The sequence below is a fragment of the Lolium rigidum genome, chromosome 6 (genome assembly GCF_022539505.1).
Source record: "Lolium rigidum isolate FL_2022 chromosome 6, APGP_CSIRO_Lrig_0.1, whole genome shotgun sequence".
In the NCBI taxonomy this organism is placed as follows: Eukaryota; Viridiplantae; Streptophyta; class Magnoliopsida; order Poales; family Poaceae; genus Lolium; species Lolium rigidum.
In genome coordinates, this window is record NC_061513.1 from 24,049,119 (window position 1) to 24,121,207 (window position 72,089).

At 47.5% G+C, this 72,089-nt stretch overlaps 2 protein-coding genes and 2 long non-coding RNA genes across 6 annotated transcripts; 2 read left to right on the forward strand and 2 right to left on the reverse strand.

Annotated features, from left to right (window-relative positions):
* Window positions 1-8,481: 8,481 nt before the first annotated feature.
* Window positions 8,482-9,153, reverse strand: LOC124659797. Its single transcript, XR_006989713.1, has 2 exons — window positions 9,065-9,153; window positions 8,482-8,878 (listed from the first exon to the last, which is right to left on the reverse strand). It is a non-coding gene; the product is annotated as an uncharacterized LOC124659797 (long non-coding RNA).
* Window positions 9,154-9,320: 167 nt separating this feature from the next.
* Window positions 9,321-10,089, reverse strand: LOC124666663. Of its 2 annotated transcripts, none has more exons than XR_006990979.1 (2): window positions 9,679-10,089; window positions 9,321-9,573 (listed from the first exon to the last, which is right to left on the reverse strand). It is a non-coding gene; the product is annotated as an uncharacterized LOC124666663 (long non-coding RNA). The 2 variants fall into 2 exon arrangements; XR_006990978.1 differs by having other exon boundaries at window positions 9,321-9,581.
* Window positions 10,090-21,534: 11,445 nt separating this feature from the next.
* Window positions 21,535-26,133, forward strand: LOC124665440 (non-specific phospholipase C2-like). Of its 2 annotated transcripts, none has more exons than XM_047202857.1 (4): window positions 21,535-22,109; window positions 24,759-25,276; window positions 25,362-25,538; window positions 25,623-26,133. In XM_047202857.1, the coding sequence occupies exons 1-4, from the start codon at window positions 21,535-21,537 to the stop codon at window positions 25,982-25,984; spliced, it is 1,632 nt and encodes a 543-aa protein (XP_047058813.1). In that variant the 3' UTR covers window positions 25,985-26,133. The 2 variants fall into 2 exon arrangements, with proteins under 2 accessions (XP_047058813.1, XP_047058815.1); XM_047202859.1 differs by having other exon boundaries at window positions 25,656-26,133.
* Window positions 26,134-28,877: 2,744 nt separating this feature from the next.
* On the forward strand, window positions 28,878-30,236 carry LOC124659195 (aspartyl protease AED3-like). Its single transcript, XM_047197130.1, has one exon. It carries the CDS (start codon window positions 28,878-28,880, stop codon window positions 30,234-30,236), a length of 1,359 nt encoding a protein of 452 aa, XP_047053086.1.
* Window positions 30,237-72,089: the final 41,853 nt, after the last annotated feature.

The window sequence follows — 72,089 nt, forward strand, 5'->3', positions numbered from 1 at the left end:
CCTTTCTTGCCTACACCTCTGCAATTCAAAGTTGCTCCTATCATAAATATTTGGAGTTTTGTTTCCTCCTTCTGGTTCCAGTCATAATGCCACGCAAAGGGTGGTCATTAGAGACTTTCACCGAGACAACACTAGATTTTGTATGTGCTCCTCCGGAGGCAACACCCGATTTGGTTGTCTACTGACTTGGGCATTGTTCCCCGACATATCAGACACCGCGCGATAGTGGTGAGGCGGGTCGAACACCACAAGCTATGATACCAATTCGTCAAGCCTAGCAAGGTACTGAGACGAGAGAGGGAGGGAGGGGGAGATAGTGTGGTTTGCGTTGCGTCGAGCTCAACTGAGTGCCACTTTTCTATTTCTCCTTTATTTATATGGATTCGGAGATCCACTCTTTTACCTAACAAGAACGGCTAGTCACCTCCGAGCTTACCGGTCATGCTATTCCATGGTGCTCGTCGTGTGCTGCCCACTACGATCCCCACGACGAGGTACACATCGTGCCATCCCATGAGTTATGGTCGCAGCGACAATCTAGGTGATGAAAATAGCTCCGACGAGGCGCAAACAAGCTCACACACTCGTGAATTATTTCCTAAAAGTGAATTATTAAAACACTATGATGTCCAGCATAATTACTGACAATAGCAAACAGGCGCAGTTCAGTTCTATCCGGCGATGTAGTTTTGGCCCAAGACAAGTGTTGTCTTTCATTGTTCATTGAGGTTGCCACCGAATACATCGTGCCCCACACGATCGGTAGGCAATCGGTGTAGCTCCTTTATATGGAGTAGTACTCCCTCCATCTCAAAATGTAAGGCGTATAAGGACTGATCAAAAATCAAACTTTACTAACTTTGATCAAATATTTAGAAAAATATATTTACATCTACAATATCGAATGGACATATTAAAAAAATATATGTTATGGTGAATCTATTCATGTTGATTCAGTACTGTAAAATATTTATATTTCTGTATATAAACTTGGTTAAATTTGAAAAACGTTGACTTTTGACTATTCCTTAGACGCTTTACATTTTGGGACGGAGGAAATACTTATTATCGGCCGTGACCGGCACGCTGTGCAATGAGACTGAGAGATCGATCCAACTCTCTGTCGCCATGCACACATCACCTTGGGCGTTCACCATGCAACTAGGTACAATTCTGCATTGGAGAACCAATGTGGAGGCTTACCTGTGTATATGGAGAACCAAGGATAGAAGACCGTCATTCTATGTGGACAAAGCTTCAGGATCTGAAAATTCGGTCTGATTTGCCATGGTGTGTGATGGGGGACTTCAACGAGGCTATGTGGCAGTTTGAACACTTCTCTGTCTCTCCACGCCCAGAATCGCAGATGCTAGCCTTCCGTGATACTCTCGAGGTCTGCGGTCTAGTAGACCTGGGTTTCTCGGGTCTACCTTTCACTTTTGATAACAAGAGGAAGGGGAGGAGGAATGTACGAGTACGTCTTGATAGAGTGGTCGCTGACAACAATTGGAGGAATATTTTTGCGGAGGCCAAGGTAGTACATCTGGTGTCTCCCTGTTCGGATCACAGCCCGATCATTCTACACTGTGTAAAGGAAGATGAACGTGGCATTAAGCCCTGTAGTAGACAGTATGAAGTTATGTGGGAGCGGGATCAAAGTCTGCTGGAGCACATTTCAAATGCTTGGGCTAAGGCTGGGCCTAAAGCCAACTTGGGCCAAATCAGAGCAGGATTGGGGAAGGTCATGCAGCATCTGTCCTCATGGAGTAAGCAGAAATTCGGGAGTGTTAAAGCTGAGTTGGAAAAATCACGATTGAGGTTGGAGGAACTCATGCGTATGAATGCCGACAGGGATGAAATACGCAGAGTGTCTGATCATATGAATGAACTCCTGTACAGAGAAGAAATGATGTGGCTCCAGAGATCACGTATTGATTGGCTTCGTGAAGGAGATAGGAATACAAAGTTCTTCCATAGTCGAGCTGTCTGGCGTGCACGGAAGAATAGGGTGAAACAGATTATTGATGATGATGGTGTCAGCCATACAGATCAGCAACAAATGGGCAGCCTTGTCTCTGACTACTTTCAGAATATATTTGCTGCTGATTCCTCTATTGATCCGAACCCAGCTCTTGAGTTACTGGATGTAAGAGTGACTAGCGATATGAACAGAACGCTATGTGAAGATTTTACGGATAAGGAAATTGCTGATGCCTTGTTTCAGATTGGTCCGCTGAAGGCACCAGGACCAGATGGCTTCCCTGCTAGATTCTTCCAACGTAATTGGGGGTTTTTGAAGGAGGAGATTATTCCTGCAGTTAGGTTGTTCTTTGATACAGGGGTCATGCCTACTGGGGTCAATGATGCTACAATAGTTTTAATACCTAAGGTGGATAATCCGACGAAAGTGACAGAGTTTAGACCAATAAGCCTATGTAATGTGATTTACAAAGTGGTAGCGAAGTGTCTGGTGAATAGGCTGAGACCAATTCTGGATGAGATTGTATCTCCAAACCAAAGCGCATTTGTACCAGGACGGATGATCACTGATAACGTCCTCCTTGCGTTTGAATGTTTTCACTATATCCAGCAAGAAAAAGATCCAGTGAAGAGTTTCTGCGCTTATAAACTTGATCTGTCAAAGGCTTATGATCGGGTTGATTGGGGATTCCTGAGGCAAGCGATGCAAAAGTTAGGCTTCTCTCACCGGTGGGTGCATTGGATAATGTCATGTGTCACCACGGTGAGGTATTCTGTTAAATTCAATGGAGCTTTCTTGGATTCGTTTGCACCGTCGCGTGGGCTACGGCAAGGTGACCCTCTCTCTCCGTTCTTATTCCTGTTTGTGGCGGATGGACTCTCAGCCCTTCTACGACAAAGTGTGGAACAGCATGTTATTACACCAGTAAGAGTGTGCCCGCGAGCGCCCGGGGTGTCACACCTTCTTTTTGCGGATGACACGCTGCTGTTCTTCAAAGCTACTATGCAAGAAGCCGATGCCATTGGTGAGGTGCTGGATGCTTATGCGCGTGCTACAGGTCAACTGATCAATCTAAGTAAATGTTCAATTTTATTTGGTAGTTCATGCCCGGAGCCAGTTAAAGAATCTATAAAGAGTACACTGCAGCTTCAACGATCTGAGTTCGAAGAGAAGTACTTGGGTCTCCCGACTCCACAGGGACGCATGAACAAAGGAAAGATGCAGAACTTGCAAGTACGGCTAACCAAGAGGTTCATGGAATGGGGAGATTCTTTTCCCTTGCAGGCAGCGAAGGAGACTTTGATCAAAGCTGTTGCCCAATCCATCCCGACATATATTATGAGCGTTTTTAAACTCCCTTTAGCTCTCTCTGACGATCTAAACCGCATGGTCAGGAATTATTGGTGGGGATCAGAAAAAGGAAAGAGGAAAACCCATTGGAAATCTTGGGATATTCTCACTCATCCTAAGCGGTGCGGTGGTTTGGGATTCCGAGACTTCAGACTTTTCAATCAGGCGCTCTTAGCGCGCCAGGCGTGGCGGCTCCTCACCAAGCCAGATAGCCTTTGTGCTACGGTTTTGAAAGCTCGGTATTACCCTCATGGACGTCTTGAGGACACTGTTTTTGCAGGTAACGCGTCATCGACTTGGCAAGCTATCACGCATGGACTCGAGCTTTTGAAGAAAGGCCTCCTTTGGAGAATTGGAGATGGAAAACAAGTGCGGATATGGCGTGATCCCTGGCTGCCGAGGCCTCCCTCATACAGGCCTATCTCCAACCAGGGTGGTTGTCGTCTCCGTCGTGTGGACGCCCTAATTGATGCAGATGGAACCTGGAACCAGCCTCTAATCCGCAAGCACTTCTTCGCTCCTGATGTGGAGGAAATCCTGAAGATCAACCTGTCTCCTCGACACATGGAGGATGTCCTTGCATGGGGTCCTGATCGGCGAGGTCTCTTCTCAGTACAAAGCGCGTATAAACTGGCGTGGGAACTCACTCATCGCACTAATTTGTGCGCCGCGAGCAGGGCACCGGACGGTCGTCGTACCGTCTGGGACACGGTATGGGGGTGCCCTGCTCCCCCGAAGGTACGCGTTTTTGCATGGCGTGTTGCTACAAATGGTCTAGCCACTTGGGAGAATAAAATGAAACGTAAGATTGTTACATCTAACATCTGTGTTGTTTGTGGTTTGGAATGCGAGGATACTTTCCATGTTCTCTGTCGCTGTCCCATGGCGAGGGATCTCTGGCGGGCAATGGAGGAGGTGTGGCCGCTACCGGCACTTGAGAGCATCAAGAACTCGGGCCCAGAGTGGGTCCTGCAAGCCCTGGTTCAGGTGCCGGAGACGACGCGCATGATGATGCTGATGATCTGGTGGCGGGCATGGCATGTTCGTAATGAAGTGGTGCACCACAAGCCAGCGCCTCCTATTGAAGCGTCGAGGCGCTTTCTTCGGAGCTATGTTGATTCCCTGCTGGTCATCAAGCAAAATCCGATGTCAGACCCAGTCAAGGGGAAGGCTACCATCTGCTATGATGTGCAAGCGAAGCATGGGAGGCAGGTTGACCGGACATCATCATCGAAAACCGAATCGGTATCCTGGGTTAGGCCCCCGCCAGGACGGTCGAAACTGAATACTGACGCATCGTGGTTAGGCGACGAAAGCACAGGAGGTGCTGGAATGATCCTTCGAGACTTGGCGGGCAACATAACAGGCTCAGCTTGCTGGTCTTTGCCCCCTTGTGGTAGCCCGTTGGAGGCGGAACTGAAGGCGTGCATTCATGGTTTGTTACTGGCCATGCAATGGACGGAGGAGCCAATCATAGTGGAGTCAGGCAAGCCTTGAAGCAATCCAGTTGATCAACGAACCTGGGCCATGCCGGTCCATCCTGGCAGCGTTGGTTTATGAAGTGAAGTCGTTGGGTGCGCTGAGAGCGTGTGTGTTTAAGCATATTATTAGTAGAAACTGTAATAATGTGAGCCACTGTTTGGCTCGTGTTGGACGAGTAAATTCTTGTAGCAGAATCTGGCCTCGTTCTGGTCCAGAGGAAGCTCGTTTAGTTTGTAACCAGGATGGCACTCCTTTGCCTTGATTAATGAGGCTTCCCCCCCCCGCAAAAAAAAAGGTACAATTCTGCATCATCTCAAGTCGATAGAGATGAATAACTACTGACGCACATCGGCGGATGAGCGAGCTAGCTAGCCTAGTACTAATAGCGTAACCGGCAGCAGCCGTGCACGGCACCACACCACGGGATGGGTGCCATCGACCGATCGACGTGCCGTTGCTTCTGCTGATAGCTACGCATTCACGCATGGTCACGCGAAAAGGAGTCGTAGCCACCGTGACCCAGGTCCAACCGTTCTCTGTGAGCAGCTGCTCATCGAAACGCGCACGGACTTGCCTTTTTTTTTCTTTCAAAATGGAGGTTGAAATTCCAACGGCCTGGCCTCCGCATTAAAATGATTGACTCATACACTTTTATCTACATTATTCAACTTATACAAAGAAAATACAAAGAGATAAATCAAAGCAACCTCAGATTTCACATCACCTACAAGGTTGATGAATGGGGCAGCTATGTCGAGAGACTGTGCATCTGATCTCACATCTACGCAAATCATCTTAAAATCGTAGACCTCACCAAACCGTCCAACAACGAGGCAGGAGCACAAACCGGTCCAAACCCTCGATCAGACCGTTGCACACACTCGAGAAGTCATTGCTGCCATCTTTCACCGACCCATCTTAGAACACGGATCAAAGCATTGACTTTGTCAGGCATGATGTTGATGCCGCCACGGCGCCACCACTATGCTCTCATCCATCATTAAGCACCCGCAAACAAGACCCTGCCATCATCGACACCGTACATGAAACACGGCTCCACCAGCAGACCCCACCAGAAATCACGTGTTTGAAGATGATGCCCCCAAGCGGGGGATCGAGTGACATATTGAAAATGTCATCATCATTCAATCCGGGATACCTAAATCTAAGGTTATCCCAATACGTATTCAATGGAGGCGAAAGTCGCAACAACGATGCATCGCCTCCATCCCGTGTTGCATCCTTAGGGGTCGGGTCGTTCGTTGTCGATCTCCGTATGGGCCAAACAAATCGTCGGCCCCGTGCAGCTAGCCCCAGGTAATGCATCGGTCTTCCGACACCACAAGTCTTGTGTTGTCGACAAAGTAAAAAATTAGGCAAAGGTATGGAGCCTAGCCGGGCATCCTTTTTGGTGTTATGCAATTCCGGAGAATAGGCTATCGATCTTAAGTTTTAGGACTTGTCGTCCTAGACACTTGTCCCAAAATAACTAATTTTTTCTTTATGAATGAAAATAGCAAGATTTTTGCCCCGTTTAAAGATAACACCATGGGCTATATAGGTTACGACTCGTCGCTAAATCGAACAGTGATGTGCATGGGCGAGCGGCAGTGTGGGATATACGCTGACGAACGAGCCAGCGGATGTAAGTGCAGTCTGCATGCCTGCATGTCTGCATGGGCAATGCATGGCCTGCATGGCTCGTTTTGTCTGTCTTTTTTTTCTTTGCGAGGAGAAAGCGGCGTGCGCATGTTCCCACTAGCCAGCCCCAACTAGGCCCGATCGAAGTCACGAGTATCGTTAAGCTAATCATCGTCCTCGTCCGTATGCACCACACCGACCGGCCGGCAACCGTTCTGCCTAGGTTCGTTCCCACCGCCCCCCTGACACCTTACCAAACACCAATTCATCACCAACATGAGATTGATCCCCACAAGAGGATATCGATAGACTCGTAACGCAGATGGAATCCGAAAGCGGTGGGTGATGCAACACGCTGGAGTGGCTTCTTTTTTCTTTTTTGTGCGAGAAATGCTGCAGTAAACTTTGGTCAAAATGCAATAAGGGCTTCTTCAATTCAAAGGATATTGCAAACACACATAACGAACCCATGAATAGGTTGGCATGGCATTTGAAATCCTAGACGAATGGAAAACATATAAAACCAATAAAGAAAGTGGTTTGGTTGTCCCACATAAGTACAAAACTTCTTCCATTCAATCAGTACAAGATATCACATTTTAGCGGAGTTCTCGTGTCGGCTATGCTTGGTCGACCATTAGATTAATAACCAACAACATCTTCGGGTAATATGTTTACCTACGGTTATAAATCGACGATTACCCGTTGTGTACGTTTTACTCACTAGTCACCCCCGCAAATGCTTATAGTTGACAGTGTCATGTTAGATATTCATTTTCCAACTATATCACCTACTGTTGGTCTTATAATAGTCGACATTACATTTGCACTAGTATGATATCCGACGGTATAAACGTCATGTCATTTATCCTTATAGGCTAGCTTAGAGTTGACCAACACCGTAAATTTGTAAACTTAGCGACCGTCGAACTTCACATCCGCATATTTTATGCACTGAGGCATTTTCTACAACATGGGGAATTAGTCACCTATAATGATAACTTGCATAAAAATATGTTGCAAAACAAGAAAACGGGATTAAGGATGACGCTAATTCAGAAATTTACATATCAAAAACATCTGATAATGACACAAACACACAAAGAACATATGTTGTACTTAACATAACTTCCAAAAATATATGATCCATATAGGGATCGTCATGGAAAACATAATAGTAACTAATATAGTGGTCTAAACATTATGCATAAAGCTACATTGTACTCCAAAAAATTGCTATTTTGAATTGAACTAGCACAAATGCCCGTGCGTTGCTACGGGAGAGAAAAATTTACATCGTCAAGGCACACGAAATAAGCACTTGTTGAGATGGAAGGTTAGATAGTGTTGTGCACAATGATAAATAAAGCATGAATTTATCTTATATATTAATTTCTGAGAACGATTTTTTGGCACATGGGAGCATGCTTCTTTTATTTTGAAATACACGTTACACACATTTTTTAATTTCAAAAAATTAAAACAATCTTCACGTGATACGCACCCACAAAGTCATTCCACGATTATTCACCGTAAGATGAGCTTTACCATGAAGAGAGAAATATGAATTGTTATTATGTCCAAAGGTGCAAGGAAGACGGAAATCAACAATAACCAAATATTGTAAAGTGGAAGCAACCAAAATGAGAACGCGGGGACTTAGCTCTGAAGACATGGAATTAGAAAGCACATTCTGCTAATCAGATTGATATGCTCTTACCTGTAGTTAGCTTGTCATGCATCACTTTTCCAAGTATAATGTGGTAAATAATAATTGTCTGGAAGTATCAGCACAACACCAACAACTGTCAATCTTGTTTTGCTCAAGTGCTCAGCTGGAATCAGTGAAACACACCAAATGCCACTTACTGTAAACACAGACATTGAAAGGGACCAATAGATTGTACTATCCGGTGGTAAAGAAGTCAGGTTGAGTGATTGTTATTCCAGAAGAGCAAATCAACCTATTAGTACATAGAAAGATAGGCAGGTCAAAAAACAGTTCAGGTTGAGAGATTGTTATTCCAAAAGAGCAAATCATCAACCTATAATTGTAGATTATAGATTTATAGTACTTAGTAGTAAATACTGTCTAATTAGTCACATCATTTGCTGACACGTGACAGCCAGGGCTTGCATCTTCATTTGCTTCTAACGTGTCCAACTACTCATCTGAGAGTATTTTAGTAGCTTGTACTGACTTCACTTGAATTCCCCGAGAAAATGTTACACTGATGATGAGGGGAAAGTAAGGATCCCTCCTAGGAGACAGCTTCAAGAGTCTGATTCAGGCTAATCAACTTGGCTATTAGTAAAGCATCACATTTCAGCTTTGTTCATTGCATAAATCGGACATTTGTGGTACTTAAGATTAAGGTCTCGCCCCAGATGATTATATGCTTCTCGATACTCGCCCTATTTCACCTGAAAATTAGTACAACAAAGTTAGCTATTTCTATTTGTAATTACACGAAAGCAAAATCGGAACCAGTTGAAAGAAAGGCACACAATATTCAAACTCTACTATACCTATAGATACCATCTTTGCAATTGCTCCTATTATTATTAGCATGCTAACTAAGAAAACTTGTAAAAAATTCATCGACGTACGCTTGGTGCAAGTTCTGCATCACCACCTGCCACAGATATTTAACTATATGAAACCTGCATCGGAAAGAAATAGGAACTTTGTTAAGGTAATCAGCGATAAACTTAAATACCATTCAAGGAAAATATTACATGGGAAAAACAGAAGTTGCAGATCAGAACATTAAATCATAGAACATGAAAGATGATGCAAAACCTAGAAGGTGATCTACAATGGAAACTGCCAAATAACTGATAGTGAAGTATAATACCCATTAGATGATAATATTGAGTTACCTTAATTAGTGGTAGTAGAATTACAATCAGTTTATTTTCAGGTCAGAGCATCAATCAACACATCAATATCATCATGTCACTCTTTAAGAAAATTTTCAACAAAATATTAGAAAAAACATAGATGATTCACTTGTGCCTTCAAAGAGTCATCGGGAGCATGGACATATTATCTGACTGCAGGTAGCGGTTTGTGCCATGAGATGGGCCAGCTATGACCTCCAAGGCTAGGTGGCTTCCTGCACTCCTAGCAAATGATTAAAAAATCATGAGTACATGCATGCAATACAATATTTGAAGCATATGGGCCATTAGAACATCCAAATAATGAAACAATGTTTTACCAATTCTAATATCCTTCACAGAAATGCCACCATTATTATTCTCTCCAGAAGCCCTTATTATGTGCTTCACATGAGGTGTTGGCTCACTTGCTCTGCTGCACACTTGAGCATACTTCCCAAGCAGAGACCTTTAGTTGCACTGTCACCGCTTTGTGAGCACCAACAACTGTGTCCTGGTCCACACCATCGTTGCTCATTCAAAACAAAAAAAAAGTTAGCATGATGCCATAATGATATATGCCAAGGAGTATTATTGTAAGCCTATACAATTAGTCAATCCACTGATCAAAACCTAAAAAATATACACCCATACACATTACCAGTATTTACCAGACATCATGTGCTAAAATTAGTACAACCACAAAGGTAAACCCATATCATTGCTTGTTGTTGTTCAACATTGGACAGTTAAATATGGGAAGTTTACAAATCCTTTAAATTTGCAATAATTATTACCATACAAAAAGAGCATATGAACAAGCTATGGTCTAGAGAACTCACGACACTTGTATTTTTACAGGAGATTTCTCTTGCTCACTGGAATGCCTCCCATTCCAGACTATTTCTATTGTGGCACTTGCACAGTAACACTCAAAGTATAATCTAGCAGGATATATATGCTCGGATTTTTAACACTCAAAGCAGGAGCATCTATTGTTTTGTAAGACAATACCATATCCATAACATAGAAGATAATTTCCCAATTGCAGTGATGAGACACATGAACACACCAGAACTGATATGGATATTATGGAGCAGTTGTTTCAAACATTAATCTACAAAGGCTCTAAAAGGGACTAAACCGTTTGCATAGTGGTTCTATTTGATCAATTCTGCACCTCGGAGTAAACCCCAAATCGGGTAAAATTGAAGAGTTCCTCCGTGTGCCGGTATTCTCTAGCTTACCTGAATGCCGACCAATGTACACCTTAAACACCAAATAGTATGTCAAGGAAATGTAACTTCGAACCAAGCTAACTACAACCAAGCTTAACACCTAACAGGAAATGTCTCTAAATTAAGGTAGGTACATCTAAGGCTTAGAAGTTGGAAAAATAGAAAAATAAATTAAATCAGGAAATGCAAGAGAAATAAATTCATATGCGATAAAATATTTCTCCAAGCACAGACATAACTGTAGGTTAGAGAACTGCAGTCTAACTAAGACATTTCCTCACTGGCTTTCTTTAGAGTATTTTGGCTCATTTCCTGTTAACAATCTGATATGATGCTAACTGCAGTCGTTTCTTACAACAAACTTTGGAAATTTGAATCAACTTTTGTCTACATTAGCCACACATTGAGGCAAAATACCAACAATAGGAGCTCATTTAGTTTCATGTTTTTTCTAACGCTCTAGTCTTCTGAAAAGAAAAGTATCTATGCAAAGTCATATCAGATTGTTAGTCATATCACATTGAAGGAAAACCATACGGATATTCAGTCTAAATTTGCTTATATATGCAGACACACCTTAGAAATGGAGCAAGTACTTCAGAACCATAGCTCAGTAAGAAAATCCAATAACACAAATGCAATGTGCGCAATTTCTGCGACTGCTCTTAAGAAAGTAATCTACCATGCAGTTTCTTACATTTTGGCTACACTCATTGCCCACACATGTTCAAGAACAGCGGAAATGAGAAATCGGTATCAAAACATGAAGAAATACTACCAGTCAAAGATAAATACCCGAGGAAGATATATCGGTACAGACCATGCCTATGGAAATGATCGACCAAAGTAAGTAGATTATAGCTGCAGAAACCAGAAGTCAAATGTTGAAGCCAATACACCAATTCCAAGACATTCTTATGCATTTGAATCAGGAAAGATGATCCTACCAAATGTGACCAGAAATGAAAAACAGGGGTCAAGCATGTTGATAGAAGAAAACCAACATGCAAATATAGAATTATAAGGCATTTTAAGCTTCTACAATATAATATTTGATGTTTATGCTGAATTATTTACCCATAAATATGATGAACATCTTCCCAGAGCTGAGTATGACTATCCTTCTCCCTACATATCTGCACACTCACAACAGTGCAAGAATCCAATATATAAATTATAACTGCAAAAAACAATACAGAGTACCTGCATGCTAGGAGTGCCATACTTTCTGACTATATATTGTGTACATGAGTGATTAGCTACAGAAGAGAACAAGTCATAAAAGTTAAAATTCAAATATAACATACCTCCTTGCCAGCAGTGCCATTTTCTGCTAGGAGAGATATAATTTCATAATCTGCATAAGCTGATGAACCATTTACTTATATTACTTTCCATTATATTTTCTCTAATTTTATCTAACAATTCAGAGAATGTCCTTTTGCCAGGAAACAAATAACAAAAGTAAACAAATAATAAAAGGAAGATAATCATAGACAAGCTTTATACCTCGCACGGTATCATCGTATCATTTTGTCAATTGCCGTCGTGGGTGTTCAAAGCGAATAAGTAACTATTTCTAAGTTGACGATAAGAACCCTTTGATCCGACCATTAATATGTTCGCAAGTATAATGGGATGAAAAGATCTTAATTGAATGGTTGTAGGTACTGGCACACGACCATTTCTATGTGAATCGACAAATAGTCACTCTCTATGAAAAAACACTATTTGTTTAAAATTTTAAAGAATGTGTAGAAGGTTTTATCCTGCAATATATAGAAGAGAGAAGCACCAGGGCAGTAGGGATGTGACGCCTATTCAATTGTTAGGGATGTGACGCCTACAGGTCGTGTATTTAAGAAGCACGATTCCAATTCGTAATCCCTCGCGGAACAATTAGATTCCAATCAGGATGAGGATGGAGGATATTACCTGCAGAGAATGTTCGACCATCGCGTCCCAGCAGCGAAAAGTGGCTCTAATAGGATGGAGTTGACTTACTTTCCATTCCTAATACAGAGGATTACTTGTCGAGCCAGAGGACTCAATAGAATTCTCCCCTCTTCAATTCCCAATGAACAACATGATCTTGAGCTATCATTTGTTCAATTTGGTCGATCTGATACTTAGTTAACTCATTCATCTTGATGTTCCCACTGATACCTAATCGATAACGAAGCTGAATGGCTCCGCATCGTCACCCGCCCCAGGATGCCCAGTGCGACCCGGCAGGCGCAACCGCTTGGGATCTCGCCGGCCGCGGACACCAGAGAGGCCGCCGCGGCAGCCTCAGCGGTGGGGCGTCGCAAAACCAGAGCTACGTTGCGGAAGCGTCCCGCCGCTGCAGCGCCCCCAGAAGATCAAGAGATGAATTCGGATCTGGGCGTCCATGCCTCAAGCCACACCTCCATGTTCGTGTTCTGGCGAGTACAAAACGTGTCATGGGGGACGGTGAGAATGGAATGGGAGCCGGTGACGACCGGATCCGGCGGCCGGTGCGAGGAGGCGAGGTTGGAGGGTCACCGGATGCGGGGGGTGGGGCATTGTTGAGGGGCAGCACGAGAATAGGCGAGATGCGGGAGGAGACCTTGTTTCCGTTCGGGGTGGGACCAGAGGAAAGGGCGCGACGTGCGGAGGTGGGAGCGACGACGAAAGTTTTTGACGTATCGAGGTTTGGCAGAATAAGGAACATGTTCCTTCTTTTTAAGTAGTGTAGATGTCATCACACTCATCACCATCATCATGGTCATCTTCATATGGATCATAACGGTCATAGCCATATCCATCGATATCAGCCTCACCATAGAGATAATCTCCATCATCACCATATGTTTCATTCTCATCGTCGTTAGTGTCATGATGGTTCCAAACAAGAAGATTCATTTTGGTCTTTACTGGAACTAGGAACTCAAACAAGTGTACACCAATATGATTGATTTTGGTGAGACAATAAACATACTTTTCGAATTTGGTGAGATTTATTTTCTACCACCAATGTTTAAAAGCGGAAAATGGAATCAATCAAACGAGATAAAAAAATCCATCACAAACAATCAAATCAAATCGAATCAGTTCAGCTCAAGAATCCATCGGATATCTAATCAAATCAGTTCAGCTAAAGAATACTTCACAAAAACAATAAAACCAATATGAATATCCACCGCCGAGCCTTATGGTGCATCCAAATGTTGTGTAAAAAAATATAGAAACATGATATGGAGCGGGGCATGGATCTTGATGATGAAGTATACAACAAAGCATGATACAGAGCGGGGCATGGATCTTGATGATGAAGTATACAACAAAAACATGATACGGAGCGGGGCATGGATCTTGATGATGAAGTATAGTCTCCGATACAACAGAAACATGATACGGAGCGGGGCATCGATCTTGATGTCAAGGCACTATTGAAATGTGTTTGGTGACTTTGGAGTTCAACATGACGACAAAATGCAAATGACATTGCGTCTCGTTTAGCGAAACATGGTTTCAAAAATAAACTTTGTAAGACTTGGCTAGTTACCTCCGGTTTATGTTGTACACTTGTGGCGTCTCTAGGTAAATAAATTCGCAACGCTAACCAAGAATTGGGGAACGTCGATTTAGTTCTACGTCTAAGCTGTTATATTCGAACTCACAATATCCAAATAATTTTTTCTATGTGAACAATTGATGTGGCTTATGTTCTTGTAGTATAATGATATAAATAAATTGGATCTCTCATGCCCTAAATTCATTAGTTGCCTGAACCAAATCCTTTAATTTCACGATCTTTACAGGCTGGTGAAAATATGTAGTAGTGCAAATATAGATTAGTAATTTCTAGTAGATAGGGAGGAATTGGTTATTTTTTTGAACATACAAGGAGGAATTGATTAAAGAAGAGTAATTGTGATAGGCATGAATACATGATCGTAATCATGGGCTGCGTTGCATGGCCGTAGCAGCAAAGTGCCTAATTTGGTCTGACAGGTCGACCCCGTCCACCGTCGTCCACGATAAAATAAAAAAACAAGAGCAACATAACGTGCCGTCCACCGTACCGAACACTCTGTGATGTCCAGTGGATCGCAACGTACTGATGTGGAGAATTAAGTAGCGCCGCCGTATACGTCCCGTATACGTATATGGCGAAACCGTGAGCAGGTTGACGTGAACGGCACCGCATGCATGAATTGCACGCATGCCATGCTGAGGCGACCGATCGATCGAGGTGAGCCGTGAGCTTGAACGAGCCAAGGTAAAGGAGATCTAGCTAGTCTCCCAACACAGCAGTGTGGTGCCCGACTGCCCGTACGTGGCAGTCTGTAGCCTCCCTGACAAATGAGCCAGCGGATGTAGCTACAGTACACTTCAAGCCTGCCTGACTGCATATGCTCCCACTAACCACATCTTATACTAATAGGGAACGGGTGAAGTGTTACTCAAACATAGAGTTCATGAACTAACCACATCTTCAAAATAAGTGTTAAGAGAACTACTAGCATGGAAGAGATGGTTGCAAATATGCGTACATCACTGCCTTTGGTCTGTGCTTTGGATAATTGAAATTTTATCCAACAATAGTTCACGAGGGACCTTGAGGACATGGTAATTCATTATGGGCTCGCATTTTTATCTGTACCGAATGACAACTTTAAATTTTTTGTCTGAGAGTTCGAATCATGTGTTCATGATGTTTTCAAGAAAAACCATAAGAGCTGTTTTTTTTCGAGAAAACACAAAGGACCTTTGCGTTTCATTTCATTGAAAAGGTAGAAGTTTGTTTACATGCCTCCTAGGAGACAGGTTACATTGACTAAAGATATCCTAGTGTACATCCCAATCTGGAGGGAGCATAACTCTAAGCCCAAGGGCGCCAGCTCGAGCCCATAGGGTAGCTTCCTCCTTGATCTTGGCCATCAGCCGCCGGGTACATGGATGTGATTGCTTGGATGCTTACACAAACCAACTTCTGATACGTGGACCTAACATATGTATGTGTCACTTGCCAGTTTGTTGACACAGTATGAAAGACCGATAAAAAATGATCAAATTTTGAACCGTGGAAAAGTCACATAATGGTTTTTATTACCGTGGAGAAGATTGGAAAATGGCTAAAGCGATCTGCTCACTGTTGAGCATATCCTTTTAGTCAAGATGAGATTATTTTGTTGATCCTGACCTAAGCCGGAGATGATGTTGGTGTGGTCACATAATTTGTTAATACATTACAAACAAATTCAATTAGAAAAGATAGTACATAGGTTCACCTCCGATCTGACTAGTTTGTGCACATGTATCATGTTCAATTTAACCCAGTTGAACTAAACTTTTTTACCCAGTTTTGTTTGATTTTATTTTCACCAAATGTATATCATGTTTTGTTATATGGCATTAGATATATTATCTTAAATACCTATTTTATGTAAAATACATAAATTAGCAATGTGATAATGTTTGTTGATATTGAGTTATATATTATTGTAGTATGCATCATCACAAATATAATCTCTTCTACTAAAGCGAAACTTTTTTCTCAAAAATATTTTATTCTTTAGAACATAATTTGTGGCACTAAGCAAATGCTATATTGCAATGATTTCTTTCTAAATATTAGAAAATGCATAAGTATTATGTTACTCTAGAAAGTAAGTTATGTATGCTATCATAGTAAATTACATTTATACATATACCAACAAAATTTGGTAGAGTGTTTTGAGTAATGAATTTGTGTAATTTGCAAGAGGTTTCTAGAGTATAACAAGAACAAGTAACCTTGACACCCTAGAAATGACACGACATGCCAGAGAACAATCATCATGTGATGATGAAATGAGAGACTAGTTGTCAGCTTGAACTATCAAGTGTTGATCAAGGATATGTGATGGTGTTGTTGATGTGTTGTGATGATGCTCAAGGTAGTGCTGGCGATGGTGAAGTAGTGGTGGTATATGATAGATAGGGTATTAGGGTTCTCTAGTTCTAGTTGTATTTAAATCATTTTTTTGTTCTTTTTTATTTCTGGTTAATCCAGATTCTAGATGACATTGTAGTAGTTTCAAAATAGATAGAGAATTTCAATCTGAGCATTTTTCATGCAAAATTTGTTTTTTTCCTAAATTTTTATGTATTTAGTTCTCTAGTGGAAAACGGAGCTTTTGCACCGGTTGGTAAAGCCCATATTTACGGGCTGACCAACCGGTGCAAAGAATCCGGTGCTAAAGCCCCCCACCCCCCTTAGCATCGGTTCAGTTGCGAACCAGTGCTAAAGGGGCACAACGTGGCCCGCAGAGGAGCGCCCGGGCGGAGGACCTTTAGCACCGGTTCGTGTTACGAACCGGTGCTAAAGGTTTCTGCCGCGACAGCGTTTTGGGGCCCTTCCTGCCGCGGCTAGGAATTTCACCAAAACGCTGCCGCGGCAGATTCTGCCGCCACGCCTTCATTTGAAACTCGTTATAATGCACACATATATAAGAAACCATTATATTACATAAAAAACATTATGAATATATCGATCAGAGTGACACACGTTCATGCATATATGTCTACATCATCTTCCAAAATAATTTCTATGGATCAGCGACCTCTAAAATTGACTGGGCTGATGGTATTCTCCGTTTGGATCTATGAAGTAAGCATCCCGCCAATTCTTCTTGAATTACTCGTGCACGCTCGGTTGCTAGAAGATCGTCCCGCAACTGTTGGATCTAATAATTTCAAGAAGGTGGTCAGTATATATATTCATACTACACCCGGGTGTAGTTACACCCACGTGTGTTTCTCATAATCTAGAGAGTATCTATCATACCGAATAGTATATACATGTAGTATGAAGTATATAAAAACTATTTTGGAAATATATATACTACTTTGTAGGCAGTATGTACATTTTTTACGTAGACTCATTTTTTACGTATACATATGCATATATTTCGGATATATAGTGCAAACTATGAGTTCACTTGCATTTTTTCACCAAACTTGGTTTGGAGTATCTTAGATATAATATACGAACATACTCAAACCGATAAAGTATCGTATATACTTCCGTACGGAAGTATATAGATATGGGTGTAACTATATCCAGGGGTAGGAAGTATTTATCCTATATAATGAAGCACAAGGTGATAAAATAAAATTATGAATGTTGTTTACGTACTTCAAGTTAATCTAAAATTTTGTCCGCCTGGTGGGTCGTCTGGCGAATGAACTCGCAAACGTAGAATCCGCATAAATTATTCCCGTCTACTTGCCTCAAGCGCTTTACGAGAACAGAGTTCGATCAAAATAATAATCAAGGATGGTAATAATGGTATTGAAACTAGAATCAAAGAGATGCGCGGGCCTAGCAAGTAGTACTTATCGATACAGGTCTAAGTTCAAGCTCTTTTTTCCACACACCCGGAGCCTTATTGGAAAACCATTTCCAAGCCCTCTGGAGCATATCAGCCATGTCCCCCCACGCTGCAAGGGATTTACTTTTCGAGTCCATGACTTCTGCTACTCCGGCGTCAGGTTCAATGACTAGCAGGATATAAAGTGAAACCTACGCACATATGCATAACTCATCAATTACACTTAACATGGAGTAAGCGAAATGTGTTCAAGACAGTAACACTCACGAGAAGTTGTAAGGAAATAGTATTTACCTTTTGTGTGAGTTTTTCCTTAACGCTCGTACCAAGTTATCCTCCGTGTCCTTGGGATAGCGTGTGATAGCATACTCATGCAGGGTATGGGTCAACGAGCCCAATGTCATAGATTTGTTCAAGTTGGCATTCGCGGATCTTCATTCTGCATATAGTGAGTATAGTTATATGCATGTAATGGATGAGCCGCGGTAGAAACTTAATTAGATAAATAATACTTACAGACAATAGGCACTCATCAGAGATTTGTCGAGGGTGTCTTGATTGAATAAGTGAAATAATTCACTAAATTCGATGTTTATCACGTCATTTCCACGCCCGTAGTGCTCATCTTTGATTGCCAGCATGATCCAGTTCTGACTGTCCTGACATGCATCCAAGTACCACTTATGCAGTTTTCACAGTTGTGTTGATAGATACGGCAACTCCTCAGGTCTGACAAGAGGTTGCCCGTACTGGTACTTGTATGCTAATTGGACATCATCCGTGGGCATTTCAACGCGGCTTAAGTACTCAAGAATATTCATACCAAACGCATCTGCCTCATCTTTGTATAGTGCTACCAGCGTCGGATCAAGGCAGTCTACGGCATTGGGATACACTTGGAGCGGGGGGCACGAGTTTTTCTGGTCTCCAAGCTGGGGAATTGGTTTCCCTTTTGCCTTACTTTTTTTCGACCACTCATTTGCTGCCTCAGTTGACTTGCGAATAGAGCGGTCATAGTTTGATGAAAGACTTGGCTCAGGTTGATGAAGGTACTTCAATATTTTCATCAGTTTTTTCCTTAGGTATAGGCGGCTCGGGCTCAGGCTGCGGCTTTTTCTTGCCAAAATATTGGATTTCATATACTGTTTCTTTGCGATCTTCTCACTTTCCTCTTCTGTATAGTCGTAAGGTCTCTTGGGAGGAACCTTAGGTACTCTTGGAAGGGTCTGTTGTCGACGTTTTGGTGATCGGTTACGACTCATTGCCAGAGCGCTCCGCTTTTGGCTCTGAGACTTAGTGGGCTACAGCGGCAGAGAAGGCTGGCGCGGTGGAGACGGCTGACGCACTGGAGACGACTGCATCGGTGGAGAATGTTGGCTCGGTGGAGAGTACGGGATAGGCGACGGAGACCATGCTGGCGTCGTCCAGTTTGGAATCACAATGAATTCCTTTCGCCATATAACTGTAGTGTTCTTGACTTCTCCCAGCTCTAGCAAATCCCCTTCATCGCGGCAGGGTAGTCAAGCTTCAAGCTTCAGTGGCGCATACCCATCCATAACTTGATCCACCCCGGCAACATCGTAGCCATGTGGAACCGGTCTGCAGTGGTATCTTTGATCAGGTATGCGGCGGTAAGACATAGCCGACCGTCGCCTTTAGCGATAAGTTCATCACTTTAACATGTAGCTCACAAGATGTCGACTATGTAATATGATCCATAGGGTAGCGAGGAGCCATCGACGAATCCACATCTGCATCATCACCCGGCAGCTCCGTGGAAGCCACGCTGGCTGGGGATGAGCTGAATATATAGGGCAAAGGGGGACTTTAGCACCGGTTCGTGTCACGAACCGGTGCTAAAGGTTTCGTGGCTGCCACGTTCCTGGCAACAAACCCTTTAGTACCGGTTCGTGTCACGAACCGGAGCTAAAAAACCAAAGCCCTGTTTTCTACTAGTGAGTTATGAATATTTTAATATGGCCCTTATTATTTTTCACATTCAAATTTTAAAATTTCAATTATGTCTTGTATTTATTATATGAATATGATTGAGTTCAAATTTGAGAATGTGTATTATAATTTGAGATAATTATTTACGAATATTTGAATGAAAGACTTGGTTTTTTATTCAAATCATTGAAATTCAAGTTTGACAAAAGTCCAACCCCAATTTCGATTTTTTTTAGAAAGTGTGTTGATTTGGGCTAAGGTTACTATCACACAAAGTTTTACCACTAAAAACAAGAAATTTAGGTTTTCAAGTTTTAGTTTACCCACTTTTTAGAAAAGTTCGAGGTCGTGACGAAAATTGAATTTCAAATCCCAGTGCGTGACGTAGATCAACTTCGGCACTAGGTTCAATTTTGATAACTTTGATTCTTAAAGATAAAAAGTTCAAATTTCCCCGTTTGAGATACATGTTATGCAAATGCACAAAGTCGACATCAACCTTTCCCGAGGTCCTATTCTTCAGGGTGTTAAGTGTTTGAGAAGCTTCTACAAGTTGAAGAAGGAGTTGGGCCGGATCGCCTTCTCCAACTCTGTTCTGATGTCTTTTGTGCAAAACAAAGTGTGGGTTCTGCTTTTATTCTTTATTTTTGGCTTGACCATATTGTAAAATGTACTTGTCCTGTATTTAACGAAAGCTTCTAGGCCCATTCGGGCCTACCCTGTTCGATTTTTTTGAGATGGTAGTTATGAAGCTGGTACGGAAAACAAATGGTACGAAAGCGGAGGGATCTAATGAAGAGGTAAATGGATAGATCAATCCATGATCTATTGATGGAAAATGTTAAGGCACTACAAAAGGTTTTTGATGATTTTGAAGTTCGAAATGTGCAATGAGATGCAAATGAGATTGTGTATCGCCTAGTGAAACATGTATGCGGAAATAAATTTTGTAAGACTTGGCTAGGTATCTTCGATGTATGCCGTGAACCTTGTGGCTTCTCTCAGTAAGTAAATTCTCAACGTTTGACCCGGACACAAAAAATCGAGGAACGTTGATTTAGTTTTACTCTCTCCGATTCATATTAATTGACTCCACTTTATCTAGATCCAAATATCTAGTTAACAAACGTATCTACATACATCCATATCTAGATAAAATTGAATCAATTAATTTAAATCGGACATTTAATCCGTTATCCAATGTTCCAAATAATTATTCATATGTGAACGATTGGTGTGGCTTATATTTTTGTGGATAATAATAAATACATTGGAGCTTACATGGCCTAAATTCATTAGTTGCCCAAACTAAATCCTTTAATATTACGATATCTATAGGCTGGTGAAGATATATGGTACTACAAAAAAATATTGCTGGTAAAGGAGGAATTGAGTGATGAAGAGTAAATGAGTAATTGTGATAGCTAGGAATATATTTTCGTAATCATGGGCTGCGTTGCATGGCCGTAGCAGCAGAGTGCCTAATATAGTCTGGCACGTCGGTCGACCCCGTCCACGATAAAAAGACAAGATGGAGCCACCACCCGCAGACCCACAACACACAAGCGAGTCTGCCGGTGCCGGGGGGTCCCAACTCCCTCACGAGCTCCCCCAAAATCCTCCACTACCCCCGCCGCGCATTCACAGACCACTCAACACAACAACAATGGCGGTTCCCACACGCGGCCACCGCCGGCTCCTCGCCGCCGCGCTGGCCCTGCTCCTCGTCGCGTCATCCGGCGTGGCCCGTGCGGGGCCGACCGGTCCGATCAAGACGGTGGTGGTCGTCGTGATGGAGAACCGGTCGTTCGACCACATGCTGGGGTGGATGAAGCGGCTGAACCCGGCGATCGACGGCGTGACGGGCGCCGAGTGGAACCCGGCCAGCACCACGGACCCGTCGTCGCCGCGCGTCTACTTCGGCGACGGCGCGCAGTTCGTGGACCCGGACCCGGGCCACTCGTACCAGGAGATCCGGCAGCAGATCTTCGGCTCCGACGACGCGTCGGGCCCCGCCAAGATGAACGGGTTCGCGCAGCAGGCCACCTCCATCGGCGGCGGCAACATGACGGACGCCGTCATGAACGGCTTCGCCCCCGACAGCGTCGCCGTGTACCGGGAGCTGGTGTCGCAGTTCGCCGTCTGCGACCGGTGGTTCGCGTCCGTGCCCTCGTCCACGCAGCCCAACCGCCTCTTCGTCCACTCCGGCACCTCCGGCGGCGCCACCAGCAACAACCCTGAGTACGTCCTGCATTACCATTAAGCCATAATAACTGATTACCTATTACGATTTACGAACTGCAGCTTTCATTCCGTCGCGCGCGCGCGCTGTCAGTTCGGATTCGTTCCTACTCCTATCCTGCAAATGCGTCTTGATTCTTTGCGTGTTTGGGCGCGGTGGATTTGATTCTGTCGCGAAAAGCCAGACTGCATTGCAGAGAGGTTGGTTGGTCGCAAAGATTTATTGATGGTAGGTTGTTGGGGATGTTGCGCGCTAGATATGAACAAAAATGGCATGATCGGGGTATAAATAATTTCATTGATTTTGTTTTAGAGTTTTCATGATCAGTATACAGTGACACCAAATAGATTCCTCACTCTATTATGGCGGTTTCTAGATATTTAAACCCAAAAACAATATTTAATCACCTGTGACGAGTACTGAACAACAATCCAAACAATATTATAGATATACAATAATACTGTTTGGAGCATAGTTCAGTGGTCAGATTGACCAGCCGTTTAGAAACATGTATGCTACATATGGGTCAAAATTACGTGGAAACATGTACTCCATCCAGACGTACTCTGCTACCGGAAGAAGCCAAGGTTGTGCTGACGTAGTGTAGAGCAGAATGGCCGGGACAGAGAACAGAGTATTTAGTGCACGGAGAGAACAGGACCGTTTTCGGCAGTTTTCTCCTGACGAAACTCTGAAAGCAAATATGATTTCGGACAGAACAAACAGATCAGTCATCCTGTATGTGTGTAGGCTTGAAGATCATAGCAAGCATTTAGTTGGTCAGTCGGTCGGTGAACAAACTTCCTATGCACAGCTAGGTTGCACAAAGATGACGAAATTCAGACACTACTGTTCCACTCTTGAGAAGTGCATTCCATATGGTTCTGTCCTTGCCATATTTCCTCCTACCACTGTTTCTCTCCTTTTTCTTTTGTTGAGTGATGGGAGTAGTAGCACTAGCACTTGTTGCGAAAAGAGCTTTAGCTTGACATTATGATGTTCACTGTGACAAAAGTACATCAGGGTGAGTGAGAGCACACTGCCACACTGTACAAGAAAATGACATTGATTCGATAGTACAGGGGTGAGACACATGTCTGGCCGCGATTAGCCGGCACAACTAACACAGAGGCCGTCTTTTGTTATCGCCAAATCTATATGGGCCACGCGTTGCTTTATGCATCTTTGCTTTTGCTCACGCCCCGGACATCATGGCTAAGCATGGATTAGATTAGACTAGTGCAGTTTGATTAACTAATCGAGCTAGCTAGAGGTGGGCACGATCAATCATCCATATGAGATGATGCGATGCGAGCTCGCTGTACGCACGGCACGCAGCCTCGAGAGTTGGCCCTCCTGGTTGACTGGTCTCACTGTCAGTAAAATCTTCACACGTCCTTTTCAATCGTGCAGCTCAGAGAAACCGTGTTAGGACAGGGACAGGCATATGCGCTACTCTGTCCTGACATGACATTTATTCGGCCAAGACACCTCCCATGACTTGTGTCGGTACCGTCTTGATATCCGTGCAATGTTTTCAGTGTTTATACAGCTAGCATGTGCAACGTATAAACTATTTTTCCAGGAGTGTGTACCGTGTACTCCACTCGAAGACGGTAAAAAGATATTTGAAAGATTAGAATGTACTTAAACTTTTTATTTTCTATATAACTGCCTGGAGATTAATAATCCATGTGCCGAAATCTTAGTTTACTCTTCTCGTTCTTGTTTTGACTTCTCTTTATTTTTACTGGATTTTTATATCTAACCTACCTTAGCTTACTTATGAAAAGGTTTTGATGTTGTTGTTGCCGTCGTCATCTAAGGTGTACTCCCTCCATCCCTTCTGGGCTTTGCCTGAAGCCAAAATTTCTCAAATTTAACAAAGCGTATCCATAGTCAAAACGTATACATATTTATTACACAAAATTGGTACCACTTGATCCACTATAAAATATAATGTCATAACATGCGATATGATATATGTTACTAATTTTTTGTATAAATTTAATCGAATTTAAAAGAGTATTAGCTGAAGGGAAAAGCTAAAGTACAGTTATTTTAAGACGGAGAACTTAACTTGTACTTACTCGGATCCATAATAATTGTCTAATGATTTAATTCATTAGAGGGAGTATTTATTTTCTTTGAGCGGGGAACTGGATCACTGGACCGTGCATTATCACGGCAGGCCCAACAACTTGGAACGTCTCAGCCCAACAATAGGATTGGGCATTAACCAGCAACTCTGTTGGGCCCAGTTGCAGCCCAAATCGGCTGGATTGAATCCCTAGGAACATGTTATGAAAACTCAAACTGAAACTAACAAAAAATAGAGTTCAGCAAAACTTCAAAAGTCAGATTATATCTTTTTCTTGACATGAGAAAAATATGGAATTTTTCTGAAAACCCCTAGTTGATGTGTATATTTTGACCTCGAAATTAACCTATATGCCTTCCTCCAAGTTATTTTACATGCAATGGCCCCCCTCAATGTGCAAAATTTCCTGAAAATCCCCGTAATGTAACTTTCCTGGATTTGTCCCTGAGCATTGCTATCCTCACTTGAATAGATCACTCTTTGAGACATAACAAGAACTACGTCACTCTCTCTGACAACAATTTTCTTTTCAAACTGTATGATGCAGGTTGCTTGCAAGGGGATACCCACAGAGGACGATCTTCGACAACGTCCACGACGCCGGCCTCTCCTTTGGCGTCTACTTCCAGGACGTCCCGGCGGTGCTCTTCTACCGGAACCTGCGCAAGCTCAAGTACCTCCTGAACTTCCACCCTTTCCACAACACGTTCCGGGATCACGCCAGGCGCGGCTCCCTCCCCAACTACACCGTCATCGAGCAGCACTACATGGACAACAAGGACCACCCAGCCAACGACGACCACCCCTCCCACGACGTCTACCAGGGCCAGATGTTCATCAAGGAGATCTACGAGACCGTGCGTGCCAGCCCCCAGTGGAATGAGACGCTCATGATCATCACCTACGACGAGCACGGCGGGTTCTTTGACCATGTGCCTACACCCGTCGACAATGTACCGAGCCCAGATGGGATTGTTGGCCCGGCGCCGTATAACTTCACATTTAACAGGTTGGGGGTCCGCGTCCCGGCCATCATGATCTCCCCATGGATTGAGAAGGGAACAGGTTAGTGGGCACTTCTTGGTTAACTTGAGTAGACCAAATATATTTTCCTGATCACTGATAACATTTCGATTTTTTGCCCTTTCAGTTGTGCATGGGCCAAATGGTCCAACCCCGGCCTCCCAATACGAGCATTCGTCCATCCCCGCAACCGTGAAAAAATTGTTCAATCTACCGCAGGATTTCCTCACAAAAAGAGACGCATGGGCTGGGACATTCGAAGGCGTTGTGCAAACCAGAACTGAACCAAGAACAGATTGCCCAGGTAAAGAGTAGTTGGCCGTGCTAATTCGCAAGTTCAGAATAGACGATCGACATGGTAGCTTGTTGTGTCTTCCAATTAAATTAGATGCTAATCCATGGTTGTTATACAAATGTGCAGAGCAACTCCCGATGCCAACGAGGATACGGCAGACGGAGGCGAACGAGGAGGCGAAGCTGAGCTCGTTCCAGCAGGAGATCGTGCAGCTGGCGGCGGTGCTGAACGGTGACCACCAGCTGAGCAGCCTCCAGGATAGGATCAGGGACAAGATGAATGTCAGGGAAGGCACCTCCTACATGAGGAACGCTGTGCGGCGCTTCTTCGAGGCCGGCATGTCGGCCAAGAGGATGGGCGTCTCTGACGACGAGCAGATCGTCAAGATGAGGCCCTCCCTCACCACCAGGACCTCCTCTTCCTCCCCCGCCGTCGAAGACGACAATCGTCCATAGAATAGCCTATACATATATGGAATTGGTGTTGGAAAATTACTTAAGTTACTAGTACTACATAATAGAAGATCAGCCAGCGTAGCCTTGCAAGAATGGTGTGCTCGTGCTAGATGGAAATGGAAGTGCTGTAGGATGGATGGAACAGATGGATTCAGTGGTATACAAAGAAAATGCATTGTTCGTGGCACCGTCAGCATCCTGCATTTTGTTCCTAGCTTTGCTGAATGTCACCAAATTGTTTGGCAATTGACACACGCATCAAAATAGCTTCTGCAGCTCAGGTAAGGTATAAGTTGACTTCACCCATTGCAGCTGCCCTGTTTCTCTGCCATGGCAGAGCGCAGCAGGCCATAGCTAGCCAGCACACACTAAGCGCGGCGCAGTGCCACTATCTCGTCGGTCGCTGCACTAGTCCCTGCTTCCCGCAAACCCGCACTTTCCCCTGTTCCCTCCAAGACCCACGGTTCCATGGAGCCAGTTTGAGCTTCAGCACCATCACGATGTTCCATCCAACCACCAATACGCACTATATATGGAGTATGGATTACAGTCTGTGTGCACTCTCACGACTCGGCTTACCCTGAAACCTGAATGTGCTTGTCAGGCAATGTTCGTCAGGCAGCCACATGATGTGTAGACTGGAAAGGTCGAACTAGATCGAACTGTACAATGAAGTCAGCAATCTCAGATGCCACTTCTAGATTGCCTTCAGTGTTTTACTAATATGTGTACGCGCGTCTGTCTAGAATCCGTAACTGTATCTGCTTTGTCTGTCGATCAGTGTTATCAGTCCATGGAAGCACGCAATCTTGATTCTTGAGCAATAGTTTATCCTGACCATCAGCGTGAAGTAAACTGGTTGTGACTATAAACCTAACTGGAAAAGCTAGATTGCATCTCTGAAACCATGACAAGTCAGGAGGCTAGGATCCTAGCTCGGTTGGTACTTGGTACACACTATACAGAACTCAGCCAGTGCCTTGGCCACCTGGGCCAGAAACCCCTTGTGCTGCCTGCAGCCTACTTTCTTTCAGCCGACCATTTATTTTCATGGCACCCCGATGCAAGAGCCTACTTTCTAGGTAGAACATACTTAAGTGCTTAGCTCCCTCACGAGCCAAGTTGCCGCGGTATAAGAATTGGGTAGGCTCACATTGTAGAATTGGGTAGGCTCACATACCCGAGTACTCTTTTTTTTTTAAATAGTTCCAATAATAATTTGTAGACACACATTGTAGAAGTCATGTAAAACTTGGTTGACTTGGAGATTAATATTCTCACGTGACTAAAAAGTTAGAAATATCATCCTTTTAAGCCCAAATTTTAGCCGCTTGAGATAAATCCCAACATGTTGTTTCAAACTTACGGCATATGTTGTTGTAAGTGTTGGATTGCTCAAGCATGAATCAAGATGTCACAAGCTTTGTTGCACATCTCAACACTAAAGCCCCCAACTCCAACAACATTTCTTTTCTTCACTTGGCCATCTTCGCACCATTTGTATCGCAAGAGGCTATGTCTCTCAACGGCCACCACGCTGACAAGGTCTCTGTAATTTTCCCCCTTCATGGATGTTGGTCCTCATCCTCGGAAATTCAAGCTTGGCAGGCCTAGACTTAAACAAGATTGAACAAAAGCCAAATTTTCAAGAGTGGTTTTAACTTTTCCCACATGTTTGTAAATAGTGAGACCAAATTAGCGTATTCTCTCCATCTCAACACTCAACCACTCACTAGATGGTCCATGTGAAGCCACTTCTAGTGGGCAACACAATTACATAGGGCAGGTCGGAGGAGCAATGCGACGATGATCAAGGGATTAATTAATTGACTTGGACCCGGTTGCAGGTCTAGTGGGCAGCAAAGCAGTTTAGGTCTCGAGGGTACGAAGGATCCGATTTGGTCTAACAAGTGGGCACATCTAGTCAGAATCAGGTGGAATTGTTAAACTACGTAAAACCTTACGCAATGTGAAAAGTTCGGGGTAGAATGTGACATGAAGTTGTAAATGGGGTAAACGTTTTACTAACATTTGAAATTCAGTTTTTCTGTTTCTAGAAGGATGCGAAAGAGGCAAAAATAATCAAGTGGAGAAGACAATAGTGCATGAGAACACTAAAGGCATGTATAATAGGGTGACGTCAACCTTATCTTAGAGCTGCTATATAGGACTTTTGCTGAGTTGGAGGAGAGAAAAGAGCAGAAGGTTACCTTGTTTTAGCTAAAGAACGATTCTTAGAAAATAAGAGAAGAAGAGTTTACCTCCTCGAAATAGGCTTTCGCCCCGCTATATTAATATAGCAAACGACCCGATACAACGAACGCGCTGGGGCCGCAGTACAACCAAGCCCAAAAGAAAAGAAAAAGAAAGGAAAGAAGAAAAAATGCCGACACCGGCAGATCGACCAACGATGATGACCCGCAACCGGCTGCGCCCTCCGGAGAAGTACCACCACGCTCCTAGCACGCCGAGGCACCGCATACCAAGCAACACCTTCACCAAGGAGACGACGATGACGCCGCTGCTGCCCGGACTAGTCCTAGGGTTTCCCCCGGTATGCGGAGGGGATTGGGGAGGAGGTACGCCCGACGCCCTTCAGGAAGAAGAGTTTACCATTGTAACATATGTCTTTCCTTAGCAACATAATTTTCTAACAAAATTAAATTAATTCTCCATGATAACAATAAGAAATAATACATTTTACATGTTACAGCTATTGCCTTCTACATGATGTGGAGGGCTAAAAGAAAACATGCATTTTCTACCACTATACGTGCCCTAACAAGTTTCTTCCTATATATACACCTCCATTCCACCTTCACCATCTCACTTTGTGTCCTCCTTCCGCACGCTAGGAGCGAGCTAGTGATCAAGTGAGAACAAGTGAACAACCATGCCGATTCTAAGACTGTCCGTCCTCGTCATCGTCTTCGCAACGTTCTGGACGCCTTCAACGGCCGTGGGCAGCTCGACCCTCCTCCTGGCACGCTCCCGCTCGCTGTCGCCGCCCAACACCGGCGCGCCGCTCACGGCATGGGCAGCCTCGATCGCCGCGCAGTCAGCGGCCGACGCGTCACGCGTGGCCACGCTGCTCGCGGTGCCCTTGCTGGACGTCAGACGCAAGAGCAAAGGCCACAGTCGCGGCCGCTCGTTCGTGCCGATCGCTCCGGGCCGGCAGATCCTGAGCATCCCCAACTACGTCGCCCGCGCGCGGATCGGCACGCCGGCGCAGACGCTCCTCGTCGCCATCGACCCCAGCAACGACGCCGCCTGGATCCCGTGCAGCGCCTGCGTCGGCTGCGCGCCTGCTGCGACGTCTCCATCCTTCTCCCCGACGCAGTCGTCCACCTACCGGCCCGTGCACTGCGGCGCGCCGCAGTGCGCGCAGGTGCCCGGTGCAGCATCCTGCCCCTGGGGCGCCGGCGCGTCGTGCGCGTTCAACCTCACATACGGGTCTTCCACGTTCCAGGCCGTGCTCGGGCATGACGTGCTCGCCCTCGAGGACGGCACCGGCGCCGCGGCGTCGGCCTACACGTTCGGGTGCCTCCGCGTCGTCACCGGCGGCTCCGTGCCGCCGCAGGGGCTCCTCGGCTTCGGGCGCGGGCCGCTGTCCTTCTTGTCGCAGACTAAGGACACGTACGACTCCGTCTTCTCCTACTGCCTCCCGAGCTACAAGTCCTCCAACTTCTCCGGAACACTGAGGCTCGGCCCCGTCGGGCAGCCGAAGCGGATCAAGACGACGCCACTGCTCTACAACCCTCACCGTCCCACTCTCTACTACGTCGACATGACCGGCATCCGCGTGGGTGGCAAGGCCGTGGCCGTGCCGGCGTCGGCGCTCGCATTCGACCCGGCCACGGGTAGCGGCGGCACCATCGTCGACGCCGGTACCATGTTCACGCGGCTCTCGCCCCCCGTGTACGCCGCCGTGCGCGACGCGTTCCGGCGCAGGGTGCGGGTGCCCGTGTCCGCGCCGCTGGGCGGGTTCGACACGTGCTACAACGTGACCGTGCGGGTGCCGAGCGTCGCCTTGACGTTCTCCGGCGGGGCGGCCGTGAACCTGCCAGAGGAGAATGTGATGATCCATAGCTCGTCGGGCAGCGTCGCGTGCCTGGCCATGGCGGCGGGGCCGTCGGATGGGGTGAACGCGGGGCTCAACGTGCTGGCCAGCATGCAGCAGCAGAACCACCGCGTGCTGTTCGACGTCGCCAACCGCCGTGTCGGGTTCTCCCGCGAGTTCTGCACGGCCTGATGCCCTGATGACCTGATCTGCTTGCCAAGTGTGACTTGAGTACTTTCATCAATCATCAGGGGTTTAATTTGAACTTTTTCGATTGGGTTAATGTGTGCAATCGTTGGAGGAGCCGAATGAACAAATCACACCACCCCACGGTAAGGCACTTCAGCGATCAACGCATAGATCTGCAGATATACTGAACGGCACTCCTCCTCTAATAATGTTATACTGTCTCGACGACAAATCCACCAAGATGTACCGACAACATCAGATCTACAAACGTCACGCCGGTCTAGTGCCCTGCCACGGGCATTGGACGTCCCTGAAAATTTGATCTTGTGTCTAACCTATAATTTGTATCTAGTCTATTTTGCTTACCTGCTGGCATTTATATATTAGGTTGAATTTCACCTCCAACACATAACCTACAGCTAATTATATATCCAACTGCAACGTTTATCGCTTTATTCCATATATTGCCGACGATACAATTCTATTTATTGATCATGATCTCGGTAAAGCTCAAAACCTGAAATTAATTTTGGTGGCGTTTGAGCAGTTGTCGGGATTGAAAATCAATTTCCATAAAAGTGAATTGTTCTGTTTCGGTGATGCCCAAGATGATACAGCTCTCTATACAGAGTTGTTTGGTTGTGGGCAAGGCCAATTTCCTATTCGCTATTTGGGTATTCCGATTCATTATCGGAGACTTACGATTGCTGAATGGAAAATAGTGGAAGAAAGATTACAGAAACGTCTTAGCAGTTGGAAAGGTAAATTGCTATCCCTGGGTGGAAGATTGATACTCATTAATTCGGTACTAACAAATATGATACTGTATATGTTATCATTCTTCCTATTGCCAAAATGAATTCTGCATAAACTCGATTATTATCGATCCAGATTCTTTTGCCAAGGGGACAACGAGAAAAGGAAGTATCGATTGGTCAAATGGAGTATAGTTTGTAGTCCCAAAGATCAAGGCGGGCTTGGAGTTCATGACCTAGAGGTCAAGAATTCGGCGCTGCTGGGTAAATGGCTTTTTAAGCTCCTTACCGAGGATGGGATTTGGCAAACTATCCTTCGGAGAAAATATATAGGCTCCAAGACGTTATCCCAAGTGGTTTGGAAACCTAGGGATTCACACTTCTGGGCTGGTCTAATGGCGACAAAAAATTCCTTTTTTCGCCATGGAACTTTCTCAATTAAGAATGGAGCACAGATACGGTTCTGGGAAGATGCTTGGTTAGTGTCGTTGCCTATTCGACGGTACCTCGGAGGAGGGATCCTCACGAGGGGGAGAAGAAGTAGGGGCCATAGGGCGGAGTGCACACGGGACGGTGGTACGCGAGTTACCCAGCTTCGGAACACCTGCACGATGACGGGGCCTACTCGCTGCTTGTCCGGAATTATCAGGCGCTTTCGCGTTGTTACAATGAGTTGTGGTTGTGCCTCTAGGGCTCCCGGGATCCGGCTTATAAAGGCGCACGGATCTAGGGTTTACACGGAGAGTCCTAGCCGGAATACAAGTTGCCTAACTACGGTACAAAGTCTTGCCGTGTACGTCAAGGATCCGCCTTCCTCCTAGGTCACGCTGGATCCGGATACTTCATGGGCCTTCACGGATCCGGCCTCCTTCGTAGGTCGGTTAGGATCCGGCTCCTCGTTCCTGGGCTGGACTTCATCCTTCATGATCTACAGCAATCGGGCCGCCCGATGGGCCACATGCCTCACCACCAACTATGGGTCACCCGGGCTTGCCGGATCTAGGCCATGCCGTTGATATACCCATAAAGTATACCCACAACAGTAGCCCCCGAAGTTCTCCGAGATTCATCATTCCTCCGACTTCATACAGCTCGGAAACGAAGAGAATCTTGAAGAGCTTCAAAACTTCTGTTATCACCAGAATTTGACCGAGCCAGAGGTGGGCCGCGATCAGGATGAAATTGAGGAATATACATGGAAGAATTACGTGAATCGGCCTGTTATGCTGAGTTTGGGCTAGTCTGCCTTTGTATCTGTAACATATTAGGATACGTGTCGGTTAGTTGGAATTTTACTCGTGCACGGTTAGGTGCACGTCTAAGTTAGAAAGTCCCCTGGACTATAAATATGTATCTAGGGTTTATGGAATAAACAACAACCAACGTTCAACCAACAAATCAATCTCGGCGCATCGCCAACTCCTTCGTCTCGAGGGTTTCTACCGGTAGGCAACATGCTGCCTAGATCGCATCTTGCGATCTAGGCAGCACAAGCTCCACGTTGTTCATGCGTTGCTCGTACCGAAGCCTTGTTGATGGCGAGCAGCGTAGTTATCATAGATGTGTTAGGGTTAGCATAGTTCTTCGCGTAACATGCTATCGTAGTGCAACCCTTGCATGTCTAGCCGCCCTCACACCTATCTTAGGTGTGGGGGCGGCACCCCGCTTGATCATTGTTTAGTAGATCTGATCCGTTACGATTGCTCCTTGTTCTACAAGGATTAGTTTAATATCTGCAATAGTTAGGCCTTACAAAGGGGTGGAGGATCCAGCGGCACGTAGGGTGTCGTTCGCTGGCCCTAAACAGGATGTTCCGGGATCAACCTTGTGTTGGTTTTTAGGCCTTGTTTAGGATCGGCTTACGATCACCGTGCGTGGCCGCGAGGCCCAACCGTGAGTAGGATGATCCGATTATGCGGTGAAAACCTTAAATCGTCGTAGATCTCATTAGCTTTATCTTGATCAAGCAGGACCACCATATATTCGTGCACCTCGTACGAATCATGGGTGGATCGGCTCCCTGAGCCGATTCACAGGATAACCTGAGAGCCGATCGAGGCTCGTATTTAATGTTTACGTGTATGCCATGCAGGAAACTAGCGAGGCATCTCCATCACCTTCCGACCGGGTATAGGTTCGGTGGCACGCCCTGCATCAGCATCGGACGTGTGACCGGAGAAGGCTTTGCGGGCCGTCGCTCGGAGGGACCTCAGCCAGCCGCAGCTCTAGGTTGTTCCCGGCTCTACGGTGTTGCTCGTCGCTGCCCGCCGGTGGGTTTCCGACGACAACACATTCCGGCACGCCCGGTGGGACAAGCTTCTACATCAACCACATCGCCATCTACATCTGAGATGGCGGACGGCACGCCGATCACGTACGAGGATCCGACGGACGAGCTCAAGAAGAAGTATGACGAGATCAAAGTCATCCTCGAAGCCGACCTCATCGGCTCTTTCCACGAACCCGTTCGCATGGCATCGGGTGGAAGGGGTTCTCGCCTAATGGTGCACTAGATGGGATAGACCTCTCTGCCCGTCGGAAGAACGCACCGGGTCCCCGCGGCAGGAGATCAACTACTTGGTGGCTCACTCGCTACACCGCCACTACGAGAACCCGGTCAACACGTTGGAGCGTGTCGCTCTTCGCGTGATCCAGGAGATCATGAGGCACCGGTACTCGCCATCGGGACCAGCTCTCGGGACGCATCAAGGAGAGTTGCCACTCCGGTCCCGTCCACCGCTGCCATATGCGTTGGCAGCACCGAAGTGCCGGCTACACCGGCATTCGTCGTCTACAAGATCGGTGGTGACCCTAGTGACTACCGGTTCTTGCCCGAGGCGCCTAAGGAGATCCCTCACGGGTACACGTGCACGTATGTGCCGGATTGTGGCAGCTGGGCACTCACAAACCGGGCCACAACATCGGGGACTTCGGGAAAACAGGAGGGACGTCGGCGACGAGCTTGAGAAGCGGACGTGGCTAACTAAGTACGCCACCCCGACGAACCTCCGGAGCTCAGCTCCTGCGGCTTGGCTCGAGCTGGAAAAGCAAACATGGTCGGCTAAGTACGCCACCCCGGCGAATCTTCGGAATTCAACTCCTGCGCGACCGGCACAGCGGATCGGATCGATACCATGCCGAGAGACCGGTTCGGCATGGTGCCGAAAAGAAGGGCCATCGGCTATTCCAAGCCGTACCCCGACGACTACGAGATGATCCCGCTACCACCTAAATATCGGCTCCCTGACTTCTCCAAATTCAGTGGATCAGATGGTTCCAGCTCCATCGAGCACGTGGGTCGATATTTGGCGCAACTAGGACCGGCTTCAGTGTCAGATCAACTACGCGTGAGGCTCTTCTCACAGTCCCTCACGGGATCGGCTTTCGGATGGTACACCTCTTTGCCACCAGACTCCATCCGGACTTGGAAGCAGTTGGAAGAGCAGTTCCATATGCGAGTACCATTCGGAGGCTTCCGAGTCCGGCATTGCCGATCTAGCACAACTACGTCGAAGCGCGGAGAAACCGTGACGAGAATACATCCGGCGCTTCGAGAATCTTAGGAACCGATGTTATTCGGTTCGTATAACCGAAAAGAAGCGATCGAGTTGGCGGTAGCGAGGCCTTGCAACACGGCTCAAGGACATGGCCTCCCAAGCGAGATTATCCCTCACCGGCGCACGTGGTTCGGAAACTATCGGCATATGAACAGCGCCACCCGGACCTGTACCAAGACAAGTTCAAGCGTGCGATAGTCCCGGTCGATGCGGATGAAGACGAAGTTCATGCGGGAGACCAAGAGGTAGCGAGTGGCTGAATGGACTCGGGGAGGAACCCCCGTATCCCGCAAATGGGTAAAGCCACCAGGCCCGCCCGGGGATTTGATTTTGACGTGACCAAGGCCGAGCAAATCTTCGACCTCCTGCTCAAGGAGAAGTAGTTGACGATTCCTGAAGGTCTCAAATTCCCCACGGTGCAAGAGCTGAACGGAAAGCCATACTCGCAAATGGCATAACTCGCTCTCCCATGCCACCAACGATTGCAGGGTATGGTGTCGGCACATCCAAGCGGCGATAGAAAAAGGGCGTCTAATTTTCAACCGATACGCTATGAAGGTCGACACCCAGCCCTTCCCCGCCGTTAACATGGTAGAATGCACTTACCCTCGAAGGTTGCCGGCCAGGATCCTTGTTCGGCATCAACATGGTAGGACACTGGGCACCACTCCGGCAAAGATGGAGACGAGGGCAGGCTGCTCTCGTAGCAAAGACACGAAGGAGGCCGCTCCATGCGATCGGCTCCGTCATGATGGCAAGCGCTACGTCACGAGAGGGAGAAGTGAAGAACATGAGATATCAAAGACCCCTCTCGATCACCTCCTCAACAAGTATGTGAGTCAGTATGATCAACGCCGACGATCCAGCGATGATGATGAGAGAGATCGACTGGCTAGAGAAGCCAGAAGACATCGTCGGCACGATCGCGATGAGGAGGAGCACGAGCGCCGTGCCACGGGAAAATCAAGGGAGCAAGATGACAACGACAGACCGGGACCGCCCTTCTTCGGACACTGCTGGGATTCAGGAATGAGCCGATTGCCCACAATCGGCAATTGCCCAGAATGCAACCAGAAAAAGAAGGAGGCAGCCAATGTGTCTGTGTTCAAGCGCCTAGGGCCTCTCCCGCCACGAAGCAAACGTGCTGAGTCCCCTCGGTGGGCAGATCTCGAGGAGTCCGAAGACGAGGGACAAGAAGAAGAAGAAGACAGTACCACCGGCCAAGGTGGTGCCCTGATGGACTCAGCCGTTCACAAAAGCGCAGGGTTCAGCGATTGCGCGGCCTGGAGAAAGCCGAAAGGTTATACTTGCATACGTTAAGGAAGGCACGACCTGATCTGGCTGCGAAAGTTCAGCGAACCCTGGTCGAAGAGGGTCGTCCACGGAAAATGGAGTGGCGTCCCAAGCAAAGGAAAGCCGATGATGAAACATCGGCTGGCACAAACATGGTGTCCATCCTTCCAGCGGAGTTTGGTGCTCCAGGATCAGATGAAGCGCTCTCAAGCGTCGTACCGGTGGAAAAGAAGGACGGCCGATGGCGTGTGGCTATAGATTTTCGGGACCTCAACAGAGCCACCTGCCTGATCGAGTAGTAAGAACCAACTTATGTGCGGACATGGCGAGGCTGATCCTTGTGATCGGCCCCAGAAATCTATGAAGGGGCATTACAGAACCTTCAGTCAACACTTCAATAGATATGGAGGCCGATTCCAGCGATCGGCCAAAATTATCTTCACCACATGTTCCGCTTGTGTTCAACATCGAGCTACTAGGCAGTGGCCACGTCGGCAGATGAAAGTCAGCACGAATCTCGGCGGAGCCGACGTGCAAGTGCAGTGCCCTGGCTAACCATAAAAGCCGATATCTGCAGTCACCTGGCAGATTCGGCTCGGGGGGCATATAGTCAGATGAACATGTGCAGTGAACATGTGTACTGTGAAACATTGGGGGCCGATAGCCGATAGAAAAATCGGCCCCGCCAAAAAAAAAAAAAAATAGTTCGGTGGCTCAGATCCTCTTTTCAAGAACCTCCAAATTCTTTTTGGAAGTATTCAAGTCCGCAACATCAGCTGGGGCAGGTTTTGGGGGATCATGACCCTGACCAATATCAAGAGCGAGCATGGACGTACGGATCGAGGTTAAGGATAGGTTACATCAAATCTGCCAAAGGAAAAGAGCCGATCCGATCGGCAAGGCGCAAGAAGTGGGCTCGGAAAAGCTCGGGGGGGGGCAGCCCACCCTGAAAGTTCTCTACTCTGGGGAGCCGATTTTGTTGAAATCGGCTGGCTCTGCATCATGACTCGGAAGCCGATAGTAGCACATTTGGTTGGCTCACTGCTGTTCTCGCCTTGATGAAGGCTCCGGAGGCAACGGACTGCGTAGATATTTTGTTCTTAAGAAACCGATTGAGATTTCATCGGCTGGCCCTCCATCATGATCTTCTTCAAAGGGATTGGGCAGGTTCGAAGAGTATCGCTGAATATCTGAATATCCAGAGGTATTGGCTTCAGCGTCAAGTCATTTCAGCAGCGGTTCTGGGGCTCTCTTAAAGTGACCAAATTCACGATCACTCCAACGTCAAAGAAATGAAGAGCGGATTATGAGGAACCAATGCGTGGCAATCGGCTCATTAGACATTGATCGAGTTGACAATCGGCTAAATTAGCATAAAAGGAATCGGCAAAGTCAAATTGGAGAAGTTCTTCATTGATAAACCAGATTTCTTACAAAGAAAAAGTCGATTGCTCAAGGGGGGAGGTACAAAAGAGGGATTTGCTGACCAAACTGCTACTACTAGACCTACACTAGCAGATCCTAGCTACGGACCGTCGCTGCCCTCGTCATCGTCCTTGGAGCTCTCATCGGCACTGCTGCCGATGGGCTCCTCGTCGCTGCTCCCGTAGCCCTCTACGGGAGCTTCATCCTCCTCATCATCATCGCTGTCGTCGTCGTCCCACCACATGCGGAGACGTTTCGCCGGTGGATAGCCCTCGAGGGAGTCGTCGCCGTCTTCCTCCTTCTCTTCTTCAGAAGAGGGGCAGCCGTCCCAGGGGAACAAGTCATCCTCGCTCTCCGATTCCAGTTCCCCATCGGCTAGGAACTGGAGATCTTCATCCCCGCTGGTCAGGGACTTGTCGTCCTCGGACCAGACGGAGGAGGCATGGTCCTCCTGGTCCCATTCTTCTGGGGCGCGTACGTCCGGTGGCGTCTCGCAGGAGGAGGAAGACCCGTAGGAAAGACTGGAAGAGGAAGAAGAGGAAGAAGACATGGTGGTGCAGGAGGGTTTTTTGGGTGCTAATGCGAAGAGGATGGAGTAGTGAACCGTTTGGCACAGATAAATAAAGGGAGTATAGTGGAGATTTAATGCCTTGACGGTTCTCGAGGATGTTATGCCGAAATTATCAATTCGTGCAGAGAAGCCCAGGAGGCGAGGCGAAATGATGGAAGATTCTGCGGCAGCTCTGCTCTGCCATGACATGACCCGACGAAGGAAAAGCAGAGTGATTTTGGAATTACCAATTCCAAAACCAGGGGGGCATGTGTTATCACCAGAATTTGACCGAGCCAGAGGTGGGCCGCGATCAGGATGAAATTGAGGAATATACATGGAAGAATTACGTGAATCGGCCTGTTATGCCGAGTTTGGGCTAGTCTGCCTTTGTATCTGTAACATATTAGGATACGTGTCGGTTAGTTGGAATTTTACTCGTGCACGGTTAGGTGCACGTCTAAGTTAGAAAGTCCCCTGGACTATAAATATGTATCTAGGGTTTATGGAATAAACAACAACCAACGTTCAACCAACAAATCAATCTCGGCGCATCGCCAACTCCTTCGTCTCGAGGGTTTCTACCGGTAAGCAACATGCTGCCTAGATCGCATCTTGCGATCTAGGCAGCACATAGCTCCACGTTGTTCATGCGTTGCTCGTATCTGAAGCCTTGTTGATGGCGAGCAGCGTAGTTATCATAGATGTGTTAGGGTTAGCATAGTTCTTCGCGTAACATGCTATCGTAGTGCAACCCTTGCATGTCTAGCCGCCCTCACACCTATCTTAGGTGTGGGGGCGGCACCGCTTGATCATTGTTTAGTAGATCTGATCCGTTACGATTGCTCCTTGTTCTACAAGGATTAGTTTAATATCCGCAATAGTTAGGCCTTACAAAGGGGTGGAGGATCCAGCGGCACGTAGGGTGTCGTTCGCTGGCCCTAAACGGGATGTTCCGGGATCAACCTTGTGTTGGTTTTTAGGCCTTGTTTAGGATCGGCTTACGATCACCGTGCGTGGCCGCGAGGCCCAACCGTGAGTAGGATGATCCGATTATGCGGTGAAAACCCTAAATCGTCGTAGATCTCATTAGCTTTATCTTGATCAAGCAGGACCACCATATATTCGTGCACCTCGTACGAATCATGGGTGGATCGGCTCCACGAGCCGATTCACGGGGATAACCCGAGAGCCGATCGAGGCTCGTATTTAATGTTTACGTGTATGCCATGCAGGAAACTAAGCGAGGCATCTCCATCACCTTCTCGACCAGGTATAGGTCAGGTGGCACGCCCTTGCATCAGCATCGGACGTGTGACCAGAAGGCTTTGCGGGCCGTCGCTCGGAGGGACCTCAGCCAGCCGCAGCTCTAGGTTGTTCCCGGCTCTACGGTGTTGCCTGTCGCTGCCCGCCGGTGGGTTTCTGACGACAACAACTTCTTACTTGATTCCGGGTTCGCTCCTCCGGAAATCCTCCATCTTCAGATCATGCACAACAACGGAAAGTCCACTTTTCCCGCGCACAACTTCCTCATTTCCCGCGCTAAATTTTCGCAGATGCAAATCTTCAGCCGGAATTTTCGGGAGTGCATGGTTAAGCTACCTCCACGTCGTTTTACCGCAGTTGACCTAAAACACGTGTCATCCATCCAACGGTACGACCGTTCCGTTTCCACCGTCGGATCCGGATCCCGAATCTCCGCGTGCGGTCTATAAATACCCCGCGGCTCGGTAAAATTTCATTCTTTCACCTCTTCTCACCACCTCGTCTTCCTCCTCGCGCCGCGCCGCCCGCCAGATCTCGACTCCGGCGAGCTTTGCCACGGTGAGCTCCGCGCGCCGCCAAACCAAGGCTCCCCTCGCGCCAAGATTCCCGCGGTTGAACGAGAATTTCGCTCCGCCGCCGATTCGTGGTCACGCGGGACGATTTCCTTCAAGTTCGGCGACCTCATCTTCGCCGGAGCTCCGTCGAGCCACCGCGCCATTAGCGGTAAGTGCGCCGGCCTCGTAGAAGATAACCTAGTGTAGAAGATAGACTTAGTGATCCGGGTACTCAAATACTTTGTATGGGCGCAGCCGGAAGCATGCCACTCGAATCGTCGCATTGTACTGGTAGCTCTCCGAGTAGCCCGGATCCCAACCAAATAGAACCCATATGCCCGGACCCCATATCATTCCTGCCACCATATGTTTCCGACATTAGACTAGCTCAACCTTTTTCCGCATCTTCCGAGCACCGCTCCGAGCCGGATCCCTTCCCTCCAAGAGCTCCAAGAAGAACTCGAGGGACAAGCTCGGATGGCAGCAAAGGTGCAGGAGGTGGAAAACAAGAGGGCGTCCAAGGCCCGGATCCGCGAAGGAGAACGGGGTCAATGGTGGCCTTGCGCAACTACCGACGTGGAGCTTAGAGAGCTCCAGAACGAGGGCATGATCTCCACACATTGGAGTTTCACTCGTGATTCCGACGTCCCCAAGCCAGAAGCCGGAGAAATTGTTATGACCAAGGCTTGGGTGGAACGCGGACTTTCACTTCCCTGTTCGGAGTTTTTTCTCTCCGTCCTCAACACCTACGGGCTCCAGCCCCACAACATCTGCCCAAATTCATATCTTCTCCTGTCCAACTTCGTGACTCTCTGCGAAGGACATCTTGGGATCCGGCCAGATGTCAAGTTATGGCAATTCTTTTTCCGGGTGAAGAAAGAAACCAAGGACAAAGCAATGGTGAACTGCGGAAGCATGACGTTTATGCTCCGCCCTAGCCGCATGTACCCTCCCCACGACTCGCACGAATCCGTCCGGTACTGGAACGCCGGATGGTTCTATGAGAAGAATGCTTCAGTTCCGGATGTTCATGAAGGTCTGCCCCAGTTCGTCAACGAACCTCCGGAAGAGCTTGCAAGCTGGAGCTTCGTCCCTTCGCTCGCCCAGACCCCGATCCTGGAGAAGGCTGCGCGGAGAATCTCCTGGCTAGTCCACGACGGACTGACCGGAGCCCAGCTCACACTTAGCTGGTTCTCCCGGAGAATCCAGCCTCTACGCTACAACGCGCGCCTGATGTGCGCTTATACCGGGGCGGACGATCTTCTCCGGGTTACCCGCCACGATCTTCCGGCCGACTCTCTGAAGAGGAGGTTCAAGACGCTGGTGAAGATTCCGAGGGGCCAACAGGTCCCGGAACTGATCAAGGATATTTACACGAACGACCAGTGTCCTCCGGTAAGCTTTGTTCTTTTCGTTGCTTCAAACTTCGCAAGTTTTCTGATGTTAACTCTAACTCTTGCTCATTTCCTTCCAGCTCAACACTTTGGCGGAGGAAAACTTCCGCACCATTCTTCGTGTCCCCGTCAGTGGCGACGCGGCGGAGGAGGCTCCGGAAGACGACGAGGAGGAAGAGGAACAAGCACCCCGCAAGGCGGCCCCTCGACCTACAAAGCGTCCCCGCGCCAAGGCTTCCGGCACTGAAGCCGGAACTAGCGGCGAGGCCTCCGCCAAGAAGCCCAAGACGACAAAACCACCTCCGCTAGACTCGAGGAAAGCGGAGCGTGCGCGCCTAGGGATGCTTTCAACAGCTGGCCAGCGCACGCGCCCCATCATCCCCGGCGCCCCGTAAGTTTCCGAACATGATGCAGTTTTGTCTTGGCGAAATTATCTCTTGTCTAAACCCTTTTACTTGTTTGCAGGAATCCGAGTGCCACTGTCACGCGGACCACCAGCCAGGAACCCATCACGAAATACATGAAAAAATCTCCGGCTGTTGGTCCTTCTACTCCAGTTCCACCAAGTGCCTCCCACCCAACTCCTCAACCGTCTCCACCTCAGGCCGATCCATCTCCCCCTCCTGCCGCAAATACTCCACCGGAAATAATTCCGGTTAGCAGCGAGCATGCGGGCGGAGAAGATCCTAAGGCCAAGGGCCCTGCCCAAGAAGACGCGGAAGTACAAGGCCAAGGAGAGGCTGAGGTCACTTCTTCCGAGAAAGCTGGAGAGGGCGCTGGTGACATGGTCGTTTTTCCGAAGAACTTTGGAGATCCGGCTGACACCACTTCCACCCCCAAGGCGTATGCTACCAAGTTTTTCAACAAGCTGTCCGAGGCGGAGAAGTGGGAACTTGAACAAGACCTGCTCAACGCCATGCTGAACAACGCCTGGGGGAAGCCCGACTCCAGGACATCAGAAATCCAAGACTTCAAGAAGAACGTCGGCCAGTTCTTTGACCAGCTCATCTGCAAGCAAAAGGTACTCCCCAGTAGCCCCCAAGCATGTAGGCGGAAACTCAAAAAATAGTTAGCGCTTAGATGCTTAGAGAAAGATTACTTCCGGGAAGGTTGTTAAATTGGATCAGTAGCCCCCAAGCATTATGGCGAAAACGTTCCGGCAATAATGCTTTGGAGAAAACCATTTTACAGGCGGAATTTTTACTCCTGCTCTGTCTATTGTTTTACAGGAACAGCAGGCGCTGCACTATGAGCTGCACAAGAACATTGCGCTTCAGCGCCGCGTTACTCTGAATCAGGCGGAAAATATCCGGACTCTGAAGGATGAGAATGCGGAACTGGCCAAGCAACTGGCGGACGCCCAAGGTTGGTTTCCGCCCTCTTCGTCATTAGCCATATTCCGACTTAGGACTTGTTGTTAACTTATGTTATTATAGGCGCATCCTCTTCTCTTGCTACAGCCTGATCTGAACTTGAGAACCTGCGCTCCTCGTACCAAGATTTGGAAACGAAATTAAAGGAGGCGGAACTAAAGAGGGAGCAAGCCGAGAAACAGCTGGCGGAGAAAAATTCCGAACATATCCGGGAAAAGGGCGAGCTGTTGCTGAAGAAAAATGCTGACAGCGAAACCATCAAGAGGCAGCAAAAAGAGCTCAATGGTCTCCGGAAATACATGGAGACCGCAGAGCATCACTGGGACTTGCTCAACGAGAACATCTTGGGTACGATACCGGAACCTTGTCCAGATATTTGCTCCGACTTTTTACTTTGCGCTCAAACTGCATGCTTATACCCTGATTATCTTTATGCAGAGCCGCTTGGGTATCCGGAGCAGCGCCGGAATTTGTTCCCCCGGGATGACCTTCTTCAACTCGCAGGCGATGATTGCAAAGATCTCATCTCCGCCTCCCGCAAGATATGCTATAACTTATCCATCAAGAGGAGTCGCACATGCAACGTTCGCAAGCTTGTTGGGAAGATGGATGTTCTGCCGGAGCTGGTGACGGATCTGCAAGCATCATCAGCCCGAGGCGCAGCTGCAATGACGTTGGCTATGTGCTTAGCACATAACCCGGATCTTGATCTGGATGTGGTAACCACAGGCGTTCCTCCGGATGCGAATGTTGACGAGCTCCTCGATGCAGTGAGCGGCTATGACACCCGCATTGCGCGCAGGATCCAGCATGAGGAATTCTACGACAAGGTTGTTCTTCCGGCAGACGAGCCCTTGGAAGAGGAACTTCAGAAGGAGCTCGCCGCGAAGGCGCGACCTGCGGAATCCGGAACCCAATACACCTGGACCAGCTCCAAGGACGCTCCCCAAGAGGAACCCAAGACCAGCACTGCAGCTTCTGATGAAGAAAAAGAGAGCGACGAAGACGTGTCATCTCCGGCCGAAGGCGCCAACGAAAAGGATCCAGAGGGCAAGACTTCTCCGGCTAAGGGGGAGTGAAAACTTTTATTCCTGCGGGAAAGACAATGCATCATTTTGGCCCCAGCGAGGGTTTGTAATAAGACTTTAAATTCTTAAGTAGCTAGGAACGAAACGGTTATGCATGGGGCGGAAACACTTATCCTGCTATCCGTTAATATTATGTGCATGTTTCGTTTTATGTCGGAAAGCAAGTGCTGACTTCGTTGTTTTCCGGCTTACCCGCTTGACCTTCCGTGAGCCGGAAAACCTTAGCCGGAAATGCTCGCCAGCGGCGATGAAGCCCAATGGCAATCCGTCCATAACCGCGGAAACAAGCCCCCAGGCATAGGTGCCGGAAATCGCTACTAGGAATCCACGAGTTCGCAACAGATAACAACTTAATCAGAAAACTTAAGCTTACGTCCTAAAGGACGGTTTTGGAAATCACAACTTTCGTACACGCCTAGGCGGAAATATCCAGCTCTGCGGTTTTAGTCGGAAAAAACATACACGATCTAAAATGAACAAGTAAAGGAGGTAAAAGACTCAAAGAGTGAACCATAAGCTTTATTTCATTGATCATGTATAACTATTACAGAGTTTATAACTCGGAAAATATATGCTAAGTGTAGAAAGGACGTAGCTGTGCGATGTTCCAAGGGCGATCTGTTTCATCGTAGATGTCATCCGGATCCTCACGCTTGCGTTTCCGGTGCCAGTTAGCAGGTCTATCCCTCAGCTCGCGGAAATCAACAAGGTAGTACGACCCGTTATGGAGCACTTTGCTAACGACGAAGGGTCCTTCCCATGGAGATTGCAGCTTATGGTCTTTCACCTGTCGAAGGCGGAGGACCAGGTCTCCTGCCATGAATGAGCGATTCCGAACTCGACGACTGTGATAGCGTCGGAGCTTCTGCTGGTAGATGGCGGAGCGCTGATCAGCTAGGTTCCGAGCTTCCTCGATCAGGTCCACAGATAGCTGTCTGGCCTCATCAGCTGTTTCTTCATTGTAGGCGGAAACTCGCGGTGAATCGTGGATGATGTCGGAGGGAAGCACGGCTTCAGATCCGTATACCAGAAAAAATGGGGTAAACCCTGTTGATCTGTTAGGGGTAGTTCGTAAACTCCACAAAACAGCTTCCAACTCGTCAGCCCAAGCTCCAGCTGCTCGTCGCAGTGGTTCTTCAAGGCGCGGCTTAATTCCTGATAATATTAGACCGTTAGCCCTTTCAACCTGACCGTTAGATTGTGGATGAGCCACAGATGCAAGGTCCAGTCGAATCCCCATTGTGTCACAATAATCCCTCAACTCTCCTTGAGCGAAGTTTGTGCCATTATCTGTGATTATGCTGTGTGGGATGCCGAATCTCATCACGAGGCTGCAGACGAATTTTAGTGCCGTAGCACCATCGGCTTTTCTCACTGGCTTTGCCTCGATCCACTTGCTGAATTTGTCAACAGCCGACAGAAGGTATTCAAAACCGCCAGGAGATGATCTTTTTAACTTACCAACCATATCAAGCCCCCAGACCGCAAATGGCCAGGTGATAGGTATGGTCTTCAGCTCTTGGGCTGGAGCGTTTGGTTGAGTAGCGTAATACTGACAACCTCGGCAGGTTTTTACCAGCTTGTCAGCATCTTCTTTAGTCGTGAGCAGTAGAATCCTAGCCGGAAAGCTTTGGCAACGAGGGATCTGGGAGCGGCGTGATGCCCGCAATCCCCTGCATGGATCTCTCTGAGGATTTCAATGCCATCTTGATTGGAGACGCATTTGAGAAACACCCCTGCTGCACTTCGTTTGCAGAGCTGTCCATCAACAATTGTGTAGGTTCTCGCTCGTCTGACGATCTGTCGTGCGAGGACCTCGTCCTCTGGCAACTTCTGATCGATGAGGTAGTCCAGGAAAGGCTGTGTCCAAGCCGGAATGATAGCCATCACCTCCCTAGCCGGAGACACTGCCACCTCTGGATTTTCCGGGTTAGCGCCCTTAACTGAGGGTATCCGGAGATGCTCCAGGAAAAATGCCAGGCGGAATTCGCTTCCTGCCGGATCCGAGCTTGGATAGCATGTCTGCCGCTGTGTTATCGTCTCTCCTGACGTACTTGACTTTGTATCCGAGGAAGCACTTGGCGATCTCATCAACTTCGTCTCTGTAGGCCGCCATGACGGAGTTTCTGGCGTTCCAGTGTTCCGGCTACTTGTTGTGCCACCAGGTCGGAATCTCCACAGCATATGATGTGCTTGATCCCAATTTCCTTAGCGATGCGCAGACCGTGTAGTAGAGCCTCGTATTCCGCCATGTTATTTGTAGCTTCGAGTGGATCTGCGAACGTCACTGCGGTTCTTCTCCGGTAGGGGACTTCAGGGGTGACTCCGGCTCCCGAGCCTTGATGCTGCTTGGATCCATCGAAGTGCATGACCCATGTTTCTGGTTCCGGCCCCAGACTTGCATCCGGAGCTTCTGTCCAATCTGCGACGAAATCTGCCAAGACTTGGGATTTGACCGCAGTCCTGGGCTTGTAAGCGATGTCGAAGGCGGATAGTTCAATGCCCCATTTAGCCGTACGTCCTGTTGCGTCAGCGTTGTTGAGAATTGTTGACAGCGGAGCCTTGCTCACGACTGTTACTGGATGCTCTTGGAAGTAATGTCTCAGCTTCCGGCTGCCTAGGAACACACCATAAGCTAGCTTCTGGAAGTGAGGGTATCTCTGTTTTGATTCCGTCAGCACCTCGCTAATGTAGTAGACAGGTCTTTGGACGTCGTATTCATGACCTTCTTCCTTTCGCTCCACCACAATGACGAGGCTGATGACTTTGTTGGTAGCTGCCAGATAAAGGAGCATTGGCTCTGACTCTGCTGGGGCTGCCAAGATAGGTGGGGAGGTGAGTATTTCCTTCAACCCTCGAAGAGCTGCGTCAGCTATGTCGTCCCAGACGAATTTGTCTGTTTTCTTCAGCAGCTTGTACAGAGGTAGCGCCTTCTCGCCAAGACGGCTAACAAACCTACTGATTGCTGCGACGCAACCAGTTAGTCGTTGCACATCTTTGAGACAAGTTGGCCGTTTGATGCACAGGATTGCCTTGATCTTTTCCGGGTTAACCTCAATGCCTCCGTGAGAGACTATGAAGCCAAGGAGTTTTCCGGCTGGCACGCCAAAAACGCACTTCAGCGGATTCAACATCATCTTGTACCTGCGGAGGTTGTCGAAGGTTTCTGTGAGGTCGCTGATCAAGTCGGATCCTTTCCGGGTCATGACCGCGATGTCGTCGACGTAAGCGTGCACATTCCGGCCAATTTGGTCCTTCAGGCACCGCTGCATCGTACGTTGGTAGGTAGCACCTGCGTTTTTCAAACCAAAAGGCATAGTAACATAGCAGTAAGTACCGAACGGGGTTATGAATGAAGTCGCCTTTTGGTCGGATTCCTTCATCCGGATCTGATGATACCCGGAATATGCATCAAGAAAACACAGAAGTTCCGCCCCCGCCGTCGAATCAATGACTTGGTCAATGCGCGGCAAGGGGAACGGATCCTTCGGGCAATGTTTGTTCAAGCCGTAGTAATCGATGCACATTCTTAGTATTTCAGTGTTCTTTTTGGGTACAAGGACGGGATTCGCGACCCAATCGGTGTGGATAACTTCTATTACAAAACCTGCTTCTAGTAACTTTGCTAGTTCCATTCCTATGGCGCGGCGCTTCTTATCTCCAAAGCGTCGCATAGCTTGCTTCACCGGTTTAGCCCCAAGATTTATGTTGAGGTAGTGCTCGGCGAGTTCCCTAGGTACTCCGGACATGTCAGAAGGTTGCCATGCGAAGATATCCATGTTAGCGCGGAGGAACTCGACGAGCGCATCTTCCTATTTGGGGTCCATGTTGGCTCCGACTGAAACCTGCTTGGAAGAGTCGCCTTTGATGAGGTCATGTTTCTTGGTTTCTATCGCGGCCTTGAAGGAGGTTTTCTGCTCGGAGATCTGCTTCTTGGTGGTTTGCATCTCAGTCGGATCCACCGCGGCTCTGTAGCCTTTCAGCTCTTCTCCGGATATCACGGACTCTGCGAAGGCGGCTTCGCCTAACTCGCACTCATGAGCCTTTTAGTAGTCTCCGGATACGGTAATCATACCTTTAGGACCCGGAATCTTGAGCTTGTTGTAGATGTAGCACGCTCTTGCGTGGAACTTGTGGTAGGTGGGCCTGCCGAAGATGACGTGGTAGGAGCTCTTGAAGGGCACAACTTCAAACGTGATCTTCTCTTCGCGGAAATTATGAACATCGCCAAAAGCCACGGGAAGTGTGATGCTGCCGAGGGAGTTCGCCTTCTTACCCGGAACCACGCCATGAAACTCAGTGTTGCTATGCTTCAGCTGCTCCTTGGTGAGGTTCATCCGCTCTAGAGTCTCCAGGTACATGATGTTCAAGCTGGCTCCGCCATCCATGAGGCACTTGGAGAAGTCGTACCCATCTATGCGGGGACTTACAACCAAGGCGTAGCATTCTTTTGGCACAATTGCGGGGTGATCCTTCCTATCAAATGTGCAAGGGATTTCCGACCACCTGACGTACTGCGGCACAGCCGGAACTATGGCGTTCAGGATCCGGGTAGCTGACTTGGAGGCGCGTACTGTTGGAGTCCCGAGGAAAGTGTGGTAAGCCCCCACGCTCTTTTTGTCGAAGGGGTTGGATTTTCCTGCGGATCCGGCCTTGGGATCCGGCGAGTTATCATCCTCATCCATCGCCTCGGAACTATCATCCTCTTTGTCCTTGTTCTTTCCCTTGCCACCTTTGCCACGTGGGCGGTGCTTCCGGCGCGCTTGTATCCTCGCCTCCGGGTCATTCTTTAGATCATTGACCCACTTGCAGTTGCGGTTGGTGTGAGTGGACTTCCCTGTAACCGGATCCAGATGGGCCAGGCAGGGCATGTCTCTGTACTCCTCGTAGGTTTGCGGAGCGCGGGATCCGCCAGCAGTGACCTTAGAGGTATGCTGCTGACCCCTGCCGGCTCCGCCTCCATGTCCGCGTCCTCTTCCGCCTCCTGGACCTCCGCGTTGAAACGCCATGGCGACCATCTCGGATCCGCCACTCTTCTGGTCATCAGGGTTCTTGCGCTTATGGCTGCTGCTGCTACCGTTATCACGGTTCTTCTTTTGTTGATGCGGGGGATTGCTTGTGCTCGCGAGATCACCGCCGTGTCGTCATCGGCGGCAGTGTGATCGCTGGCGATGGTGATCATGTCGTCCAACGTCAGTTTATTTGCATTGACCAAGCAAGTTAGCTTGTGTCGCAGCAATCCTCCTCGCTGCAAGCCCCCAATGAAGGCGTGCATTGCTGTGCGGTTGTCGACGTTCTCGCACTCGTTTCTGCATGCCAACCATCGGGTGAGGAAATTCCTCGATGTTTCGCCCTTCTTCTGGATACAAGCCTGCAGGTCGCTTGTTGTGGCAGGTCTCTTGTAGGTGCCCCTGAAGTGTTTCTCGAAAGCGTTCTTCAGGTCAAACCAGCAAAAGATGGAATTCTTCTCGAGGTCGCTGAGCCAGATCCGGGCTGGACCTACAAGGTACAACTGAAGCATGCGGCAGGCGATGTTAGGGGTTCCTCCGGCGAAGGTTACTGACATTATAGTAATCCTCAATCCAGGTATCCGGCCTTTCCGTGCCATCATAATGCTTCAGATTTCCGGGTAGCTTGAGGTTCATCCTTGGCTTTGGTTCCTCTCGAATCATCCTGCCAAAGCACTTCGGACCAATGTAGTCGGTTCTGTACTCGTTAAGGCGATCCCGCGCGTCGCGCGAGCCGTGGCGAGGAGACTTTGAGCGAGAGCGAGATCTCCGACCATTGCCTCCGCCTCCACCTCCGCCGCCACCGCTAGGTGGTGGTGAGGGAGACCTGCGAGGTGGGCGGTCCGACTTCTTGCTTCCGCCATCTGAATCTTCTCGGCCTTCCTGGTGCTGGCTCCGGCTCCTGTGGCTGCCTTCGCCCTGGCGCTGGCTGCCCTGGTCGTTCCGGCGAGGCTCCGGGTCACGGCTCCGGCGAGGCTCTGGGTCCCGGCTCCGGCGAGGTTCTGGATCGCGGTTCCGGCGAGGTTCTGGGCCGCGGTCCTCATTCCGACTCCTCCTGGGCTCGGGCTCATGAACTTTGTTCTGGTTCCGGCGAGGTTCCGGCGAGCGCTCCCTGTTTCTGTTTCTTGGCAGCACGTTGTCGCGGATAACAATCCCACCATGCCCTGGGGGCCTGGTGTTTCCGGCTGGACTACGGCGGCGAGGGGGTCGCGGGTAACCGTTGGGCGGAGGAGAGGGGTTGCGGTATTTGTCTCGTCCGGAGTACATCGCATCCTTTCCCTTTCTTGGATCTGACGAAGGCGTCTTTGACGGAACAGGGATCGGATTTGGGTGTTCCCTGGTCCTTCTTCTGCGCTCCGAAGATCCGGTGTGTGATTCATCGTCGGGATGCCGATCAGCGCGGGCGTCCTTCTGCGCGGTAGATACACAATTATCCGGATTGGATTCCAGCCTGCGCGAAGTATCCGCCTTGCTTTGCTGCTGCATTGCTGAAGCGACAAGTGTGCGGAGATAGTTGATATCAACCTCTTCGTCCTTCTTCTTCAACAGTTCCGCAGCTTTTTGCATGTTGTCCTTTGGGGTTTCCAGCGGCTGGTGATCTGCGGGCGTGTTGAAGGGTATCCTGCGAGGCGGAATTGCTTCTCTAACAATTCGATCGGCCTCCGCCTGCGCATAGATCATCTTTACTTCCCACTCAGCCCTCATGCTCTTGACCTGCTCGAGTGTGGCAGTAATTTCGCGGTCCTGTCTGTCGAAGTTTTCCGCCAATCCTGCAGCTTCTGCCCTCTCTTCCCTTAACGCGGCTTCGGTATCGGCGAGCTTCTTGGCTGTGGCCAGCATTTCCTTTCTAGTGGCCTCTAGGGCCTCCAGATCTGCGGCGTCGCCCGGGGTTATAGGTGTGTTAAGAACTGCTCGCGCGACCATCTCTTCTGCTGACAGGATTTCCTCCGAGGAAGAATCCCTGTGGGGTCGCACCCGAGACATTGGAGATCCTTGTTGGGATGGTTGGGGGTCGGATTGGCTGGCTGGCTCTTCAGATCCAGTTTGTCCCAGCGCTGCTACCGTTGCGAGAACCTGTTTAGGCTGGGCGGAGTCGACTTCAGGCTGATCGCCGAAACCGTACTCCCCTAGCTTGCGGACGAAGTCATCAGACTCCATGGAGGGGGTATCTCCGGAAATTGGGCTCAGATTGCCCAAGATCGACTCTTCGACCGGAGCTTCGCTTTCTTCGACAGGCTTAGCCTGATCCGGATCTACGCCGTTTTCCGGTGCCTCTTCCTGCTCAGGACCAGCTCCGGCTTCTTGAGGGGCGGTTCCGGCGGTATGGGCCAAGAAGTGTACGAAGTGGCACCTCTGCTTTTCTAACACCTGGGAGACCCAGGCGGATCTGCATTGGTCTTCCACCGTTGTTTCTTGCTCAGGGGCGGATTGGGTGGGCTTTGAAATTTCCAGATCTAAGACGGAATCTTCCTTGGGAAGCTCCAGCATCTCAGATCGGATCTTCGCGACAGCGTCCAGCTCTGTGGCGGTCGCGTCTGCGTTACTTACCAGTGGGTTTCGTCGGAATCGACGGTTTCCCCGATGAAGATGTGTATGCCGCCAATTGGGACGATGGAGAGCTTGACGGGGTTTGTCCTAGCCGGAATCCAACATTCATCCGGAGGGACGATCGGCAGAGTTCCGGCGTAAAGGACGCGCCCCACAGCGATGGTGTCGTCGTAGCTTCCCATGGCGGAACCCTCCCGGTTCCGGCCTCCAGACGCCACAGGCCCCACGGTGGGCGCCAACTGTCGTTGCCTATTCGACGGTACCTCGGAGGAGGGATCCTCACGAGGGGGAGAAGAAGTAGGGGCCATAGGGCGGAGTGCACACGGGACGGTGGTACGCGAGTTACCCAGCTTCGGAACACCTGCACGATGACAGGGCCTACCGCTGCTTGTCCGGAATTATCCGGGTGCTTTCGCGTTGTTACAATGAGTTGTGGTTGTGCCTCTAGGGCTCCCGGGATCCGGCTTATAAAGGCGCACGGATCTAGGGTTTACACGGAGAGTCCTAGCCGGAATACAAGTTGCCTAACTACGGTACAAAGTCTTGCCGTGTACGTCAAGGATCCGCCTTCCTCCTAGGTCACGCTGGATCCGGATACTTCATGAGCCTTCACGGATCCGGCCTCCTTCGTAGGTCGGTTAGGATCCGGCTCCTCGTTCCTGGGCTGGACTTCATCCTTCATGATCTACAGCAACTGGGCCGCCCGATGGGCCACATGCCTCACCACCAACTATGGGCCACCCGGGCTTACCGGATCTAGGCCATGCCGTTGATATACCCATAAAGTATACCCACAACAGTTAGACAATGCACCCCTAAGCGAACAGTATCATGCGTTGTATAGTATCGTTCATCGCAAAGGAGATACCATTGCTACAGTAATGGCTTCCTCTCCTCCGAATGTGACGTTCAGATGAGTTTTGCTAGGACAGAGGCTATTGGCGTGGAATACCTTAATTTAAAGGCTGGGGGATATTAATTTATCATCTGAACCCGATGAATTTAGGTGGAATTTACACGTAGATGGTTCTTTCTCGGTCAAATCTTTATACAATGCTATACTTCATTCTGATGTACCAGTGGATAATAATAAGAAAATTTGGAAGATGAAGATACCACTAAAAATAAAAATATTCGGATGGTATCTTCGTCGAGGTGTCATCCTCACCAAAGACAATCTTGTTAAGCGGAATTGGCAAGGAAGTAAGCGATGTGTTTTTTGTCACCATGATGAAACAATTAAACACCTCTTCTTCCAATGCCAGTTTGCGAGATCTATTTGGTCTGTCATCCAAGTAGCGTCTACCTTGTACCCTCCGACTAGTGTGGCCAATGTCTTTGGCAATTGGCTTCATGGTATAGATTCAAGGTTTAAGTTGCTTCTTAGGGTGGGGGCGCTAGCAGTTATCTGGGCGCTTTTGCTAAGTAGAAATGACAAGATTTTTAATGATAAAAATTGCTCTTTGTTGCAGGTCATCTACAGGTGTACAGGTATTCTCCGTTCGTGGTTACCTCTTCAGCGCATGGAGAACCGAGACCTATTTACGGAGGTCTGTACACGGTTGGAGACTACGGCGAGGGATACTTTTTCCCTACATGGGTGGCAGCATAGTCTACGGATTGAAGCCCCACCCTCACCTTAGGTGTTATATGCTTCATCGTTTCAATATGTATTTCGCCTAGATTCCTTTTTCAAACTCGACATTTTTTCTAGACCTAAAAAGTCTCATAAACGGCTATGTGCACCCTGGTTGTGCAGAGGCTGGATGTAATTGCTTATCAAAAGTAATAAAGCATCCTTTATCAAAAAAAAAATTCTTTGTTTGAACAACACCACATTCCTGGGTCCATGATTCCTCGTACTCCATCCCCATCTTAAAATAACTTGCAACTTTATTTAGATACAAAGTATATAGAAGTATCATAGTTATAGATACATTCGTATCTAGAAAAGTTAAGCAACATATTTCCGGTCGGAGGGAGTATTTTTATGACCTAGCAGTATTATACGAAGAAACATTGCTCTCAAGAAAAAGAGCAAAGCCAGCCACAAGATTGACCAGTAGCACAAACAATGTAATTTGGAATTGTTTATTCATATATATTTATCAAAAACAAATATGTACAACAAAGAGAACAATAACATCTCCACGTCATCAGCAAAGTCAACAATAAGACCACAACAACCAACTCCTCACAAGGCGCATTGAGCAAAGAGGCGAGGAGGCCTAGCACTAAGCTTTGAAAATTGTGCCACTGTCGTTGCAGCAACCAGGACTCACCACTACCACAAGAACGCTTCGACAAGTTCACACCATATAGCCGAGTAGAGAATGCAGATCGACAGACCGCCAAGCCTCAGCAAGTGGAAGGGGCTTGACCGGGATCGCCACCGTGATGCTAGAATGTAGGTACAGTGTGCCCCTCGAAACTCCACGTCCTTGACAGAGACTGCCATCATCCCAACACCACACCTCACATGCTAGGGATCACTGAGCACCAAAGCAACACATTTGAGAAGGAAAGTGACGACATTGTGGTGTTCTTACCCGAACAAGCGATGTAGCCCTAGGGTTGCCCCCCGTCACGTAGTAGATGGTTGGATAGGGGTTACATTCAAGCCCTCGATGGAGGTTTGATACGTCTCAAACGTATCTATAATTTTTTACGCTCCATGCTTGTTTTACACCAACTTATATATGTTTTGCTCATGCTTCGTTGCACTTTTATACATTTTCTGGCACTAACCTATTAACAAGATGCCACAGTGCTAGTTCCCTGTTTTCTGCTGTTTTGTATATCCGAAAATTTATACAGGAAATATTCACGGAATTGGACGAAACAAAAGCCGAAGTTAGTATTTTTCCGTAACAAAGACAGAGTCCAGAGGCGAGTCGAATGGGGGCAGCAGGGCGGCCACGCCAGCCCTTGGCGCAGCCTGGCCCTGGCCCACGCCTAGGGTGGTGTGGGCCACCCTGGCCTCCATCGACATCGCCCCTCCATCTATTTATTCACGATCTTGGGAAAACCTAAATATCCGAGCCTCCATCCACTAAAAGTTCAGTCGCGGACGCCATTGCAGAACCCATCTTGGGAGGGTTCTGAAGCTCTTCTCGATACCCCGCCGGAGGGGGAAATCATCATCGGAGGCATCTATATCGCCATGCCCGCCTCCGAAGTGATGCGTAAGTAGTTCATCCCTGGACTATGGGTCCATAGCAGTAGTTAGATGGTTGTCTTCTCCAATTTGTGCCTCATGTTTAGATCTTGTGAGCTGCCCTACATGATCAAGATCATCCTTATGTAATGCTACATGTTGTGTTTGCTGGGATCCGATGAATATTGAATACTCCCTCCGTCCCAAAATGTAAGGCGCCTAAGCTTTGGTCAAAAGTCAACATAGTTTTAGTTTGACCAAATTTATACGTAAAAATATAAACATACACAATACCAAATTAATATGAATAGATTCGCCATAAAGTATAGTTTCTCAAAATGTTTCACTAGTAGGAAAAGCCTCATCAGTGGCGCACAAAAACTTGATTCTGTGGCGCACGGGCGGTGCGCCACAGAAACTTCGCCACAAAAATAGGGTTTCTGTGGCGCACCTGACCGTGCGCCACAGAATTAAGTTGTTCTGTGGCGCATATGGACATGCTGCGCCACAAAAATAGGTGCGCCACTAAATTCTATTTTGGTGCGCCACAGAACAATGTACATGTATACTCGATTTTGTGCTCTCTGATGTATTATACATGTTTTATACTGGTTTTGTACACAGTATACAGGTATAATATAGACAGATAGACAGATATAATATTGACACATATAACATAGCAACATTATACATCATCATCACAGTACTTAGAGCCCGATCGAGATACATATATAATGGCAAGTGTCAAATGTTTTGCATACAACTCTTAATTCATACAAATTTCACAATTTCGAGATACAAAGTAGTCTTCATCCGGTTCCTCCTTTGCTCCCTCCTCTCTACCCACCAGGGTCGCTTGCATCGGGGTCTTCATCCAGTTCCTACTATGATTAAAATGGAAGAAAGTGAGACCAACAAGTCCGATGAACAAGAGAAATGGAATAAATGCCTCATACATTGTTGGTCAACACAAATATTAACATTCAGGGATGGCGTAAGTGAGACCAAGTCCGATGCACAAGAGATTGATATTTGTGCTATCTTACCAGGCTCACTTACGCCACCCCCAAGTGTACGGTGACCAAACATTTTAATCATCGGCATTTTGAAAATACCCCCAAGTCGCAAGATTAGATTGCGATCGGCCATCATCGGCTTTCTTATTCCAACGATTAGTCTATTCGTTCACCGAGCAAGAAGGCGAAGAGTGCAGGGCGCGTGAGACACGGCCTGAAGCGTGGCAACAGGGGTCGGCATGATGCTAGGGAGGCCGGCACCGTCTTTGCATCAAGGACTCGTTCACGTACTGGACGGCGAGAGAAGAAAAGTGGCATCTGCTGCAAAGTACTCTACACCTATGGAGTCTGACGATAGTGGTGATGGCTATTATCATTATTCCCTCGGTGTGTCCAATCGTAGTCCGGCCATGGAAAAAAGCGCAGAGCGCAGGAGACGCGGCCACAAGGGAGGCGGCTGGGACTGGCGTGGTTCTGCGCCGGAGAGGCAGGTCGGCGTCGTTGTCTCGTCAAGGACTCGTTCACGGAACGGCGGCCGGGGAAAGGGGGGCCCGTCTACAAAGTATATTGCGACGTATAGGTGACCAAACATTCTAATCATCGGCACTAAAATGGAAGAAAGAGCCTCATACTTTGTTGGTCGAAAGAAATATTAACATTCAGGGATGGGGTCAGCGAGGCCAGGTAGGATACACAAGAGATTGATATTTGTGCCATCGCACCAGGCTCACTGTCCCCACCCAAGAGTGTACAAGTGAACAAACAATTTAATCATCGGCACTAAAATGGAAGAAAGTCCAATGCAATTAAGAAGTAGCTAGTATGAACTAAATGGAATGCCTCATACTTTGTTGGTCGAAACAAATATTAACATCCAGGGATGGAGTAAGTGAGGCCGGGTAGGATGCACAAGATATTGATATTTGTGCCATCACACCAGGCTCACTTGCTCCACCCCGAGTGTACGAGTGATCGACCAACCATCTAATCATCGGCAAGTACAAAAACACCAACAAACCAGCAACCATGGTGACATAATTCAAGATGCTCAAACACACATAGCATGTATGGAGCAGATGCTCCAAAGGGATTATTCATCACTTGGTATATAGACCAAGTGATGCTGGCAAAAGAGAGGCCAATCAAGAACCAGTAAATCCAGTAAGTGATAGATATGCCACATAGCATATCCCATCTAACCAGATGAGACAAGTCTTGGTAGCCAACTTAATCACCTAGCACCACCTAGCCTTTTAAAACCATCAGAAACAGTCCTTTTTCTTCAAAGGATACCACAGTGGCATTCATTTACATGATCCCCTACTGTGGATATCTCTATTTTCATCAAAGCCAACAAGTAATAGAAATTTATCATTACTCAGTTGAGTTCAAAACAAAGCTGGGGTAACATAAGGGATTACTCATCACTTGGTAGTAACCAAGTGATGCTGACAAGAGAGAGGCCAAGCCCGAGAGCTAGTCAATCCAGTAGAGATGGATATGCATAAGTAAGCAAGAACACATAGCCTATCCAAGTTAACCAGATAAAACCAACCTTGACATCCAACTTAATAACCTAGCATCACCTAGTCTTTTAAACCATCAGAAACTTCCCATTTTCTTCAAAGGATACCACAGTGGCATTCATTTACATGATTCCCTACTGTGAATATCTCTATTTTCACCAATTATCCAACTATGAGATGCAACCGATGGCGGTAGCAAGAGCTAATGAGGTCACAACACGGCACAACACAAGCAATCACACCGGTGAACCACTGCTGAGGTTACATCAACCATAAATTCATCCAAGCCAACAAGAATTAGAAATTTATCATTACTCAGTTGAGTTCAAAACAAAGCTGGGGTACCATAAGGGATTACTCATCACTTGGTAGTAACCAAGTGATGCTGGCAAGAGAGAGGCCAAGCCTGAGAGCTAGTCAATCCAGTAGAGATGGATATTCATAAGTAAGCAAGAACACATAGCCTATCCAAGTTAACTAGATAAAACCAACCTTGACAGCCAACTTAATAACCTAGCATCACCTAGTCTTTTAAACCAGCAGAAACTTCCCATTTTCTTCAAAGGATACCACAGTGGCATCCATTTACATGATTCCCTACTGTGAATATCTCTATTTTCACCAATTATCCAACTATGAGATGCAACCGAGTGGCGATAGCAAGAGCTAATGAGGTCACAACACATCACAACACAAGCAATCACACCAGTGAACCACTGCTGAGGTTACATCAACCATAAATTCATCCAAGCCAACAAGAATTAGAAATTTATCATTACTCAGTTGAGTTCAAAACAAAGCTAGGGTACCCAACAGTAGTTGGCTTCCATCCAAGCTTCAATAACACATCAAAGGAATCATTACTCTGCATAAGGAGTTCATCTAATTATCTGACATCAATAGAGAAAACCTTTTCAGATAATTGAATTAGGCAACAACAATCATACCAGGATGCTATGGAAGCATCAAGGCAGGTCACCAATACATGGTGAGAAGCTACAGAGGCATAGCAATAGCATAGGACATTAAGTAAAAGGCATGAGCAATTAGCCAGTAAGTAAATCACTAGCACATGATGATCATTTGACCATTTAGAGCATGCAATGACAGCAAGCTAGCAACCGTAGTTCACCAGGACAATGACAGCAACAATGACAGCAAGCTAGCAACCGTAGTTCACCAGGACAATGACAACAACAATGACAACAAGCTAGCAACAGTAGTTCACCAGGACAATGTACAGCAACAATGACAGCAATAGCACACGAGCATTTCGTCGAGCACCTTGTGCTCGCGCGGGAGAGGAATTAAGAGGGAGGGGAGGGGAGGGGAGAGAGTTCACCAACGACAGGGGTGGAGGAGGAGGTTGACGAAGACGGCAGGGGTGGAGGAGGAGGAGGACGCGGCGGCTCCTCCACCATGACGCGACGCCGGCCCCTCCTCCACCTTGATGCGGTGACACCTCCTCGCCGTAGCGGCAGCTTGTGCTGCAGGTGGCGGGGATGGGAGGAGCGTGGCGGCATGCGGCCCTCGCGGAGGAAGGCGACGACGACGCCAGCGCTCACCATGGCGGCGCGCGGCGGTAGGGATCGGAGGAGAGGGGAGAGGTGTACGGCGGGCGCGCGGAGGTGAACGGGCGTGGGGAGGGTACGGGGATGATATAAGTTCCACTATTTCTGTGGCGCACCATAACTAGTGCACCACAGAACAAGTTATTTCTGTGGCGCACCACACCGTGTGCGCCACTGAACAGTTTATTTCTGTGGCGCACCATGCCTATGCGCCACAGTTATAGTGGAACCTATGATTAGGGGTGGCAGGGTGTGGGCCCCTTCTTGTTTCTGTGGCGCGCCTATCTTCCCTGTGCCACAAAAATAAGCTATTTTTGTGGCGCACCGAGCCAAGTGCGCCACAAAAAAACTTTCTGTGGCGCATATTCGTCCAGTGCGCCACAAAAATAAGATTCACCTATAAGGCTTTTCCTGCTAGTGTTTATTTGATGTTGAAGATATTCATATTTTTACGTATAAATTTGGTCAAACTTAAAATATGTTGATTTTTGACCAAAGCTTAGGCGCCTTACATTTTGGGACGGATGGAGTACTATGTTGAGGTTGATTATATATTCATGTCATATGTTATTTGTGATCTTGCATGCTCTCTGTTGCTAGTAGATACTCTGGCCAGGTAGATGCTTGTGACTCCAACAGGGGGTATTTATGTTCGATAGTAGGTTCATGCCTCTAGTTTTTTGGGAGAGTGAAAATAACTTCTAAGATTGTAGATGTGTTGTTGCTACTAGGGAGAAAACAACAATGTTTTATCTAAGGGTAATTCTATTGTATACTTTACACACATTGCTTAATGCGATAATCTGTTGCTTGCAACTTAATACTAGAAGGGGTTCGGACGATAATCGATGGATTATTAGTCATAGACGCGGTTGGATTACGGTCTATGTATTATGTTGTAATGCTCAAACGAATCTCATAGTAATCATCTTGTTATGTATGGTCGATATTCTGTCAATTGCACAGCTGTAATTCGTTCACCCAACATGTTATTTATCTTTATGGAGAGACACCTCTAGTCAACTATGGACCCCGGTCCTTTCCTTTACACTGATAAATTCAACCGCTGCAATCCTGGTCTGTTTACTTATTTAAGCTCTGTTCTCTTTTATTACTGCAAACATCTCCTTCCACTCGATACATTTAATCCTTCCACTTGATACATTTAATCCTTCGTGTTCAGCAAAATCGGTGGGTAACCGTTCATGCTAAGAATCAGTTCATGCTTTATTTTTTAGTTCAAAGAGGGAAACCGTTCGTCCCAAGAATCGATTCATTTTTTTTTTTGGTTCAAGGAAGGAAACCGTCAATGCCGAGAATTCGTTCATTTTTTTTTTGTTTCAAGAAGGAAAACGTTGATGGAAATAATATGTTCGTGTTTATTTTTTTAGTTCAAGGAGGGAAACCGTTCAAGATAACAATCTGTTCATGCTTTATTTTTTTGTTCAAAGAGGGAAACCTTTCATTCCAAGTATCAGTTAATGGGATTTTTATGTTAAAGGAAGGAAACCGTTCATGCTTTATTATTTAGTTCAAGGAGGGAAACTGTTCATGCCAGAAATACGTTCATGGTATTTTTTTAGTTCATGGAGGAACACCTTTCATGATGTGAAACCATTCATGCTTTATTTATTAGGTGAAAGAGGGAAACCGTTCAAGCTAAGAATCTACTCATGTTTTTTTTTAGTTCAAGGAGGGAAACTGTTCATGCCAGAAATACGTTCATGTTATTTTTTTTAGTTCATGGAGGAAAACCATTCATGATGTGAAACCATTCATGCTTTATTTATTAGGTGAAAGAGGGAAACCGTTCAAGGTAAGAATCTGTTCATGCTTTATTTTTTTAGTTCAAGGAGGGGAACTGTCGTTGTCTATTCGACGGTGCCTCGGAGGAGGGATCCTCACGAGGGGGAGAAGAAGTAGGGGCCATAGGGCGGAGTGCACACGGGACGGTGGTACGCGATTTACCCAGCTTCGGAACACCTGCACGATGACAGGGCCTACTGCTGCTTGTCTGGAATTGTCTGGGCGCTTTCGCGTTGTTACAATGAGTTGTGGTTTTCCCTCTAGGGCTCCCAGGATCCGGCTTATAAAGGTGCACGGATCTAGGGTTTACATGGAGAGTTCTAGCCGGAATACAAGTTGCCTAACTACGGTACAATATCTTGCCGTGCACGTCAAGGATCCGCCTTCCATCAGGACCGTGCTGGATCCGGATACTTCATGGGCCCTCACGGACCCGGCCTCCTTCGTAGGTCGGTTGGGATCCAGCTTCCTGTTCCTGGGCTGGACTTCATCCTTCAGGATCTACAGCATCTGGGCTGCCCGATGGGCCACATGCCACATCACCGTCTGTGGGCCACCCGGGCTTGCCGGATCTAGGCCATGCCGTTGATATACCCATAAAGTATACCCACAACAGTAACCCCCGAAGTTCTCCGAGATTCATCATTCCCCCGACTTCAAAACTCGGATCCGAAGAGAATCTTGAAGAGCTTCAAAACTTTACTTATTTCCGGCATCATCTTCTCGGAAATCCTCTTTTTTCTGAATCGGTAATGTAACTGAGATTCCACTTTTCCCGCGCACAACTTCCTCTTTTCCCGCGCTAGATTTTCGGAGATACGAATCTATAGCCGGAAATTCCGGGAGCGCGTAGTCAAGTTACCTCCACGTCGTTTCACCGCTTTTAACCTAAGACACGTGTTACGCATCCAACGGTGTGACTGTTATGTTTCCGCCGTTGGATCCGAAACACGAATCTCCGCGTGAGGTCTATAAATACCCCCACGCGCGGTAACTTTTTCATTCTTTCACCTCCTTACCCACTTCATCTTCCTCCTCGCGCCGCGCCGCCAGTCCAATCTCAACTCCGGCGAACTTGCTCCGCAGGAAGCTTCGCGCGCCGCCACTCCGAGCCTTCCCTCGCGCCAAGATCATCGCGATTGATCGGGAAATCTCTCCCGCCGCCGATGCGTGGTCAAAAAACGAAGTTTGCTCCAAGTCCGGCGACCTCTACCTCACCGGAACTTCATCGGACCGCCGTGCCATTAACGGTACGTGCGCCGGCCCCGTAGGAGAAAGACATAGCATAGATCCGGTTACTCAAATTAACTTTGCATGGGTGCAGCCGGAAGCATGTCACACGGTTCACCAATTTGTACTGGTAGTTCTCCTAATGGCCCAGAACCCAACACATTAGAACCAATCTGTCCGGATCCCATTGCATACTTGCCACCATTTGTTTCCGACATCATGTTAGCTCAACCGTTCTCCACCTCTTCCAGCACTGCGCTAGGCCGGATTCCTACTCCCCAAGAACTTCAAGAAGAACTCGAAGGTCAAGCCAGGATGGCAGCCAAAGTCCAGGAGGCGGAGAACAAGATGGCCTCCAAGGCCCGGATCCGTGAAGGCGAGAGGGATCAGTGGTGGCCCTGTGAAACTACCGATGCGGAGTTGAGGGAGCTCCAGAACGAGGGCATGATCTCCTCCCATTGGAGTTTCATGCGCGACTCCGACGTCACCAAGCCCGATGCGGACGAGAGGGTCATGACCAAAGCTTTGGTTGAGCGCGGTCTATCGCTCCCCTGTTCGGAATTCTTCCTTTCTATCCTCACTACATACGGACTTCAGCCCCACAACATCTGCCCGAACTCTTATCTCCTTCTTTCCAACTTCGCAACTCTCTGCGAAGGGCATCTTGGGATCCGACCAGATGTCCGACTATGGCAGTTCTTCTTCCGGGTGAAGAAGGAAACAAAGGACAAGGCTATGGTGAACTGCGGGAGCATGACCTTCATGCTCCGACCCAGCCGCATGTATCCGCCTTATGACTCCCACGAATCCGTACGGTACTGGAATGCCGGATGGTTGTACGAGAAGAACTTCCCAGTTCCTAAGGTCCATGAAGGACTGCCCAAGTTTATCAACAAGCCTCCGGAAGAATTGGCTAGCTGGAGCTTTGTCTCCATGCTCGCCCAAACTCCGATACTGGAGAAGGCCGCACGGAGGATCTCTTGGTTGGTCCACGACGGACTGACCAGAGCCCAGCTGACCCTTAGCTGGTTTTCCAGGAGAATCCAGCCTCTACGCTACAACGCACGTCTGATGTGCGCTATACCGGGGCAGATGATCCTCTCCGAGTAACACGCCATGATCTCCCTGCTGATTCTCTCAAGAGGAGAATCAAGACCCTTGTGAAGATAGGCCGGGGCCAACCGGTCCCGGAACTGATTAAAGACATCAACATGCACGACCAATGTCCTCCGGTAAGCACTTGTTCCTCTGTCATTCTTCAACTTCTCATGTTCTTGAAGCGTTCTAACTTACTCCTGAATTTTCCTCTTAGCTTGCTACTTCGGTGGAGGAAGACCTACACAATATACTTAGAGTCCCCGTCAGCGGCGATGTGGCGGAGGAGGATCCGGAGGACCCCGAGGAGGAAGAGGAGCAAGCACCCCGGAAGGCTGCCCCTCGGCCTTCAAAGCGTCCCCGCGCCAAAGCTTCCGGCTCCGAAGCCGGAGCTAGCGGCGAGGCCTCCGCCAAGAAGCCCAAGGTCACCAGGCCGCCTCCGCTCGACTCCAAAAAGGCGGAGCGTGAGCGTCTCAAACTCCTGGCGATAGCAGGAAAGCGCTCACGTCCCAATATTCGGGGCGCAACGTAAGTTTCCGAGTACAACGTGTCTTTTATCTTGGTAAGCTTTGTTACTTATATATTTCCTTTGCCTACTTGTAGGAATCCGAGCACCACCGCCGCGCGGCCCAACGTCCAAGAGCCTATAACAAAATACATGAAGAAGTCTCCGGCCGTTGGTCCCGCCACACCAGCTCCGCCAAGTGCCCCCCAAGACACCCCACAACCATCTCCTCCTCAAGCGGAGCAATCTCCCCCTCCTGCCACAACTACTCCACCGAAAATAATTCCGGTTAGCAGCGAGAAGGTGGGCGGAGAAAACTCCGGAGGCAAAGGCCCTGCCCCTGATGAGACTGAAGTCCAAGGCCGAGAGGAAGCGGAGGACAACTCCTCAGGCAAAGCTGAAGCTGCGGCGAGTGAAATCGTCGTTTTTCCGAAAAATTTCGGAGACCCGGCAGATGTTACCTCCACCCCAAAGGCATATGCGACCAAGTTTTTCAACAAACTAACTGAAGCGGAAAAATGGGAGCTTGAGCAAGATTTGCTCAATTCCATGCTGGATAACGCCTGGGGCAGGCCTGACGCCGAGTCATCGGAGATTCAGGATTTTAAGAAGGAAATCGGCCAATTCCTCGACAAGCTCCTCTGCAAGCGGAAGGTATTCCCCAGTAGCCCCCAAATATGTAGGCGGAAACTAGTCAATAGTTAGCACCTAAATACTTAGAAGAAAACTCAAACTGGAGAAGATTTTGTGTGAAAAAATGTCGCAGTAGCCCCCAAGCATTATGGCAGAAATATTTCCGGCAATAACAGTTCAGAGAGACTTACTTATAAAATATCGGAAATTTACTCCTGCTCTGTTTGTACTTACAGGAACAGCAGGCTCTGCACTATGAGCTTCATAAGAATATCGCTCTGCAACGCCGCGTTACCCTATGCCAGGCGGAGAAAATTCAACATTTCAAGCAGGAGAATGCGGATTTAAAGAAGAAACTGTCAGACGCCCAAGGTTGGTTTCCGAATTAGTTTCAGATAATACATGATCCGGACTCCAAACTAATCTTGATTTCTTGGATAGGTGCATCCACCTCTCTTGCCGCCGCCTCCTCCGAGCTCGGGACCCTGCGCTCCTCTCATAAAGATCTAGAATCGAAGCTTGCAGAGGCGGAGAGGAAACTGGCGGAGAAGAGCTCGGAGCTCATCCGAAAGGAAGGTGAATTCCAGTTGAAAAGGAAGACTGACGGTGAAACCATCAAACAACAACATAAAGAACTTGGCGGACTCCGGAAATACATGGAGACAACAGAGCAATGCTGGGATCTGCTTAACTCCGATTTCATGGGTATGTCCTCGAAGCTCATACAGTAATGCATATGTTGCGCTCAATCTGTTATACTTATCAGAATTTGTGTCCTCCAGATCCTCTTGGATATAATGAAGAACGTCGGAGCAAATTCCCTCGCGACGATCTGCTTCAGCTTGCCGGAGAAGACTGCAAGGATCTCATCTCCGCCTCCCGGAAGATCTGTCATAACCTATCCATCAAGAAGAGCCGAACTTGCGATGTTCGTAAGCTTATCAAGAGGATGGACGTTCTTCCGGAGTTGCTGGTGGATCTGCAGGCGTCATCAGCTCGAGGCGCTGCTGCCATGTCCCTGGCCATGTGCCTGGCACATAACCCGGATCTTGATATTTATAGAGTAGCTGCTGGTGTTCCTCCGGATGCTAACGCACTACTGGATGCAGTTAGCGGCTACGACACCCGCATCGCCCGGAGGATTTGCCACGACGAATTTTATGACAAGGTGGTTCTTCCATCCGACGAGCCCCTTGAAGCAGAGCTCCACAAGAAACACGAGGCGGAGTCTCGTCCTGCTCAATCCGGAAGCCAGTACACCTGGACAAGTTCCAAGGACCAAGGTGGCGCTGCATCTCCGGGTGAAGACCAGGAAGAGAATGACGATGATGTCTCCTCTCCAGCCAAGGGTGAAGAGAAGGATGCTCCGAAGGCTGACGACAAGGTGGAAACTTCTCCGACTAAGGAGAAGTAAAAAACTTATTCCCGCCGGAAAAAAAAACAATGCATCATTTTGGCCCCGAGAGGGTTTGTAATATAATTTTAAATTCTTAAGTAGTTAGGAACGAAACACGTATGCATGGGCGGAAAAAACTTATCCTGCTATCCGTCAAAGTTATTTGCATGTTTCGTTTATTGAAAGCAAGTGCTGGTTTCTATGTTTTCCGGCTTGCTCATTTGACCTTCCGCGAGCCGGAAGACCTTTAACCGGAAATGCTCGCCAGCGGCGACGAAGCCCAATGACTTATCATGCTATCCGTCAAAGTTATTTGCTTGGGTTTTACTGGCTCACATCCCGGGCGGTCACCAATCCTCACACTATTCCACCCTCAGCACGTTTAACTACTTGGTTCTTTTCTGGTATGCTCTCGTGAATGTGATTGTACATTATTGTAAATACTAATATATCAATCCTGTTAACTCTTATATCATTGTGTCACATTTTTTAATTTTTTAAAACAGAAAACAATTATTTAAGTAAATAATAATTAATAATATAATAATGAATTCCAATGAAAATAAAATAAGTAATAAACCTATTTATTATTATAATTATCAAATAATATATGTATTATTCATATAATATGACATAATTAATAACTTTAAATCTGTAAATCACAATTGGACAAATAATATATCCATTACTATTATAAAAATGTGATGAATTTTAATATGAAATCTTTTTTACTTTTATTCATATTTTATTAATATTATCAAATAATATAGGCATTATTCATATAATATAGCATAATTAATAACTTCAAATCTGTAAATCACAATTGGACAAATAAAATATCCATTATTATTAGAAAAATGTGACGAATTTAAATATGAAATAATTTTACTTTTATTTATATTTTATTATTATTAACAAATAATATATGCATTATTCATATAATATGGCATAATTAATAACTTTAAATGTGTTAATCACAATTGGACAAATAATATATCCATTATTATTAGGAAAATGTGACGAATTTGAATATGAACTAATTTTACTTTTATTCATATTTTATTCTTATCAAATAATATATGCATTATTAATATAATATGGCATAATTAATAAGTTTAAATCTGTAAATCACAATGTGACAAATAATATATCCATTATTATTAGAAAAATGTGACGAATTTGAATATGAAATAATTTTACTTTTATTCATATTTTATTATTATTATCAATTAATATATGCATTATTCATATAATATGGCATAATTAATAACTTTATATCTGTAAATCGCAATTGGACAAATAATATATCTATTATTATTAGAAAAATGTGGTGAATAATATAAGGGCTTGATTTGCACCGGCAGAGAATTTGAATAACAATAGAAAGATTCGATATATTGAGACGATTCATAGGTTCATACAAATATAGAATGCACACACACCACACACCACACACCACACCACAATCTACTCATCATCAATAATATTGAGACGATCAACCTGGTTATTGTAGCCAAGTAGCCTTAAATACCTCCTAGCCATCTCGAAGCCCAAGCGAGCGTCAAGAGCGGCATAGTGCTTTCTAATAGTTCAATGGAACATTGCCCCATCCAAAAATCAGTTCATCTTCTTTTTCTTCCTCATCGTCCTTCTTCGTATTCTTCTTCTTGTCCTTATTTCTCTTATTTTTCTCAAGTTTTGTTCCAATAGTAGAATTTGCCAAATCATACAGACTGGGAATGGGTTTTTTGGTGGGTTCAGGATTTTATTTTGGAGGTCGAACGCAGACGGAATATCAATTCCGTAGGAACGCAGCATTTCCACATCTTTGCCGATAGCCGCGCCACAGAATCTGATGGTCTTGTCCTACAAGAAATCCTTGAGAAGTTGTGGCATTTCATCAGCCCAACAAATTTGGAAAACCAAATACTCGGTCGCCACCGAGAGTTGAAGGACAGCCGCGCGCTGATTATCTCTACCCTCGCAAGGGTTCGTGAACTCGCAGTCCAAGCCCACGCACTTGATTGGTGCGGCATCGAGTGCGACATCGAGAAAATTTCACTTGACGGCGTGGATCCACCTCTCCACCCTTGATGCAAAGAGAGTGACCGTGATCTTGAAGTGCATCTCTTCGGCCATGAGGTAGCACACCCGAGATCGAGGAGCCGGGGCGCGCGCGAGCTGCTCCATTGTGGCCGAGATGGGAGAGAGCTCTTTGGTGGGAGAGCTGGCTAATGGAGGATGAAGATGTGTAGCTAATGGAGGAGATGAAGATGCATATATATAGGTGAGGGAGGTGAACCGGGAGATGAAGATGTGTCGCCGGCCACCGGCGCCGACGATGCGAATTCCCGTGGCCAGCCGATCGGTTTCCGCGCGTCTATAATGGCGACGACGATCGGTTTCCGTGCCAGAGCCGAACGGTTTGACTTCTGTCCCGGCTCATGTCACCAGCCAGGACTAAAGGGGGTGCCAGCAGGCGCATGAGCTTTAGTCTCGGCTCGTGCACCAGCTGGGACTAGAGGCCCATACAAACCGGGACAAAAGGATGTCGTACGCGTGGACGGATTTGGGGCGACGTGGCTAGGCCTTTAGTCCCGGCCCGGACTACGGTCGGGACTAAAGAGGCCTGACGAAATGCTTGTTTCCTACTAGTGAAGCATCGTTGTTGTTTCATGTATTTGCCCCAGATAAACTATATACTCCGTATTAAAAAACAATGCATTGCTCTCGAGTGTTGAGGCCTTATTCCAATTATCATCATACATTTAAAATTGATGTCACAATATTAAATTATACAACAACAAGTAAATAAAGGCCTTTGTGAAATTTGATTCCATGACACTATATGGATATAAATATAAAACAATATTTATTTTATTTTATATGGCACCATAGCAACGCACGGGCTCTATACTATTATGACATATAAGCTCCAACTCGAGGGGAAGCCATGTGGCATCCCATTATTGGTCTAGGCTTTATGTAAAGCTAGTGTGGAGAAAATTTGTAGTCTAAAGCATACTCCATAAGTTGCTAGCTAGTGTAGCACGAAATTTTAAGTACAAATTTAACTTAACATTCTCCACTACATATCTTTGTATAAGCAATGTTAGTATAATTATGCTTCAACAGTTATTTGTTTAAATTAAATTATATAGTATTTTGTTTATATTTTAAGTAATAAGTTATGTTTGGTGACCAAATTGACAATTAGATGGAACCAACTGAGAACCCAATGCCAAAACCATCGCAGGTGCGCGCGCACATACGTAACATATATATAGACTATACGTGGGAGACAGGTTGCATGCAACCCTAACCGTACATATTAAGTATAAACTATGCATGCGTAGTAAACATTGTTTATCAGTTCCGGAGGGGACAACTTTATAGCTCGCAACGAAATTAAACAACCTCGTATTCGACCGTCATAGAGTTAACCCTAGCTTATTGGACTCATCTATTAAGCTGGATCTTCATCTGTACGTCTATATATATACATACGCTCAAGTCTCTTGCTCTGTCTCCTCAGGAGATTTAATCCCAGACCGGAGCATCTAGATATATGAGCTGGGAATGAAAATACGGACGGTGGTGCCATGTGTCGTGTTGGCCATCCTCGGCTTAATCATGGTCATCTTGGCCATCCCCAGTGCCGCCCCAGCGACGCGCTGGAGCAGGTTAATCAACTAACAATTTTTTCAAGTTTAGTTATTTCGATTACTGTGATGGGTCTTCTTTTGTTAGTTTTAGGACACTAGAATTAAGTTTGTTCTAGATCAACTTCAAAATCATAAGATTTGGGTCGAGATTCGTTTGCAGGAGAATTACACATGGTTGTGCGATTTCATCTGGATTTGCAATTGCATATATATTTTTTCCATGTACACATTAAATTGGATGACAGGAAATTACGTTAGCTTTATGTCAACTGAGAACTAGCCCCGTCCTTGTATATATGCAGTCATTGGTTACGAACAATCACGGATCTGTGTCATGATGAGCACCAGACCTCGCTTGCGCGCCCCGCGGGCATCTGTGGCGCGATATTGGCCCTTATGACGCAGATGGTGGCTAGCAATGTCACCGGCTGTTGTGGCTGCTGCCATTCATATCCATGGAGCATCCTCACCAGAGGCAGGCGCACCGTCGCTGCTGTCTTGTCCACCTTATCATGGTACCTACGTGTATAGTGTCCATCGATACTTTGGATATTGGAATGATGCAGTTTGTATATGTGACAAGCGCGTACAAATTAACTCGCAGGACCCTTTCCATCCTAGTGTCGATACTGTTCATAGTGGGCGCGATCATGAGCAAAGGTGGGGATCTATCATCTAATGGCAGTGGAAGATGTGTCCCACCAGGCACAGGAGCGTTTGCGGCGGTGATAATCTTGGTCCTCATAACGGTCGTCTTTCAGATCGCCTTGTTCATCCTCTTAAAGACGACGACAGTTACGAGCTCGACGAATGCGGGAGTTGAAGAGTTGGGTATTCGTATAGGCCAGCCGGCGGAGCTTCTTGACAATACTGATCAGAAGGCAGCTGCCACCAGCTGTGACCATCCTCTGGCATGTGCGGACCTGCCCCCTCCTTCTCATTTGGTGTCTGGCATGTCACCCAAAGCCCGTGTTGACACCACAAGCCAAGTTTGAAGCTCATCTATTGTCGTTTGCATGCCAGATTATTTTGTACTCCTTTATTTTTAAATAATATTTTCTTGGCTGCCTATCTTACACAGAATGAAAGACTCCTTCAAACACGGTTGCCGTGGACACCTCGCTCAAGGCTTTGACGTGCACATTTCTTTGCCACTGTTTTTAGCCTTGTTGTCGTGTGCAATTCTTTACCGCGCATATTTTCAGAATGTGCCGTGCTCGAGGTTTTGCCGTGCATACTTTTTTGCCTTTGCTTTTGTGCCTCTTTACCATGTGCAATTATTTGCAGTTTTTATTTACAAAAATGTGCCGTGCGTGAAACCTTTGGCTCGTGCTTCTCCCCACCTTTGCCTTGACGATTTTTTGCACAAAGGACCACTCTGCTCAGTGAATTGACAAAAAAGACCACTTGTGAGTATAAATGACAGAAAAGATCACCTCTAGCGTGGCGGCAGTGCCCCCAGCCGACACGTGGCGCGTGCCGCCGCAGAGTGTGGCGGCCACACTTGCCATCGGTGGCCGTGGCGGCACGTTTGCCCACGGTCTGTCGCTGTTCGTCGCCGTGCAGCGTGGTGGGCCATGCCGCCACAAGCTGGGGCGGCATGTTGACGTGGAAGATGCCACCACCGGCGCGGGAGCCGGCACGCACGAGTAGCAGCGGTACCTCTACGCGCCAGAGAGGCTCCAGATGGAGGGTGGGAGCGCGCCGGCGGGGTCGAGCTCCGCGAGCGCGGGCGCTGCCGAGCTCGAGCGGGACGGCGCTGTCGTTGCCTATTCGACGGTGCCTCGGAGGAGGGATCCTCACGAGGGGGAGAAGATGTAGGGGCCATAGGGCGGAGAGCACACGGGACGGTGGTACGCGATTTACCCAGCTTCGGAACACCTGCTCGGGACAGGGCCTACTGCTGCTTGTCTGGAATTATCTAGACGCTTTCGCGTTGTTACAATGAGTTGTGGTCGTGTCTCTAGGGCTCCCAGGATCCGGCTTATAAAGGCGCACGAATCTAGGGTTTACATGGAGAGTCCTAGCCGGATTACAGGTTGCCTAACTACGGTATAATGTCTTGCCGTGTACGTCAAAGATCCGCCTTCCATCTATGTCGTACTGGATCCGGGTTCCTCATGGGCCTTCACGGATCCGGCCTCCTCCGAAGGTTGGTTGGGATCCGGCTTCCTGTTCCTGGGCTGGACTTCATCCTTCTGGATCTACAGCAACTGGGCCGCCTGATGGGCCACATGCCACATCACCATCTATGGGCCACCCGGGCTTGCCGGATCTAGGCCATGCCGTTGATATACCCATAAAGTATACCCACAACAGTAGCCCCCGAAGTTCTCCGAGATTCATCATTCCTCCGACTTCAATCAGCTCGGATCCGAAGAGAATCTTGAAGAGCTTTAAAACTTTACTTGTTTCCGACGTCATCTTCTCGGAAATCTTCTTTTCTTCAGTAATGGCACTGTAACAGATGTTCCACTTTTCCCGCGCACAACTTCCTCCTTTCCCGCGCTAAATTTTCGGAGATGCGAATCTATAGCCGGAAATTTCGGGAGTGCACAGTCAAGTTACATCTACGTCGTTTCACCGCTTTTAACCTAAGACACGTGTCATGCATCCAACGGTGTGACCGTTCAGTTTCCACCGTCGGATCCGAAACAGGAATCTCCGCGCGAGATCTATAAATACCCCCACGCGCGGTAACTTTTTTCATTCTTTCACCTCCTTACCCACTTCGTCTTCTTACTCGTGCCGCGCCGCCAGTCCGATCTCATCTCCGGCGAACCGCTCCGCAGAAAGCTTCGCGCGCCACCGCTCCAAGCCTCCCCTTGCGCCAATATCGTCACGGTTGATCGGGAAATTCTTCCCACCGCCGATTCACGGTCAAGCAGCGAGGTTTGCTTCAAGTTCGGCGACCTCTACTTCACCGGAACCTCGTCGGACCACCGCGCCATTAACGGTACGTGTACTGGCCTCGTAGAAGAAAGACTTAGTGTAGATCCGTTTACTCAAATTAGCTTTGCATGGGTGCAGCCGGAAGCATGTCACATGGTTCACCAAACTGTACTGGTAGTTCCCCGAATACCCCAGAACCCAGCACACTAGAATCAATCTGCCCGGATCCCATTGCATTCTTGCCACCATTTGTTTCCGACATCAGGCTAGCTCAACCGTTCTCCGCGTCTTCCAGCACTGCACTAGGCCGGATCCCTACACCCAAAGAATTCCAAGAAGAACTCGAAGGACAAGCCAGGATGGCAGCCAAAGTCCAGGAGGCGGAAACCAAGAAGGCCTCCAAAGCCCGGATCCGTGAAGGCGAGAGGGGTCAATGGTGGCCTTGTGAAACTACCGATGCGGAGCTTAGGGAACTCCAGAACGAGGGTATGATCTCCTCTCATTGGAGTTTTATGCGTGACTCCGATGTCCCCAAGCCGGATGCGGACGAAAG

What these genes read in the sequence shown, in the direction of transcription:
- LOC124665440 (XM_047202857.1), top strand. Translation starts at nt 21,535, where the DNA reads ATGGCGGTTCCCACACGCGGCCACCGCCGGCTCCTCGCCGCCGCGCTG. An exon ending in GCCACCAGCAACAACCCTGA is followed by an intron (nt 22,110 to 24,758) that starts GTACGTCCTGCA and finishes TGTATGATGCAG; the next exon opens with GTTGCTTGCAAGGGGATACC. An exon ending in ACCAAGAACAGATTGCCCAG is followed by an intron (nt 25,539 to 25,622) that starts GTAAAGAGTAGT and finishes CAATTAAATTAG; the next exon opens with ATGCTAATCCATGGTTGTTA.
- LOC124659195 (XM_047197130.1), top strand. Translation starts at nt 28,878, where the DNA reads ATGCCGATTCTAAGACTGTCCGTCCTCGTCATCGTCTTCGCAACGTTC.